At 30.1% G+C, this 69,427-nt stretch overlaps 1 protein-coding gene across 1 annotated transcript; it reads left to right on the forward strand.

The window, feature by feature from the left end:
* Positions 1-1,036: 1,036 nt before the first annotated feature.
* Positions 1,037-32,467, forward strand: Ets98B (DNA-binding protein Ets98B). Its single transcript, XM_035096179.1, has 6 exons — positions 1,037-1,589; positions 27,590-27,975; positions 28,080-28,720; positions 29,487-29,641; positions 31,030-31,231; positions 32,045-32,467. The coding sequence occupies exons 1-6, from the start codon at positions 1,557-1,559 to the stop codon at positions 32,383-32,385; spliced, it is 1,758 nt and encodes a 585-aa protein (XP_034952070.1). The 5' UTR covers positions 1,037-1,556; the 3' UTR covers positions 32,386-32,467.
* The last annotated feature ends 36,960 nt before the right edge of the window (positions 32,468-69,427 follow it).

The following is a 69,427-nucleotide window of genomic DNA, read 5'->3' on the forward strand; positions in this document are numbered from 1 at the left end:
GTAAAAATGACAAGTTCAAAATTTATTTCGATTAATCGGAGGTTGACTGTTTTTTATAAAAATACATTGTTTTAACAAATTTGTTGATATTTTTCAAATTATTAATACCGATTGTACAACAGAAAATCTATTTTTACTTCCAAACATACATTTATGAATCAAAGTGTGTTTAATTTATTATTCATTTCTCTTTCTCATTCAAACAAAAGGCTTTTCCGAAAGTGTAAAGCATATTTACAGGGTTACTTGAAAAATAATTTATCAAGTATTGCAATTTTTTTACTAAACACTTTTTATCATTACTTTTGGATACAATTATGTTAAAATTTAAATTTTTGTTTTATATTGAGCTCATTGCAATTATGAATATGCTCTGTAAGATATTTAAAATGGCATAGTATTTGCCACTCAAGTTGAAATATTTCTACATATAACTTTTTAAAACAATCTGAACTTATTCCCTACTTGAAAATATTTAAATTTTCCCTGGCCTCCAACAACGGCACGTGTCCATTTATAATAAAATGTACATGACGTAGTGACGTGAAGATGATGCTGAAATAACTATTTAAAGTTTTAGGCTTTTTTAATTAATGATTATAGATGCCTACTTACATAAAAAAATTAGATAAAAACAGTTTTTTCTTCTTTTTTTTCCAATTAATACTCATACATATCGAGTTAATTAAAGTGAAAGTGTTTGAAGATCAATTAGATTTTTGTAAATAGAATTTCATCAGCTCAAACATAAATAAAATATTGACACATGTATTATAATAACAGATTTTTATGTGGGCACATTAAAAAAAAATTCTTTTTTCTTCTTTTTTCAGAGTTGGTTTATTTGAGCGGGAAATTTATGAGAGTTTTAATTTTTGACAAAAAGCTATAAAATTTTTGGATAATTCAACTGGAATATGAGTATAGAATCGGTGGGCGGATAAGGGGGGGGGGGGCGCATGCGCGCATCGACTGGAGCTTAGTAGGTCGCCGTTCGCGCGAAGTGACTCGCCAGCTAGGCCAGGCTATCGTGCGGCGTCTCTCAGTCGCACGTAGACCTTCACACGACGCGGGGAGACTAAGTAACGGAACGTGAAAAGCCGGGTCTCTATTTGTTTACGAGGCGCACGCGTCTGCCGCCTTCATTAATAACATATTAATGATAATAATAATTATAACTATCAATAATTAGATGCACAATAGCATTCGGAAAAAAAAAAAAAAAAATTAACAAACAAGTAAACCACTAATATTAATAAATAGATAAAAAAGAAAAATTGACGTCAGCCGAAAATTATGTTTAAGTGAGTGTGACTTTTTGAACGACTCTGGATTAAATTCAACAGTGGCGATAACAAGTGGACTGTCTTTGCGTAATAAACCGGCATCTCAAGTGTACAGGTGTGTACACGAGAACATTGTTTTGGTTCGTTTGACATCTGCGCGCGGAATAATCGCGCGCAAGTAGTTACGGCTGTGTTCAGTAGTGGCAGACGTGCAAGTCAGACAGACTTGCTAAAGAGAAACAAGCCCTATTTACTCTGTCAACGGAAAAAATGGTATACGGCGGTAATTTTGACATGGAGGCGGTGAGTTTAAATAAATAATTATCTTTCATTCGTTGTAAGTCGATGAATAGTTCGATATTAAAATATGAAGGTATTGTTTTTTGCAAGTAAGTGAAAGTTGGAATAATAATGGCAATCAATAGAAATGTGCTTAGTCATGGAGTAATAAATTGCTGCATTGATTTGAAAAATGAAATAAGTTTAAAAGAGTAGGTCGACATTATTACAAAGAACTGGCATTGACAGTCACCCGTCGCGTAATTCCATTTGGCGCGCGTTTCTTCGCACGCGGTTGACCCAGTCGCGACGACTTGATGTCTGCGCGAGCGCACGCGACAACTAGAGAAATCGCGCACTGGAAAGCTATAAAGGAATTGAACCTATTTCTTCGACGTACTATGATCTCTTTTTTTACTTTGCCTAAACTAATTTATGAATATAATATTTTTACAGAAGAGGAAGAATGATAATTATTTGTGCAAAATTTAGAAAAAAACAACGAGTGATAAAGAGATGATTATAATGCACAATTTCTTGGAGAAAGCGATCGCTAAACCGTGTAATTTAAACAGACATTATGCCATTTTATTTGAAATTACATTGACCTTTTTTCTTATCCTTTGGAATTTTTAAGTTTAATCTTAACACATAACATTTTTGTAATGTATCTGATATCATTAAGATACAGACTATGTAAGCTCTATTATACCGGATTCTTTTTCGTAAAAGAAAAGAACATTAACCAATTTTGAAAAAAACCTTTTTTAATCTTGCAGTAATTTTGATTTAATGTAGTTTAGACCAATTTTTTTTTCTATTAATCCGATGAACTTTGCTTGAGGGAATGTAAGATGTGCAATCTCATCAACTTTTTCTTCAAGTTGGTTTCCATCACCAAATTAGATTTATTTATGAAGAGTTTCAAGCACGTAGTTTTATTAATTTATTGCCACTATTATATCTACTTATGTTTGATAAATTATTCTAATGATTTAATGCTCTTTAATAAATTGTAGAAACATATCATGAAAGAATTAATCTTGAAAAAAAAATGAATAATTTATGTAAATAAATGGAACATTATTTATTTTTATTGCTAAAATATTTATCCGAACAATAAAGTGTTTTGAAAAAAGATTATACTAAGATATTAAATAATTTAAACATTGTTGCATTAACACAATCTGAAATGGCATTCACTGTATCAATGCATCGAATTCTTAGTATTACATAAAGTTAAATTAATTAAAAAAAAATAATTCTTTGTCTGAACTTTTTTCTTTACTTATTCAGACGATTAAAAGAAAATTTTTTGCTGGCCATTACATTGAAATTTTTCCGACTTAATACTTCTAAAATTAAAATTAATTGAATGCCACAGCATAAATTTAATAAAACATAATTAATGAAACTAAATTAAAACAATACTGTCAAATTAATTACTCCATTGTAAATAACACATAAATATTGTCAACATCTATATGGTTTTCATTCATTTTTTTTTCAATTAACAAAGAACCTAGTTTTATGTTTTTTTAATTTACGTATCTTATAAATACTTAATGGATTTTGAATTACAAAAAAAAAAAACTCAAAGAATTGATAATTCTCAAGGTTAAGTTTTTTCATTTAATATTGTGATTGAAATTGAAAATTTCTAAATAATAAACAATAAAAAAGATTGATTAAAACCGACTACAAGCCATTTTACGTCATAGTCTGAGCAAATCAACTTTCTTACCCAGAATTTGAAACAAAAGTTCTTTAACTAATTACTATTGTTTATTATGAATAATTTATTAATGTTAAAATCAAGTAAAGTATTAATGTCTATTAGAAATAATTATATTAATCAAATGTGTTTTTTTATAAATAGAAAAATAAAACATTAAACATTAATTATTATCTTGGCGTGTTGTTGCTTATACTCTGACGTGTGCGACTGATGTTCATGTGTATTACGTTTTTCTATGGCTGAAGGAAAAAATACGACACAAGAGCGATCGAGTAAACGAGTTGCTTGGCCGCGAGGAAGGCTAACTTTCGAATCTACTACTACTCCTCCTCGACGTGTTTCCCGCATCCATGATTCTTGCATGTCCCTTCTCCACCTCGGTCGAGAAATTCATTCGACACTTATGTGATGGAAAATTTTATGCCTTAATAAGAAAACGATCTTATATGTCAATCTTACGTGTTTATTTCTTTTGTATTGATACGGTAAAAAGGACCTTTTTATAGTTAATGATTCTTATTTATATCTGACAAATAATATAATTAAATATGGCGAAATGAATTTGTATTTATTAGAAATAAGTCGTGAGGTTTAGCTTAGACATAAAAAAATATTTGATAATACTTGATACTATTGAGTGAAAATTTGTCACTATAGTAAGTATGATATACATATTATTTCACTCATGCAAATTAATGCAAACAAATAATTTGTTCATTGAAAAACAAAATAAAGTAATTAATATTTTTTTATAATTTTCAAAAATAATAATATATTTTATTTGAATTTTTCAATGTAAATTATCGACCCTTTATTCAATATTAACTGAGTAAAAATGATGAATAAATTCTAAGACATAATTTTCGGTTATTAAATTTAATCGAATATTATTATTGAACGATTATCTGTATATAAATATTACATTTTTATCATACTATAATATTGAGTCATTTTGGACTTTGTTCATATTTTTAAGTCTGGACAATTATCAATTTTTTGTCTTCTGTGTATATGAACTTTTAATAAAAAAAATTATCTCTCAGTTCACTGTTACGATACTGACCTTCGCAAGACGAGAAAGTTATTTATTTTTACACTGCTCTTGTCAAGAAAATCAACTACAAACTAAATATTTTTTAGCCGTCTACTTTTAATCATCGTTAAAGAGTTGTTAGCATAATAATTAAAAGTATTTTGATGAATTCTATTAAAAGAAAGAAATAACAAAGTATAACATACATATTCATTAAAATTAAAGAAAAAAAAAAAATAAATATAAAGGATTCCCATTTTGAAGGCCAAATTAGGCAGAACAGTTTCTCGGAAAGTCTTCGTGCCAGTGTTCACACGATTCGCATGGATTTTAGCCCGGGGTATAAAAGGTAAAGATACATAAGTACTTCCACCACATCTTCATGTGCGTGCGGCCTTAAGAGACCCGCGAATCGCGGCAGTGCCCAATTAGCCGGGCAGCGCCGGTCACGGCGTGCAATCTCCTTAAGGATAGACTCACGGTAGCTTTGACTTTATCCCACCTTTATTTTCTTTCTTCAATAAAACCGAAGCAAATCAACCAAAGGATTTGTTTATGTTTATCAAATCGATTTCACAGAATATTCTCGGAAAGTCATTTAAATAACTTGCTTATGAATTGTGATAATTAATTAAGTCTGTAAAAATTATTTGCTGTTTTGAAAAAAATTATTTGTATTTAATGATGAGTTTAGTGAATTGCGGCTAATATTGATGTAGATTTAATTATTTATGAATATTTTCGTTATAATTTAATAATAGCTTTCATCAAGTGGAATAATTTGATGCAAATGTTCTTTTTAATTAATATTTGGATAATCCAATTAATGCACCTTTTATTCTGTGTTATTCAATACTAAAGTTTTACTTTCATTTTAGGATTGAAACTAAATTAAAAGTATGAGTCAACCTAAATCAACTTTCAAATTTTCTCTTTAAATTTTTGAGTTTATTCGAGTCATGTAAAATAAATCAGAATTCCAAATACTCACAAGTACTTCAAATTAATTTGTCTTAAAAAATTCACTAATTTAATCATAAATTTTCAGTTAATTGATTGCTTGAATTTTATATAAATGTCCTCAATCTTTTCCTTGTTCAACTTATGTTTCATAAAAATAACAAACAACATCATTAATAAAAAAAGATGAAATAAAAATGAAATTAACTATTTTCAATACATCTACTTTATATTATCGACAGTTGTTTTTTCATTACCAAAACTAGTATGATTTTATAACATTATATCTACAGCGTAGAAAATGACCCCGATTACTTATTAATGATAAATTGACAATATATCGATCTTTTCTAAATCTAAAATTAATTATGATTATTTTTTAGTTTTCTTTTTCATTGAGAAAAAAAAATAAGTTGTCGATTTTTCGTCTTTTTATGTGGGATAGAATATATCGCTTTGCAACATGAAAACAAACAGCAAACTCTAATTTCAAACATAGGTATGAGAAGAAAATTATTATTTTTTCAAGAATTTTTTTATTTAAATCTCCATTAGTTTGAAAATAGAAGCATTTTGTAATTTTAGAAAAAAAAAAAAATTACTTACAATATTATTCAATAATATGGATTAAAATATCACCTAAATAATAAATGCTATTAATTAACTCATATTTCGACTACTTTTTATTTTTTGCAGGTTATTTTAATTATATTATACGTCAGAATATTTATTATCTGTCATGTTCTATAGGTCATCAGTTGTTTTCATCAAAAACTAAATATCTTGCCATTTTTTATAAATTATCCTATTAATACTGGTTGAGCTATATCTTTTAAATTTTATAATTTATAATTAAAAGACGGTTATTTTTTGCTAATATTTAATGTCGTTTTTGTATAATATAAAATTATGTTAATATTTAAAAAAGGAATTTTTCGTTGCCATAAAATGTCTGATTAAATCATTTTTGCTTTGATTAACACCAACCAGGTGCGAGTGGATAATCCACAGCTACGTGCAGACATAAAATTAACAGTCAGGTATCGATAATTTGAACGAAGGGTGCGTGTATAAAAAAAATTTCTCAGTACTCTTTAACTATCTCTTTTGTGTCCTGAATCGTTAGTCGACGTCCTTGCTATGCCAATTCGAGTCCTGTCCCCGCTGTGTCTTGTATTAGTGAGGGCGTGGTTGGTCGCTCACAGCAAGTCGCACGCGCACCCGTTTCGAACGGTACAGCTGCAATGCAACTTCTTAAAGAAAAATAAATTCACTCTTTATCTAAATCTATTATTAATCTTACCATGTCCAATTTTATCATGTTCACTATTTTATAACAACTCATTGGATACATTATCTTTTTCTTTATGCGAAAAATCCTTAACTTTTTTTTTAAATTTCTGTATATACTAAATTTACATCTAACAAAATATAATTATTTTTTTTTCTGAAAAAGAAGCAATTTATAAGAAACAAAAGATACATCTTCTTTAAGAATTTTTTTGGATTTTGAAAAAAAATTTAATTTGATAGTTATGGAATCACATTATATTGTAGAGAAAATGTAGTTGGATAAAGGTTAAAACTCAGTATGAGTGATCGCATTTATAAATCATGTTTCTCGATTGAATTGAACTATTATTAGGATATAATAATGATAAACGATGAATAGAACTAAATATAAGTTAATTTGTTTTATTTAATAAAATCTGTTAGTTAGAGAAAATTGTTACTACATGAATCAACAGTTATTAAAAATTCAAATAATTGCATAAATGCGGTTTTTTTTTAATAATTATCAATATGAGAAAAGAAGATTATGAGATTGAATAGATTAAGGAATGTTTTCATATAAAAAGGCAACGACTTAGAGCTTCGATAGCAGTTTGTTAGACCGACATTACGAGTTAATGGTTTAGTTGACATAATTTTCTTAATATTTTTTATCCAACATTAATGAATTACACAGTGAAGAAGAAATTCTTTTTTAAACAGTAATTATTAACTTCCCAGTGGGAAGTTATAGTAATGGGTCTGATTTTATTAGTGTTGTTTTTAATTCTTCCATAAACTAAAAATTATTTATGAATTCAAAACAATTTCATTATTTACTTGAAAAAATTAAAATTAAATAATTTAAAAAAAAAAATTAAATAATTTTTTACATCGTTAATCAATACATTTCAATCTATGATAATTTAGTCTTCTGATTAAACCGATTATCTACATTTAGTTACAGTAAGAATGGTGAGATAAATTTTTATATCTGTAATGATCAATCAATTAATTTTTTTTTACTTGTTATTAGAATTTACTACCCGAGTTCAATTACAGTTACTAGAATGACTTGACTTACTGAAGTGTAGAAGATATACAATTTATTATAATAATCAGTAATCGAAACATTTAATGTTAAAAATTTGAGATAAATAGCTAGAAATAAAAGGTGTTTTATCAATTGAAACTGAAATTTGATACAAATAAGGCTAGTAAATAAAATCAATCGATTGTCTATGCTTAAAATATTTTGTAGGATGAGATTTTTTTTTTTTTTAGTTTAAATATTTTTCTAAAGATATCTCATATGATTAATCTTTAAGCTAAATTTGTGGATTTAATCGATTTTCTACATCTTAAAAGAAAAATAGTTATTTAAAACGATACGAATAAATTATCTCTTTATTCAGATATGGAAAAATATCTCTTATTCATTTTTAAGCACCAAAAAACAAATGAAAGAGATAGCGATGTGCAGTCTTGATAAAAAGAGGATGAAAACGTTGTAGAGAAGCATTGGGGTGGCGCTTACTCTTCTGTGGACGATAAATCTAACGTTCTCCAGAGGACAACGATTGTTCAGAGATATTCGCGCAAAGTGCAAATGGTCACCCGCTTAATTACGCGTTCAAGCTCATTAAGGTTGTTATCCCTCTTGTGACTCACGCATTAGCGAGGACATCTTTTCAATGGAATTTTCAACCCCTTTAACTTTCATCTTAACATGAATTCCAACAATTTTCCGTTTCTTTATAACATTGATACTCCCGTTGTATTTGAATTTTATTGAAAAATAAAGCCAGAAGTCATGTCCTTTGAGGGAAGTTGTTGATTTTTCTTTCGGTTGTTGTGAATTTTTCTAATTTTTTTTTATCATCGTCAAGAGTTGTTGGGTCTTTCCTCGAAGCCGAGCCTCGACAAGACGGGGGCGAACGGTCAGGGCCGGCAGCGCGTTCCTCGCGGGAGGTCCCCGTCCGCGTCTTTGTCTCGACGATGTCGCAACTGCTTCTGCGGAGCTGGGTAAAAGGCACCGATGTGGATTGCACGGGAAACAACTGCTTGCTTTAAGTTGCACAACGACCATAACCGCCCCCTTTCGTTCGCTGTTTTTCCCCTGCTACAACTTAAATATACCCTGACTAAATAAATTCACTGTTCCGACTTATGTATGTATTATTACATATTTATTTATTTATTTATTATTATTTTCTTTTCATACTACTCATTTATTATGTGTATGAAATCTCTGTAGACTTGGCTAGCGAATGTGTAGGAGATCTATTGCTTGCATGCAACGTTATCGGGCGAGTGGTCGACCGGTTGCCCTCCACGTAATGACGCCATTATGAGATCGAACCGGCCCGAAATCTAAAGCGCTTATCTGCAACGCATATTATAGGACAGCTAAAGTAAGATTTACAAACAGACACACTCATTTAGAGACTGAGCATTAAAAGCTTTAAAGTCACTGTACTGAGACAAGGTTTTTTGATTCGGTGCCCATTTTTGAAGCATCAAGTGGAAGAACAAATCATTTAGCATTGATTGAAATTGTTTTAAAATAATTTACATGAAAAACATTGAAATACGATAAGTTTGTTTGGAATAATAAATTCACAAAGTAAAAAGTATAATTATGACAAATAGATTTTGTTAAAGTTAATAAGGAATTAATTTTATTCAGTTACTTAGTACTATTTCAGTTGATGAAAAGAAAAATTAAAAAAATTGTCAAATTTGTATATATTTATAGAAATCGCTTAAAAATTTTTTTTTTATTCTTAATAATTTCACTTTCTATAAAAAAATTTTATCAATATGTTATTAATAACGTCTACTCTTTATTTTATTTAATGTTATTAATTATTGATTTAATATTATTGTATCAACATAAAAAAAAAATTGACAATTTTTGTCTTTTAAAATATTCTTTCTGTAGTAAAAAAAATGTAATGTAAAACAATTTTCATTTAAATATAAATATAAATAAGTGACGCATTTAACTCAATTTAATTCATTGATGTCATAATTGCTAATAAGCATCTTCCTCCAATCATCATCATTATTGATTAAGCTTTAACTATTTTTTTTCTTAACAGAAAAAGATTTTTCTAATATTCAATAAATGAGATTCTCAATAAAAATTAATTACAGTCAAAAGCAATCTTTTTGGTATCATTAATCAATATTTATTTATTGTAAAATAATTATTTTTGAAGACAATAAATAATTGAGTACACTTCAAAATAAATATACGAGTTGAGAATATAATAAAAAAATGATTTATAAGTTTCATATCCACAATAAATTGAGCAGAAAATCTTTGACATCAAGTTTTACACACGAGTCAAAATTTACAGCAACCATTATGATTCGATATTCTTTGTCTTGTCGTTCAAAGAGACAAGAGAGTAGAAAAAGAGAGAAATAAGGTCTCGCGTAAAGCATGTAGAGACTCGTCGTCAGAAAGTCGACGAGGTAAAGGCCTAAGTCTCGTGCCCGTCGTAGCGGCTACGTTCACCTCGTGGCGAGGTCGACTATTCGCTCTTGCAAAACGATTTGCCTCTCCTATCTCCTTCTCACTTAATCTTCTTTATTTCTTTTTACCTTTACTCTCGTGCTCCCGCCATCGTCTCGATCTATACTCGAGAGTGAAGCAGGCGAGATATGCAATGAGAAAGGAGATGCACGCGCTAGTCAACAGAAAGTGCTGTGTTTTCCTGCATCGTCAGACACATTGCTATTACTTATCGCTGGACGCGCGACCAACCAGATGCATTAGCCTTTCGTCTTATCGTTTTTGCTCTCTTTTCTTCTTTTCCAATTATAATTGTATAAGTCGCTACCTTGTCTCGAAAGATAATAAACCGAAAATACAACAGATACGACTTGATCTTTAGAATCGCTATTTATCACATGAAAAAAGTTTTTATTAATTTACTTCAGTGACTGAGATGTTTCTCATTCTCAAAAACTGCTTTTACCTTTGAGTTTATGTTTAAGAAACAATCATATAAGATAAATTTTTGATTACTCATGAAATCTTCCTTTAGGAAATGAATTATTAAGACACTGAAATGAAAAATTTATTGCACCAAGAACTTTATTTCATTCTTATATCAATTATGTTAACGTAAAATAAAAAAATTCTTTTATTTAAATGATTTATAATAAAATCTATTTAATTTTTTATAACGAGCTATAAAACTTCTATCTTTTTATGCATTTAATGATTTAACTTGTGTGAAGGAAACACTGTTACATTAATCTATCTAAAAACAGAATTTAATTATCTAGACTCTTTTGTGTTCTTTTTTATTAAATAAGAAAATACATAAAAGTATTTATATCTATAGAAAAAAAGTTCATTAACAAAAATACATTTAAACAAATTCAATTGTAAAATTATTTTATGGTATAAAAATCAAAGTCGATAACCTTTCGATACAAATAATCAACATATATTTAAATAAATAAGTAATATTGAATATTAGTTGAGAAAATAATAACTGAATGTTATTAATTAGCATTCAGCACAATTATCAACAAAGTAAATATTCCATGTTATTGTATGGCATAAATAATTAATTTACATGATATTTATTTCGTTAAAGACCCGTTTTACTTATAATGCATGATTGATTGGAAAATTTATGCAAAACGGTTGTTCAAACAGCTGTTTTTCAGGTTAAAGAGCAATTTTTTTATTACTTCAATAAATAACCAATAAAAGAAAGAAAATCAAATTGATAATCATGACAATAAATTTGTATTAATTTTGATGATAGCAAAAGTACTCTCGCTTATTATAAGAAGTAACGTTTTATTTTCTAATACGTATTTATATAATAAATATAATAATTACGAAATTTGGAATGTAAATAATTACAAAAAAATAGTGTTATAACGTGTTATCGATAATCAAGTAAGATAGAGCTTATTATTTGCAAATTGATTCATTGTTATTTAATTACAATAGAATAATTACTTTTGTGTAAAAACCAATTTTAGAAATAAAATGTATATTTTTTAATTCTATCTTTTGTACTAAAATTCATTTTTGAACTTGAGATTTTTTAGTTCATTTTTTATTATTAACTTGCCACTATTGAAAAATAACTCGGATGAGAAAATGCAATTTCCGACTTTATTTTTCGTTAAGCGTTTTCTTGAAAATTATAACTTCTATGTTGTCTTCTAATCCCTCCAAAAACCGCATTATATTTTAATTCGATCAAGGGCCAGTTCTAGTTTACTACTTTACCATAATTACTAAAATTTTTTATTTAGCAATCTAGTTTTTGTTAAATCATTTATTTATCTCATATCGTGTTACTTAGATGTATTATATCTACAATAAATTTTTATTATGTTTATTATGTTGATTAGATATATGAAAATTTATGATTTGAAATTAGTGTCGGGTTATATGCAACAAGCACGTTCCAATTATGCACAAGTCCGTGGCAATGTATGTATTCACGTACGCAATGAGCGTACAGCACGCAGAGTACACAAACATAAGAGATGTGCGGGGCAACAGGGGAACCAGAGTCTTCCATTCATACTGTCGAGTGAAAATAGTTGGCAAATACGTCGCATACACTTACTACTTATATGCACTTCTCTTCCGATAAGTTTCTTTTACCTACATGGAAGTAGACCTGCTTCTCTTCTTCCTCGATTATTACTTTTGATCCATTAACGTCTCATGCCGCTCTATAATTACATTTCCTCCACCCTTTGACTGATTGATGTACAAAAATATTTGAAATCCTGAACACAATATAGATAATTTTTTAATTAATTCATATATTTGAAGTTAATGATAATAAATTATTTAATTGGACAATTGATTATAAATTTTATCTAACAAATGTCACTTTAAAGGTCATATTTGTAAGTTTAATTTCTATTCGATGGTATATACTTTGCGGTTAAGTTGAGAGTACATAAAATCCATCTATGAAATTTGCTGCTGGCAGTTCGTGCGTCTTGGCACGTGCAGGCGCGTGTGCTTCTTCGAAGCTGTCTATTACAAACAGTCATTTCTTACTGTCCATATAATTTTTGTATAACTTTTCGCATTCTTCACATGTCTTTACATTATTATAATCTATTAATGTTCTGATATAAGACAGGTTGAATGAATAGAACATAAAGCTGTCGTGTAACATTGTTAAAGAATTTTTTAATTGAGGAAAAATGGGAATTTTGTTGCAAAATTTATCTGTCATTAATTAGGTGTATTGCTCTACAATGATTCTGAGGGTCGACTTGAAAAATTCATTTGATGGTTGTTACAAATATTTTAGAGTTGAACAAGTTTTTTACATCTTAATAGATGGTTTTTTTTTTTTTTTACTAAAATATTTTTATTGTTATTTTGTTGATCAAATAAGCAATCATTTATTTATAATACCAAAGTTAAATTTGAAATTCTTCGAAAAAATATTATTGATTGATGTAATCCAAAGTGATGATTCTAAAAGAAAATAAGATAACTTTACAGTAAAAAATTATCTTAACTCTGTTTTTGTCAGCCAAAGGCCTTTTTTATCTTCTCAAGTGCGAACGTGCGTATACGCCGGAGTAAAACTATTTAACTCGAATTACTTTGGGTTGTAATGCAGCCTTTACCGTTAGTCCGCATCACTTAGAGCCTATAGGCCATTTATCCCCTACATCATTTCTTGTGATTGTTAGCTTCTAAGAGCATGTAAGAATGATGGCTCGCCTACATATGACTTTTCTATTAATTCTTTTTTCCCTCTGTGTCTTTGTTCTTTTTTTTACTCTGTCATACAAAACTCCATAATGATAGACAAGTTTTCATGGGCAGCGGACACAACTTTGCTATGAGAATAAATTAGTAGCAGCGTCTTTTTAAAAAAAAAAGATCTCTGTCGAGTAAATTTATTACATCGTCATTTTCACAATTACTATAAATAATTGCATTATTTTTTTTTCATTATCTTCTCTTCATCTTATTGCATATTATGGATATATTGAAATTGAATGAAAATTTTCTTCTCAATTATCTATGACTGTACAATTGCTAATAATTAAAATAATTCAATAAATTTATTTCTCTGTGCTTAATCATGTACTTGGAAAAATGAATCTGTAAAAAGTACATTTTTTTAATTCCTAGAATTTTTAACATTTATTAAAATTAACACATCCAACGTTCACATAATGTCAACAAGATTATTAAACTAGAAAAAATAAAACTTTAATATAATTTACGAAAATTATTTCTTAAATAAAAGTTATAATAAAAAATTTTTCTAAAAGTCTATTATACTTTCTGGCTACTTATTTGTTTATGCATTTCGAATTATTTTCTTTTATCAATTCATTCACTTTACCTTAACGTCTACATATTTATGCATAAAAAGTATAAGATAAAAATTGAAATAAAGAAGATAAAATTTACTATCGGTTCAAAAAAAGTGCTAGTAGCTTAAATACTTATTTTGATAAATAATTTTACGATCCAATTTGTTTACTATTACATTTGAATAGTCAATAAAATGCAGAGAAAAAATAGAAAATTATTTTACGAAGTATAAATGAAGTTAGATTAAAATAAAATCGTGACGAAAAAATATTATCTGACTAAAAGATATTAGCAGGAGCTGTTTTCACGACGTCGTTATTGTCTTTGCGTGTCGAATACGTCTCGTCAAGCGGGTGTGTGTTGATATCTCCTCTCGAAGCTGAAACATTTGCTTGACTATAATACCGGTGAGAGGCTGCTCTTTACTTGCTCTTGCTTATCAGACGTGCCTCTGTCGTCTCCATTCTTAACGCGATAATCTCCGCGACTTTATTATCGCCATTTAACTACAACGTCAGAGGCTACATTCTCCACTACTAAAGAACGTAATGTGCTATGATGGTGAAATGTAAAAAAAAATGACAAGAATGTTATTAAAATGTTTTTTTAGTCACGAAGAAAAGTAAGAATAACGACACGAGATGCAAAATGTAAGAATTACTCGAGACGTCGTCCAGTTGAAGAAGAGTCAAGGAGAGTCCAATAAGCTAAAAGGGCAAAAAAGAAAAGGATGGAAACAGATAGCGAGTGGATTTCATTTGAATAGAATAGGACGATAGTGATTTACAATATTCACAAAGGTAAACCCTCGTTGCGCGTGACTTCCTCTCTTTTGCTTTTCGATCGCTCTTTCACTTTCTCATATTTCCTATTTTTTTACTTTTTTTTTATTGATGTCTTTTTTGTTTTTTATTTTTATTTGAAGAACAGATCGAATTGATTTGAGTTGGTATATTGGAAATGAAAATTTCAATGTACAGGCCAATAAAAGGTCGAAAATTATGTTTATCCATATATCTTTTTTGTTTTAATAATAAAATTTTAGTTTGCTCAAATATTAATTATATAATATACTTCAATATATCCAGTACAATAATCGCAGAAAAGTACATGAAAGATGCTAGTCAAGATTGCTACACTGGCTGTGGTTTGGGCTGATGACAGGATTATCATCAAACATACCTGAGAACCACTCTGGTAAATCGAACTCTTAAATAAAATGAGCTATATTGCAATCAGTTAATCTACTCATAAACTACATTGCTGTGCAAACAATTCGAACTCTACCACTTCAATTGAACGATGTTTCATCTGAAAAAAAAAATTCATTGATATGTCTCGATTTGATGTGTAGAAATAGATTTTAGTCTTATACGATAATAAACATTTACAGTTACTTATTTACTTTAAAAGATTATTTTGATTATCAATGTTTGTTCATTTATGAACTATGAGAGAAGCAGTTTAGAGATTCCATATTCTAAAAACTTGATTACATAATTATTTTTACGTTAAAAGAATTCACAAGAAGCATCTGATATTTATGCACAAGATAACATTAACAGATTATTTTTTTTGCTAAAACTTTTATCGTCGAAAAATAATTAATTGATTTTTTGTACCATCATCTTATTGAATCTAAATGATAATCTTGACATTATCTATCTTCAAGGCTTTTATATAAAATATTAATTACAAGTATCGATACGGTAACTTGTTAAATGAACAAAATTATTTATAGAAATGTTTAACTTTTTTTCTAAATATTTACAATATTATGATATAATCAATTTACATAATTTGTTATTGTATTATTTAATTGATCCTTATATTTTACGTTATCTCCTCATTAACTTTTGTATGAGTTAATAAATAATATTGATAGCCTGTGTAATATCCATTTTTCATTATCCTTATCTGTTTTATAATCAATGTATAATAAAATATGAAAAATTGTATTACAGAAAAAATTTTAAAATTAAAATATTATACAATTTCATGACATTTTTTTGAATCAAATTATTATCTTATCGATGCAGGTAACTTTAAGTAAAAGAGTATAATTTAATCATTCCAAATATGTTATTATGACGTCATCCATTTGATTTTCATTCCGTTATAAGTGAATTAATTAAATGAATTGTAATTTATAAAAAAAATTTACAAATTATTATTTAATATTATTTAGATTGAATTTAATATTTCAGTGTCTAGTCAAAAACACTTAATTTTTTATCGAAAATACTATAAATTCATTAAAATCTCAGTTAAGAAGTAATGTCTCTTTATGAAATACAATTGCTTATTTGTATTCACGATAATATAATTTCGTGTTTAAATAAACTTAAAAATTTTTAACAAAATTTATCTAATATTAATTCTTTGAAAATGGCACTAAAGAATAAATTTTTAAAAATAAAACCTTGATAATAACTATACTGTAAAATAATGTTAATGTTTTCTATTTCCTTCTGTATGTGACTGAATATTTCCTAAACAATTTCTTGAAACCCTTTAGCCATGAAACGAAAGACAAATGAAACAATTCTTGTATTATAAAAGAATTTATCTACAAACATTACCATTTAAAAGATGATTGTAAAAAAATTGATTTTATTTTTGTCAACAGAAATGTTATTTTTGGTAAAAATTTATTGGTAATATAATGTTTAAATATAGGTCCCACAACAAGATATATACAAGTATTATTATTCCATTTACAAATATTCCGGATACGATCGACCTCCAGTGGCTTATGAATTTTATATATTCTATTTTGTGTAGTTACATCGAATGCGCTTCGGTTTGCGTTGCATTCAAGACAGTCGCGGATGCCAGGACATAAATTTAAATGCCTTGTCGCGGGTATTGGGTATGTGGGTATGTGGGTATTGGATATGAGAGTCTTGGGTATACAGTAAGGAGGACGGTAAGGCTCTGGGTAAGAGGGTAAAAGAGAGTAAATAGAGTGCAGGGCCACCCTGATCCTTGCAGAGGCCAACTGCAATGCGCATATCTATCTGCTTGTGTTATAAGAGGAGGGAGTGTGTTCTCGGAAGCAAAAGGCCATTACTGGTACCAGCCTCTATACTGATATCTCAATACAAACCCTTAGTTTGAATCCATTATAATATCCAATGCCATTTGATGCTTCTAGAGAGACTACAAGCATTAAACTCACCGATGTCCAGCGTTTAATTTTATTTTAGAGGTGTAAAAGGCCACATTTTTGCACATTTACATGCTTTCAGGAATTATGTCTATTTTTAATATTTATTTATTCAAACAGTCTATTTAATTTTTATGATTTTCATATTTTTTAATGGTATCTATTTTTTTCAAATCTCAAAAAAAATTTGGCAACAAAGTCTTACAGTCATTGTTATAGTAAAATTTCATTTTAAATTGTAAAAAATATTTTCAATTGTTAATTTAAAAATTTTTGAGATTTTTTATGAAAAAATCGAGCCACTGATTTTCCCAGAGGGTTTGCACATATTATTTCCATGGAAAAAATAATACTTTAACTGTATTTATTTTAAAGTGAAATATTTATAGAAATAATAGGATAATATATTTAACAATACTGTCACTAATACATTCAATTTAGTCGCGAAAATTGAATTATAACATGAACAAACCAGTTGAAAAATCATTTTTATCTTTTTGTTTGAAAATTTTACTAGCATAATCTGCACTCAATCTCACTTGTATACTTACGCTCGCGTATGCAAGATACAGTACCGCGATGTACCACTGAATTATGCATAAGTCGAGGAATAAAATATGCCGACGGCGTTTTAATGTTACTCTACATGAAAAAAGGAGTTCTATGTATTTATATAAATGAATCGCAAAATATCTTTGACTGTACAAGTTATGTGAATGTATTATAAAATAATGACTATATTCGCTTTACTATCCAATCCATGTACTTAACTTCTTCAATCATGTCCGTAAGCATTTTCATGAGTGTAATTCCGTACGATCCTTTTCAATAGTGCAGTTTACACCCTTCATAAATCATCAGTCAAAACATAAACATGTTTTGTTCAACAATATATTTTTACAACTTCCGGGTTATTCGGAAAACACTCAATACAGGTATACAATAATAATCATAACATTATTAAACTCTTTTTAACAATACTTTTAACTAACATTATAAATTCATCTTTTTTTTTATTTTTTAAAGAGAAAAACAATGTTGAATAATGTGTTTTATTGCTTCTTTTCGAAAGGATTGATTGGAAAATTTTTGAAAGATATTAAAAGTGTGTTACGGTGTCACCATCGAAAGGAAACTATTGATAATATCACAAAGGATAAATTGAGATACTCTTGAATTTTTTTAGCAAGTAGCATGTTAAATAAAAGATAATTTATAATAAAATTTGATTATATGTAAAAAGAAAAATATAAAAAAAACCTTTAAATGGATGGTCTTTTAACAGTATATTTGGTGTTTATAATAGCATTTAATGTGTAAAACTTGATTCGTAGTCACTTTTATTGTTGCTTATTAGATGTATTACACGATACTTGAAAAAACAGATTACTTTATAAGCGATGAATAATTCACAGGATAAATTGCGGTATGAAAATAAGACTCTTTCTGTTATTTTCTCTCTGTTGAGTAGAGTATTTGAAGCGAAAGATGTATGTTGCCATTCTTCCTGTATCTGTTGGATACATAACTGTCGCTAATATACATATATCTCATGAGTTTTATACTCTATTATTTTCTTTTGCATTCTTTATATACTCGTAGTTGGCCAACTCTTCGAGTAACTGGAGTCTCTGGTTTATTTTTAACATCTTTTCTCCTTTCCTTTCTTTTTTTAAGTTTTATTTTTTTCTCCAAGTCCAATGAGATATATACGTATGTTGTCCTTCTCACCTTCTGTTTTCGTTGGATACGCACTTTGGAATTTTCAAGTCACTCTCTCCTTTGCGTCATCGTCTCGTCTCTCTCTCTCTCTCTCTTTGTTATATACAGTTCACCTACTGGCCATTGGCCACGAGTTGGCAACCTTCAAGGCCGGCTCAACGGGTTTTCCAAATCGCGGTCTCTCAAGCAACTTCCTACCTCGATCTCTGTCTCACACACGTTTGCTGTTAATGAAAAAAAGGAAGAAGGAAAAAAACCATTTCAAGTATATGTTGACTTTCCAACTATTTATGATATTATCATTTTACATATATATATATATATATATATATATATATATATAATTTTTTTCATTTACAATTACTATTATTGCTTTATAATTACCCCTAATTGCATTTTAAAACCATTCAGTATGATAAACTATTTCATTACAATAACAAATAGATAAAAAAAAATTTTTTTATCTAATAATTATTAATTTTTTGTTCATTTATTATTTTACAAAGTTACGATAAATCACTAGATAAGGGAAAAATGTGGAATAATTGAAAGTAAAATTTTCTCTTGAGACATTAATTTATTCATTATATTTATTTATTTATTATTTATTTATTATTGTAAAAGTTACCAATTATTGTAATAATAATTTTTAAGAATCAATCTCCTAAGTAAAACTAAAAATAGCTATGATTCCGTGTGAATAAAATTTATTGTCTACTGAATCAGCTGTGGGCATTAAAGCATCAACTATTAATTATTTTATTATTATAAAGCTACTAATTATTTTGGATATTTTGACCTTCTGCGAATAATTTTAATAATTGAATAACAAATAACATAGAACCCCCAGGGACAGTTGATTGTACAAATAATGTAAACATGAGCATTAATTAAAATTTTCTTATAAAATTATTTGAATTTTTATCATCTTTAATGCGAATAAAAAAGCATGGATCTTTAAAAAAAAATTATAACATTTTTTTGATTGTATAAGATATATACATATATAAATATCGGCAATGAATCTTTGAACCTTTTGACTTCAATAATAATGTTATTTTTATGAATAAAACAATCAATAATATTTGAAACAAATTCGTAAATGAACAATTTATTGTTAAATTGCTTCAAGAGAATTGAATCGTTCGATTATGCAAAGCTCGGCCTTAACGCCTTCACATGGTGCGTATAGTAGAGGTAGGACGTTCTTCTGAGTATTCGCAAATAAAAGCAAGTAGAGTAAATGACGACAATGGTGAAGTTAAGTATTCATTACCATAACTATTAATAGCCTCAGAATAATATCTCTTTGTATAATCCAATAGACTGGATGACAAAATAAGTATTTAACACTTACTCTTTGATTTAATTATAATAAGAGAGGAATTTTATAACGGTAGGCTAAGGTTGTTTATAGGTAGATAGATTAAATGTTAGGATATAGTAATGTCAATACTTTCTATAATAATTTATCAATTATAAATTATCTCACTTTTTTCTATTAATTAATTTCAGTTTTTATAAATTTGATAAAAAATTTATTGCAACTTCACACACAATGCATTTAAAGAATGGAATTTTTTTTAACATTTATGTTGAATAATTGAAAAGAAACAAATGATTGAACTCTTTGAACGGCATTCATAATCGTCTATTGATGGTAAAGTTTACAAAAAAAATGCATTATAACAACTAAGAAAAGCCATAAAAAGTCATATGTTATCTCAAAATAATATTATCTGTTTAAATAAATTAAATTAAATATTATCTAGATATTTTAACCTCTTGAACTTCCGACTTCATTGTTCTCTGTTAAAAGACGAAGAATAACATCCAGTAGTGTGTACACCGAGTTCATAAAACATATAAGAGCGTTACATTAAACATAACAAAACTGAAAGTTTTTCGCTTGTTGGACAAAGGCTCAATGTAACTCGACGTGGTGATGCACGTGGGTCATTACCGTGGCACGTTATGCCCCCATTATGTAGTATTATGTTACTATTTACGCTATCACAACTGCCTATTTATTTGTCTTACTCGCTTTCCACTCTTCTCCCAGCGGGAAGTCCGTTTTTTATTTGTTCGCATTCGAATTATTATTTTTTTTTTTTAATTTTATTATTCAATATAATAGTGATTTGAATTAAGGTAGTCAGTTACCATTGATAAAAATGAAAGGTCATTAGCAATTCAATCACTTTGTTAATATAATATATAGAATAATTTAAGTTCACTTAGTCATTAATTAAAACTGTAATTAATAATATTCTATGAACTCAATTATAATTTTGTAAAATAGTTGTAAAATAAGCATCAATTAACCAGAGAAAAATTGTAATATCACAACTTGGATAATGTAGAGAACTTTATGGTGTACTGAACTTCAGAATACTCTAGATATAAACTCTGTCAGACTGACGAGCCAAGTATTTTATCTGTGTTAGCAATGTACGTATTTCGTTGGCAGTAGAACAGTCATGTAATCGTCAGACGTCCAGCTCCCACTTTAATGCTCTATATTTTCCTTATTTAGTCGGAACGTTCCACTCTAACTCCAAGCTTGTGGACGTAATTATAATGATGTATTTAATCGAATCTCAACAATTTTCACATAGCATACATTGTCTCACTAATGTTTATTACTTTAATTGCAGAATTTTAATCATGATAATCACATAATTTGTAATGGTCTATAAAATTAATAGTTCTAGTATCTTAATAAATCACAATTTTCTGGTTTTAGATTTGAATGACTCCTCTTATCTCTTCGATTATCTTTTTTATTCTTATATTAGAATAAACCATCCAGTCGAGTATTCTACTAATTATTGTTAAGATAATAATAATAATAACAATAATAATAATAGATGTTTATCTTACAGAAAACCATTATTTTACTTTGATAATGTTTACGTCTTTCAGCTATAAACTTTCTAATAAATCAAGATAATTTAATAAAAGTTTAATATTCAATAACATTTCAATTGTATAAAAAAGTGTTTAAAATTAATATTTGATCACTTTTTGTAGCAAAGAACGTTCTTTGATACTAAAAACAAACTAGAAATGAGTTGAATCCATCAATATGACTATCGTTTGATTATAGTAGATTAATTGTTGTACATTATCATTACGATTATTACTCACAGTTTATAGTTCATTATTTATAATGGATCACTCATGAATAATCCATAACCATTATCAATACCGGTTAAAAAAATTCATATTTTTCTAAAATTATCATTAATTCATAAAAAGGTTTAGAAACAATTGTTGTAGATATTTAAAAAATGATTAGTGTGTGTATGTCCACTGAACAATTTCTCGAGCTAAAGCAATTCTCGCGCACCCATGCGCGTTTCGAATTGCTTGCATTCGAATCGTGCGAGCGAGGAGCGGCGATCGCCCACACGCGTAGTGAAATGCGCTCGAACTCGCGTTCAACTGAGATACATGAGGGAGACAAAATGAGAGACTTTACGATCGGCGTCGGTTATTATAGAGCTACGATAAGTGGTGCAAGATAGGACATGTCTTTTGACTCGTCCAATGCGTATTGTCTCGACTTCAACATCATGTTTTACGTATATATAATATACTCGCTCTAGAATAGATAGTATAATGTGTGAGCTACTGAATAACGTAGTAGGTACTTGCCTCACCCTTTTAAGATTACAATAAACGCGGAACTGAAACGTAATTGAATTTTATTATACATCGAGTCTTTGACATAAAAATAATTTTTTTTCTTTCTTCCTTCAATTTCTTTGAATGTAAAAAGTTCCATAAAAATGATATCTGTAACATGTGCAGCCCGCACTTTAGGAGTATCATAATAAAATGAACTAAATTGTAATGCTGGTTGCACAATATAATGGCATGAGAAACGATGGACAAATAATCGTGGTATTTCGATGTTCTCGCTTCGCATTTGATATTTCTTTTTTGGTCTTTCAAGTGTAAAAGGGTCTATAGATGTTTACAAGGCGCACAAATATCGACGTAAAATGATTGCAGGAGCATTGCCTAGTATGGACACCTTCCGTTGTTATTGAAATATAAAAAGAGAATAAGAGCGCGAAATGAGCAGCAATGGTACAAAACAAAGTGTCGCAGAATCGTCGATCGCCCACACATTATGGCAAATCTTAAACTGTCGTACTAAAGTTCGTCTTATACGATTGTCATTGCAACGTTCAGCTATTATCTACAATAAGTATACCAGTCAAGAGATTTTAAAATAGAAGTGATATATTGTTGTGTGCTTATGTGTATACAGATTTTTTTTAACCTGCTGAATTGGATGATGAAACTCGTGACATTTTATGAACATATACAAGCAACTAAATTTGAAGAGTTATCATTTATTTTGTGCTAAGAATGGAATTTATTATAATTATGATGATTTCATGGATTGTTGGGTAGATAAATGTTGAAAGAGTATAAACTGAGAATAAAAATTGAATAAAAATATATTATAAATAGAAGGTGAATATTGATCTTTATAGTAGCCAATAACAATGTTTAGCTTCATTAGGATTATAACAGAAGATACAATTTTAATATTCTTTAAATATTTTGTCATTCTTATATTCATATTTATTTAGTTTTCTGCTTTTATTTATATTTCTGTTTTGAATGAAAATGTTCATCAATTAAACATTTCAAAAATATCTCGATTGAATTTGCCAATTCCTTTAAAATATTCATCAAAGATTTAATCCATTTAATGATAATAAATTTCAAATAATTCGAAGCTATATTTCAACAAATTTTCTAATAACAAAAAAGCTTCATTTTCTCAATAAAGTTCTATCAATCAGTTCAGATTGTATTTTTACATTATTAAATTTAATCTGTAAGCTTCATTAGTAGCTATCATATCGTCATTAAAAAAAATCATTTAATTCCATTAGACTCACATTTCAATCATTCCTTCATCAATCATTAATACTAAATTAATTTCATCATATTCAATTACATTATTTATTCTCCATAAATAAACTCTATTACTAACTCATAGAAAAATCCTTACCTCGATTCACCATTAAAAGATTTTCAGAAAAAACACCAAGTACTTAATGAGAATATTCCTGGCAAAATTAATTAATGCAAAAGATGATACAGCATAAAAAAATAACGATTAAATCAGTCTTTAAAACCCTGTCTTTTGTACTGACAAACGAGATCCTGTCATCAAGTAGTCCTGAGGCTTTATCTGTCAGAATAAAACTCGATCTAACAGTGAAGGTGCGAGAAGAAAGAATAAAATATAGGAGACAGAGATAAAGTCGTTGAAGAATAAGAGAAAGACTAGATTCGTTGAATTCTATATACAACGTGAAGATTGACCTCGAGCAAGTAAAAAAACTCAAGTCCTTATTCTGAATCATTTGTTCATTGAATAGAGAGGGAAAATGTAGGATTTCTTGGATGCTAACACGATATTAAACGCTACATAACTGTCATGGCGGCTCTACATATTTAAGATGTTTCATCATCAATTTATTATCAGGGATATTAAAAGATATTTTTATTTAACTTTTTAATTACTTATAAATAAAGCGATGTATTTTTTACTTTGAATATTATACGATCGATACATAGGGCTAATGGTACACGACAATCCGTTGGCCATGTAAATCGTTAGTGATAGTAATCGCTATAGTCGTTTACGCTGTTGATCAATGTAACGGATCGGATAATATGCGAGTGATTATGTTCCGCGGTTGTAAGAACTTCACGTGCGTTAGTAAAGAAGTGCTAATTTTTTCTATTGCGTTTTTGAGCTTTCATCATTATCATTATTATCATAGAAACGACTTGATTTGTTTGAACAAGTTGATGAGGAATCGAGTAATGAATGCAATATTAATGCTATAAAAAAAATTAACAAGATAAGTGGATGATAAAAAAGAAGAAATGGACATATTTCGCAGTTAGTATTGGTTTGGAATTATTCTTAAATAAGTATAAAAATATTATCATTATACAATTACAATTATATATCGATTAAAAAGATAAAGAAGGTTTTTTTTCCTTCTTGCTAAGAATTCATTTTCTCACGGGCTTTCTTAAATGAAAGAACAACAACGATGTTAATGGAAGCTCATCCATGATAAGAACTTTAACCTCTTCTTTTCTTCATTTTTTTTTTGTGACTCAAGAGAGAAAAAAAGAATAAGAAACAATAACACCAACACTCGCGAAATCTTGTAAAGACCTTGAAGACGACAGTGCACATCAAGAACAGTTTAACATTCCACAACGTCCGATAGGTTTAGTCATCTTTTGAAGTTCACCTCACGTATTTATTGTTGATGCTGGGATGAGACAAGAGGTGGAGAAGAGCTAGGGGCAGATACCAAAAATGCGGAAAATAATCATCATTTATTCTCTTAATTACGTCGTAAAAATAGAAAAATAGCAATACATAGGCAGGACAGTATCAACACTGTGAAACATGTTCAATCGGTTAAGTTTACTAAATTGTCATGCAGACAGGGTAGAAGTGAATATCGTTCAGTCTGACTGGGATAATATGACGTCACAGACAATTAGGAGGCTTACACGCGCGTTGTAACAAGCCCCCAGTGTCAATAAATCAGCAAACTCATGGTCCTTGAACCTCATCGTTCTCTGGAGGTCGACGAACCGACATGAAACATTTGTATCCACTAATTTTGCAATCCTCGAACTTTTATGATATAAAAGACATTATGTATATTGAATCAAGTTGGTCAGGGTATGTATGGTAGACCGGTGGAGAATAAGGTTTGATAAATTTGGGCATTGAGTTTCGATGCATTGTCTGGTGATAGAGCTTTAAGAGACTTTGATAGAGCTTTAAATTGGCAGTGAATTGAACTTTTAGACTAGTGTAATGTGAGTGTTATGTATGTTCAACAATAATAACAAATGTTATGCAAATTTTTACTTAAGTCATTTAATAATTTTTTTCGTATACTATGAAATAATCTTTTTATAATACAATAGAATTACATTTGTTCTGTAAAAATTTCTGTAAGAATTAAAACTTTTAGGTTTGTTGACATCTGCTGAATTGAATTATAATCAATAATAAGAATCTACTCTCAGAGAAATTTCTAGTTACCTTAATTGGAAAGTATCAACTATTAAACTGTTAAATAATGTAAGACTTAACTATTTTTTTTATTTTTTAAATGAAATTTTTATCATTAACTTTTTCTCAATTAATTCTTGTGAATTATTATCATGTACAAAACTGATATTTAAGATTAAAAAATGTTTGAAAAATTAAAGTGAAAGTAATAATAATAATACAATACAATAGTTTTAGTTGAAAAAAATAAAAATCATCTAAATAATGATATTATTTTGGTATTAAGAAAAAAATATCAATCATGTCCAATACAGATAAACCCATTGTCAGCATACATTAACATTTTTTACAATAAGATATCTTTCATAGGCCCTTAAGAATAGTAAAGCAAGTATCTGTACTTTACCCGGCAGTATATATATTTCTACATACAAGCCTATTATATAGCTCTGACAGTCCTATCTCTATGGCCGTTAGCTTCTTATCCATTTTCTTGCCCCGATTGTTGCGGATTCCTTGTCTGCTGGATCGTTAAGTTGCGAAATGTACGAGGTAGTATTATAATGGAGGCACATACAAAATTGAATTTATCGATGGCAAAATTGCCACCATCATCTTTTCTGTACGTCAGCAATAAAATATGTGAGGGATTGAATGATCTGAATTTACATCAAATGAATGCTGGAAGTTCTAAGAGAAAATCTCACGGGGTATCATGTGCGCTAGCGTAAATTCCCAGGGTACACAAATGTTTTGTAAAAACAAACATCGTATGGGATATAAACGTTTGAGTGATATATTCTCAACAAAGTCGTATATATTTCTAGATGTTTGGACTCAAGCAAACACACTACACACCACCTGGTCGATGAATCGCTCTTATTCTCTCTCTCTCTCTCTCTCTTTTATAATCTTTTTCACCGCTTGACTTAACCGCAGACGGTTCACCTCTCAATTAAAATTGACATGTTTAAATTGAAATACAATTTTTAAATCTCCGACATATTTTCTCTTATTTATTATACAACAACTATACACAAGTACATACAAATTTACATATGTACACACCAATAACTTAAATGATTTTGTTGTTAAGAGAAGCCTCATGTCATATCTCTCTATTCATTCAATATCGAATGACTTTGCTTGGAGATCTCGTTGGGTTCTAAAAGTCCGTAGCGAGAGAAAAAGAGCATAATCGTTTATTTCGCGCCGACCTTTGCGATGCACTACGTCAAGATGTCAGACTACAACCCCGCCTCAGCGTATCCAAGATGCACTTGGGAACGCTATAATGGGCTTACAAAGCGTAACAAACTGATGCGAGGTCAAGCACACGACGGGCAATAAACACACGCGCGAAGATAAACGGCCCGGAGATTCATCTATCTCACTTCTACCTCTATATACACTCTATTTCATCTTCAACCTGGTGAAAGTGTTTTGGCTGTTCTGTGAACCGTATGCCGTCAGTGTTTGCCTGAGGGATGCTGCCAGAGTGCAGAGGGTTGATTTTAATGATGACAGATATTGTTAACGCGTTTTACCGTCTCACGTCTTTTACTCATATAAGCTACAAACAATGCCTTGGAATACGTGAGAACCAGTAGATGAAAAATAATCAAAAAGTCATAATATTCCTCAGTTTCAAATCATTTGAAGTTTATTAAAACCATTTTTTGTTTTTATTTTTAGATGCCACAAACGGTGCCTACTGCCGCAGGCTTCTCGCCTTCTTTTGATTACACGACTTTTCAATTTGACTTGTCATTATTACCAAATGACTACAATTCGTCGAATTCGCAAACAACCCTCAAACCAACCCAGATAAAGCAAGAAGTGATTTCACCAAGACCTGGGTCACCAACAACCTACCCTAGTCCACCGTATCCTGGTTTGACAGGAGAATTGTCACCAAATTATTTACGTGAAGCATCTCCTGGATATCCCAGTAGTCCTTATTACGTTCCTCATAGTCCTCAAAGTGCTCATTTGTATCCTACGAGTCCAGAGCCTGCAGCTAAACAACCAGTAAAGAGAGAAAAAAGTCTAGATTTGCTTGCTATTCTTCAAGAATCCAGGTAAGGTCATAGTAGATACTTAATGAATTTGGTTTTTTTTAATTTTTTTTTGTTTTGTAAAACAACAAAAAAATTTTCATTTATGTTGGGTTATTTTGTTACAGACTTTTAGCTGAAAGTCTGGGTTACAAAGAAGATTCCACTGACTGCACGGTGCCTTGTACACCTCCAAGGTCTGAGGAAGACATTTACAATTCTCTGGATACAGATTTCTTTCCAAAACGTGAGGAAACAAGTCCTTTGTTAAAGGAAATTCTTTTCAAAGAAGAGCCACAATCAATTAGTTCCCCTCAAGCTTCTCCAGCTCCAGACACGGACAATTCTCCCCTTCGAACTCTTTTATTCAACACCAAGGATACAAACATTAAGGATGAAGGAAATTTAAATAAAAGTCCTTTATTAATACCTAAAATAGAGATCCAAGACGACGAGTCTTATTCAACTAACCGGAAAATATCAAATAATAATTCACTTGATTGCAAATCTGAAATATTTAACAAGGAAAGCTCGAAAAGTGATCATCAATTATTACGTGAGGTTTTACGAGATACAAGTTTTCAAAGAAAATATAATTTGAGACCTGTCGATCTTGGGGGTGTTGGCACTGGTTTTGTGGAAGATATGGAAAGTGGAGAATGTGTCGGAGATCTTGCTAGAGAACAGATAGAACCTGTCCTTAGTCTTGCCATTCAACAACTTCAGAAGGACTTTGATAATACCTGTGTTGCGCTTGGCATCCATCCAGGTGAGTTTTTATTAAACTTAGTCATCAGTAAAAAATCTAGAATAAAAATTGACCTCATTGATGATCTGATCGATGAACAAGAGAAGGTTAATGAATGATGATAGTAATAAATAAAAAAAATTATCATTTTTTCTTCGTCTAGAATCCTAATGGAGACTTAATTAATTGTGATGATAATGATGATCAAGATGATCTCCAGCTGTGTGAATAGTCTAATCTACTTGTTTGAAGCTAATTAGTATTGAATAAGCATCGGAAATTTTTATAAAGTTGTTTTCAATCCTATAATTGTCTCACTGGGTTCCTGTCACCATGTTGCTATCTCTTACTCTTATTTCTCTTTACCTCTATCCTTTTTCATCGACACATAAGCTGCCTCGCCGGAGGCTAGTTGTCGTTGCCGACCGGTTTCTCACTATGGGTCTACAAGTCGCATGATGTCACGCTAAGAAATAAGTTATAGAAGCATCGAAGGCATGTCATGCCACGCAGTTACGAAACCTCAAACGTTTGTGTGTTCCAAGGTCGTTAAGTGGCCCTGGTATTCAGCATCCAGTCAATGTTTCCGGTCTCTAGAGAGTATCAAGAGTTCTAATCTAATTTGAAGAGTTTTAATGCTCTGTATTTACATACTATTTAATATCAGGTATTAACCTAGAATGCGAACAAGATTCTCTAGATGTCCGTTAATTCATACGTTAGACTTAAGTTTACGTATTATGTATGAATTGACTGTAAATAATTTTTCACACTATTCTTGTGCTAGAACCAAGACGTTGGAGTGCCTCAGATGTTGCGGCTTGGGTTCAGTGGGCTAGGAGACAACTTCAATTACCCTCAGTTCCTCTGGAAAGTTTTAACATTGATGGTGAAACATTGGCATCTTTAACAGAAGAAGACTTTTGTCATCGTGCTCCTCAAGTAAGGCATCATCATTTTTCTAATCATTATTAAATTATTGTAATTTAAAGGATTGTAAAAGAAATTTCCATAGTTTCACGATTGACGTTTTAATCGCGTCATAATATAGTTTTTTTTCTTGTTTCATCGAGTTGGCGCCACGAGATTGCGGAACCTAACGGATCTGGTTGGCCGTCGCGGTCTCGGACAGGGCCAGAGTAACCATGTCGACTGATTGCGCGATTCGGTTGGGAAGGAAAGTCTGGTGAAAGTGAATTTCTCGGAAATCCACGTGCGTCGTTAGTATATTTCCCCGTAAAACGTTTACGTCGTTATCATTCTATACGTGGCCTGTAATTTTAAGATGTTTGTACAAGTAAGTGGGGAGAAGTAACATATGGGGGCGTTGGAATTTGCTAGGAATTTACGTAAGACGATTGGCAGACTGGTATTTACAATCACTTGTAAGTAATAAATGTTTAGCGGGGCTTAATGAAAATTAATTGTCGATATAGCCTTGGTAAATTATTATAGAATTTTAGCTAAATTTGAGACACACAACTATTTTAATAGAGCCAAATTTAATTTAGATTTAGCAAGAAAACATTTTGATTAAGTTGTAGCCAATGTCAACAGTGCAATAAAAACACTGGATGTTTAATTTTATAGCCAGTGAATCTAAATCTGTGGGAATAATCCAAAATAAGGATGTATCATATATCTTTAATCTTCATCTGCAAATCATTCATCATGCACTTTCGCAAGTATTTCGATGTACAACACATGACTGGCTAATTTCAATTCTCTAGTATAACACGGAGATCGGTTCGTCGAAGCTGAAGTTGCGCGATCGGTTGATCTAGTTGCGAGATCACGATCGAACCTATAGAGGAATATTTTCCACCATGGCTAATGGTGTTTCGTAAGACAAAATGCACTATTTGTGATGGTGTGTCTTAAGCTGTTTGAAATTGCATCGAATGTGATGGCATCATTATACATAAAATTTTTCGCATAATTGCATCATAAGTGCATTTGTAAATCAATTTTTTCTCTACAATACTTGGACCATGTTTATGTGTACTAGAGGTGCGTCATCATTGCCGACAGCACGTGACGTTCAATTGGCTGACCAAGTCTCGAGTACTTACTTGCTGTTGACTGTGCTGGCAAGTAGGTCACCATAACCATCGCTTGTTGCGTTGCTGCTTTCTCTTTGCGGTGTGAGGCTAATATTTACTCGATGAGCAAGAGAAAGAAAGGAAGAAAGATAACGAACGAAATTCTATCGGTTTACCTGGCTGTAAAAATTGCGTAGAACTAATAAAAACACTTGCCTACTTAATATCTTCAACAAGCCAATATGTACATGAATAAATTGAAATATTTTTTTATTTTTTTTTCTTCAGTGCGGGAGTATGCTACATGCACAGCTGGAGATTTGGAAAGCGGCTGTAGAAGAATCGCCAAGAAATACTTTAGCTGCTTCCTGGAGTCCGACCAATGTTGTTCAACCTTCAAGTAACTGCGATCCCAGTCCATCTTCATCCATGACCAGCACTGTACCTGATAGCGTTGAAACACCGTCATGTAACATAGATTTAAGCGATGGTAATTACCCCTTCTAACCAATCTGATTGGAGATTAAACGAACAATTTAATGCACTTGAAGAAAAAAAATTCATTCGGAATTAATGAAGCATATTAGTTATTAATGAATCTCGGTTCATGTATCTTGGGTATTATTTAGATTTTTTAACTACAAAAAAAATTAGATCTTTAATTAAATTATTATTCCTTAGTTTTTACTCAATAAAAAATAATAATTATCATCAAAAGTTTCTGAATGCACACGATTACACGTGGTAAATTTTTTACCATAATTGACTGATTTATTTAGTGAAAAATAATAAATATTTATTGTTGTGTTATTGTACTCGTTTTAATACCAGACAATTTTTTTTTCAATCCTGAAATTAATAAGTCATTTGTTTCATTATAATAATAAGATTGAAAAAACTTTTTTTTAAATTTGTTTTTTTTTATTAATAAAAATAAATTGGAGCAGAAATTATAAAAAATTTTGCATATTTAATGAAGAAAAAAAATGAAATTTCAAATTTGCAATTCATAATCCCTTTTGGTGCGATTTTTTCTCATTGCTTCTACTTTTATGATTAATAAGAAATTAATATTATATTTCATCAATACCTACTTCAAAATAAGCTGTTGATTGTTAAAATTGCACTATTTAAAAACACAACCGGTTTTAATTATTTTTATCGACTATCTTTTTTTTTTATTAATTTGAAAAAAATAACAGCAGATATTTAAATAGTTAAAATTATAAATAAGCTTTCTTTAAAAGTTGTTTTAATCATTATTCTCTCTGATGTCAATATAATGAAAAAATTTTTTTTTCAGATGAAGATGAAGATTTAGGAAGTACTCAAACGTCCACGGATGGTGGAAAAATCCGCAACGGTGGTTCTCATATTCATCTGTGGCAGTTTTTAAAAGAATTACTCCAAAGCCCGGGACTGCATGGCTCGTGTATACGTTGGCTAGACCGCACCAAAGGAGTTTTTAAGATCGAGGACTCAGTGCGAGTAGCAAGACTTTGGGGCAAACGTAAAAATAGACCGGCCATGAACTACGACAAATTGAGTCGCAGTATTCGTCAGTACTATAAGAAAGGTATCATGAAGAAGACAGAACGAAGCCAGAGGTTAGTCTACCAGTTCTGCCATCCATATAGCCTTTGAAAATTGATTCTCGAGTGTCTTTCATTCATGTCATTGAAAAGAGAAATGCTCGATTGTTGTTCCACATTTTGGAATAATGATACGAAGAAAAATGACAAGTTGAATAAGGGCTTCCGGTTCTTTCCAGTTAAGGAAAGATCCAAGAAAGATGATGTGTGATTGTAATGTTAATGAGTAATTGAGACAGATAAAATGACTAATAATACTAAAAATAATTCGTTAACATATTTTATAGAATGATTGGATTGATGAAATTGTTTTTACTAATTTTATTAACCATTTAAATCCTCTGTAGTTGCATTTATTTGAAAAAATGTAATTACAGTTGGGTATTTTCCTTGTACGCCTATTTTCGGCGATTATATATTGTCAAATGGTTATTATTACTATTTATCAATTTATCTGCGATCAAATATTTAAATTATGAAGGTTGATCTGCTTAAAAAACTTCTCATCCACCTATAGAATTTTTTGTATTTTATGACATTTTGAAATTTATTTTAAGCAGTTTTTTATTTCCTTCTTCTTATTAAACTCGCAGAAACTTTTTATAAATATTTACTGGACCTTGCCAACTGCTCTGAGACTGAGTTGACTACAGCGTCGAGATAGTAGTACTAGTAGTAGTAGTAGTAGTAGTAGTAGTAGTAGTAGTAGTAGTAGTAGTAGTAATAATAGTAAATGATGCTTTGACAAAATAGATTGAGTGGTCTCTAGTGCGGTTAAAGCGCGCGGAACAATTCGTTGCAGCTTGATCGTCTTTGTCACAATCCAAAGGATAAACTTTGGATCGTCGACAAGGCGCCTTAGGAGCATAAATATTTGGCAGGGTCCGGTGATTTGGATCCATATATCTATGATATATTAAGCGTATGTTCCATGAACGATTTATAAGATTTATTAACGATTTAACAAAAACCTAATCTCCTTAATATTGAACCATAACTCAAATGAGTTATTTATTTAATTATTTACTTGCAAAATTAATTAACAGTTAATTAATTAATCATACTAAACTATTTATTAATTAATTATTAAGGATATTTTGTCGCTTTAACACTGCGATTATTTCGCTCGGGATTCTGGTACGTCCAATATTTTAATTATTATGTTATTATACAATTATAGTTATTAATTATCATTATTTTTAATTTTTAAAATATTTTACGTGTTTAATTTGTGAAGACAAATAGTTAAAAATTCAATTAATATATAATCTTCTATCAAGCTAATTTATTTATGTGCTATGTTTTATCAACGTCAAGAGATTATGTACTTTCAGTTCTTTTTTATTTAATGTAAACTTTTCTTATATTTTTAATGCCTTGATCTGATAAAGATTAGATTTTTTATTAAAATTTCTCTAATGCTTTGAACTATCTACATATTTTTTAATGATAATTTTGTACATACAATTGGTTTTGTTTACTTTGAAGAATATTTCCACATGTATTTATGTGTTTAATAATCGCTTTGATAAAGATCTCGTGCACTGTGAGAAAATATATATATATACATATATATATATATATATATATATATATATATATACGTATGTATATGTATATATATATCATTTTGCATTGAGAATACGTGACCTGTTTTGAGCGCGTGATTCACGATGTACTAACGAAAAACAGGCTCCATATGCATGTTACGCGAAATGAAAATGTCGAATTCCGTGTACACTGCTTACATGAGATTTATGTGAATTTCAAAGGTCGTAGTCGTATTCTTGAATCTTGTAAAGTGTATAAATTTTCAGTTTTTTAAAATATTAATAACTTAGATTTTCACATAAACACACATGTGAAGTAATTAATCTATTTATTGCCTACTAATTAATGTTATAATAAATCAATGAAACTCTTCATACTTCTTTCCGCGCACGAATGAAAAATATGAATGATTGATAATTGATGGTGAATATAAAATAATAACATTTTCATGAAAATGTCAATGTAATGAATGACGTTGTAAAATTTAAATACACATTTAGCAAAATAAATAATTAATTAGGATTATTTATAACAATCGAAAATGCTCAATGTAAAAATTATTGTTAAAGATAATTTTTTTAGGACTTTTTTGATTCTTTTACGTTAATCGTTTTTTTTTAAGTTCTTTTATAAGTAACCTTTTACATTATGTGCATTTAAAATTGCAAATATTTAATATAAAAAAAATAGTTTGTTAAATGTTATTTATCTGATATTAAGTTAAATAAAAATTTATTCAAGACATTAATGTTTTTGTTTGTTGATTGTTAATAAGTTTAAAATATTCTCTTGAAATAAATAAGTGACTATATGTTGATTTATAATGTCAGATAAATAACTGATTCAATAAGTGACAGGATTGGCAAGTAGAAATGATTAAAAATTGCCTTGATTGATAATTAACAAACACTTGATATTACACTTCAAAATTATAATGTTTTAGATAATATGAATTACGTTTTATAAATGTGCAATTTTTTTGATAGTATCCATAAGAATATAATACAAGAGAACGTATCCTTTAATTCATTCGATGATTCTTACAGATAAACTGTCCAATGAATTAAGAGCTTAAGCTCAAAAAAATGTAAGAATTTTTAAGCAATAATAACAAATAACAAAGAATCAAAAAAACCCTAAAAGACTTTTCTTAAATTTGTAATTTGAGTGCCTGAATTTGTAATTGAAATGAATTAGGATAATTATAAAAAATGTTTAACTATTTATTTTTTGAGATATATTTAAATTAAATAAAACGAAAAAAAAAATCAATTATGATTAAAAAAAAAAAATGATGCGTAAAACAATGTTACCAATTGAATAAAAAAACCATTTTTAAAAAAAATTATATTAACTGAAAGAGTATGCCAAATTATGTGAAAATTAAATTTTTCATTTACGATTATTTGTTTTGAATTTCAATTTGCGAGGTTTATATCTATCAAATTTCCAAGTATCACCAGTTATACACTTTCATGGAGGTCTAATGTACAAGAGGGATACTAAAATTCTCTTAACTAAAACGATGTGCGACTAAATCGACACGTTTACATAATGGGATCGTAAACTGCTCGTGATACGATATGTACTTACTAGATAGGCAATGTTAGCCGTCGCATTAGCGGCATATATTCAACCTTCCGATCCACACTCTTACCACCAACGCTGGATTTTAACGAGACTTATCCTTTATATATGTGATTAAAAGATTTTTTCCCAACTTATTGAGACCTCCATTAGTGTATTTCGTAGCTGCGTACTTGTTTAATGCACTTAGTGGATGAGTTTATACGTTCAGTACTACAAATTCGTGGTAATGTGTCCATTACCATGATTGTAACTAGCTGAACCGGAGACATGTTTAGTGCAAAAACGTAACAACGTTTACAGGAGTAAATAACGTAGTTTCTTGCTCAATATCAAGGTCAAAATCAGCAGATTGTTACTTGTCGATGTCTATTTCGATTTATTGACTCTACTCGATACTCAAGGTTCTGATTATCGTGAGCTAATGAAAAGCTTACTATTTTTTCCCAGCTTGCCTTTGTTATTTTTCTACATGAATATTATTCATTTCCAAAGTAAATTAGTTGTATTTTTTCATTATTAGTATAGCAAAGTCATGACGATATATTTACTATGTTATTATTATTATTATTATTGACTGTAAATTTTTTATTGTAAAAATGTTTACCTTTATTATCAATCTATCATTGGATATAAGCATTATTATGAACAAAATCAAATGTAATTTTGTCTTTATTATTGTATTATCTATTATCTATAATAATATTTAATACAAACTTATCTTGTTGAACATATATATTATAAATGTAAACATAAGAACATTGTAATATAAATATTTTGTCATTGATAAAAGGCGATGCTTGGAAAAAAATATTTTTTAATGAAGAAAAATGAAAATATCAATTGTTTGCATTTTTTATTCATTTTCCTCTACCAATGTTTCCTCAATATTTTTAAACCTAATAGTTGAAAAAATTGTTGCAAACGTCTATTAATTTTCATATAGTCCAGGTAACATCAATCTATTTCCCATAAAAAAAAAAAATGTAAATATTCAACATAGAAAACATATTTAATTATAAAGCTAGTTACATTTGAAGCCGTTATATCTCTGGTATAAGATAACGGATTGGGATTTGTGAGTGAAAGTTGTTGATCTAATGCGGTATTTAGGTATTATCCAAACACGTTAGAATGAATCATAGAAAATCTAATATCTCGCAATGGTCGTACACGTGAATTGGACGGGATTGAAAATTAAGTGGGATTTTCCTAGAAATAGATGAAAGCGTTTGCATTCGCGTAGAGTACAATGGAGCGCGTGTGGCTTATGTACTAATGCATGAAAGAAAAGAGAAAGAGATAAAAGAGCTTGACGGGCCATAAATTTTGCTAAAAGCCGGCATGATCGAGAGGGAAACTCTTGTGGGGCCTACGGCATTCCAATTTTGAGGTGGGAACATGAGGGATAAATTTTTTGAAGTGATATCAAAGCTAAAGAAAAAGGGTAGATGAGAAGATGCAAATGATGATACGGGCATATAGTTGGGAATAGAAGGGGCTGCATTATAGATATACGCTTATGGACATCGGATAAGTAAACCCTTTTGAATCAGATGCTGTGGAATGAAGAATATAAGGGATGAGTAGAGTGAACAGATACAACATAAAAGAGCGGTTGATTTGCACGAGAGTCTGGAACGCGAGTTGTGGGCGTCTCTTGGCTGATTTACGACGTTTTAATCGTACAATTAATCTAACACCTTGTTGCAACAACACCTCGACCGTGAAGCGCAAGTGCTGAAGAAGAAGATAAAGGTAAAATAAAAATCATAATGAGCTAAGTAAAAATGTAGACTGTGCCAGGGATAGTTATATGATGAGGAGAAGTAAGGTAATGTATGTGAAGGTGCAGCTTGAACCCTCTATCGATTATTATATTATGCTTCTCGGGTGTTCATTTTATCGGATAACCGTTTCTACATTATGGATAATTCATATATAACTGATGCTCAGCTAAATATTTATAGTGGAGATCATGAACCTCGCCAAGATGTTACACAAAAATGTGCTTTCTTATTCTAACATTTTATATGTATGTATACACTTTAATGGCTTCCATTGGACGACAAGCTTTGTAAGTATATAAATTTAACAATGGAATTTTCGTGGATCGTATCTTGTAATAGGTTGCGATATAGTGATATCTCGGCGCCACATACGTGTAGAGAGTCATAATAAAGGCGGCAGTCATTGGAGAAAGAGTGTGCAAGAGTATTATGGAAAGGTAGAGTCGAAAGGTCGAGTCATTAATGATACGGATAAAGGGCGAGGCAAGGCGCGAATACCGTCCGCGTTGTACGCGCGAAGCCGGCCCTGAAGTTGCCGATATAAATCCGAAGGTTAACAGGTACGCTCGAATTATGGAAACCAAAGATAAAAGGTAATCGCCGGGAGGAGGGAGGGGGGGGGGGCTTAGGCAAAAGCAAAAGAGTAATAGAGAACAAAAATCCCGCCTACTATACGCCAAACAGATAAATCGTGAAAATTTTCATCTGACGTTTTTTTAAAAATTTTCTTCGACTAATCTTCACTCTAGTTGCTAATTAACTAAAGATGTTTTTATCATTCAAAACAAAAAAATCCCCCGTGTTATGGCACTTGCTTTTATTGTGATAAAAAATAAATTTAATATTTTATTTTAATGCTGATGAAGAAAGTATATTTCTTTTCTTGTGATTATTTAATTTATTGCTATTCTAAGTTTCCATGTTGTCGAATTTTTTCAAAAATAATTTTTCATAATTGTCAGTGTAACATAAAAAGCAACGCTAGTATATTACGCTAGTATATTGATTTAAGAAAGAAAAGTCATGAAAAATAATGATTAAAATATTAGTCATAAAAAGTGTTTAGTATTAACGGTATATAAATGTTGATCATAGATTCACTAAGTTTTTTATTACTGATTTTATAATAATTTAACTTTCAACTTCATTTTAATCAAAATTCACTTAACTCACAATCAAGAACAGATTTACTTAATTCAAAAAATACTCTGCTTGATACACCCGGTTTATGTTGTTCAGGATGCTATAATAGACTAATAATAATATTCTAGTAATTTTTAATTTACAAAAACCCTACATTAAAAATGTAAAATTCTTCTGATTTATTTTAGGGAATGAATATTGATTTATTCAGAAGTAACAATGTCCCAACATCTTTGGAAGACTAATCTGATAATTCAAAGCCGATAAAATCAGATTCTTCATGAAAAATGTACCTATTAGAAATCAAATTTTTAAAATTGAGTAAATTAAAAACAAAATGTCTCATTGTCCAGCCAAGACAAAACGGAAAAAGGTGGTCTTTTTTCTTGACTTTTAAAATCGTTAGCAAAGTTAATAGTCTTGAGAGAATAATTCACAGAAAACAATGGACTGGTGTGTTTATAAGAATAAATAATAATGAAAGAATCGAATGGCTTGTGGAAGTGATTAGGTTAATTAGCAATCGGAATAAACGATCAGGGTTTGTCGAGACTGCATATATACGTATATATGTACATGAGAAAGAGAGAGAGAGAGAGTAAATATAAGTTGAAAAGAAAAAAAGAGAAAGACTGGTTAAACGCGCGGGAACTTTGCCACGTTGTACAGTTGATTCGAGAGATCTCGCGCTTAGCTTTGTGTATTGTCTTCGGAAAACGAGGCACCCCCGCAAGAATGATCGCGCGTGCTCGCCTGTTGGACCAAGGACAACAACATTCTCTGCGAAACTAATTGCCAGGTAAATATATAGTATACACATCGGTATACGTACACACTTGTTTGTCGGTATAAACACACCGTACAATTTATTGCTGCGTCTTTGTGCTAAAAACAGAGTGAACCTTAATGTCGTAGGTAATGCGTCATTTATTAAGTTTCATTATCAGTCCGCAATTTTATTTGATATGCAATGGGAATAAAATAAATGTTACACTTGGAGATTTCACCTCACTTTTAATTAATTATACCTGAGCCAGAAAGATATGATTAAAAGTTAAAAATATCATAATACAACGCTATATGCCACATTCCTTTATCTCGAACACAAAAATACATAGTTTGTATGATATTGAAAATGCGGATAAATGCCTAAGGCGTCGGTCTAAATGATGAGAGGGTGGAGGTGCAAAGCACGCTTTTCTAAAAGTCTGATATAAACTTGAAGGCGATATTCGCGCGACCGTGAGCCTGCGGTGCCGCGCGGTGCAAACGCTGTAATCCAACCAAGACCGTAAGTATTTTCCGCGAGTAGTGAAAAAATTGTCGAGAAAATGAAATTGAAATTACAGTGGTTAGGATATGACCGTCGTACATAATGATCCGTAATGATGCTCTGTCTTGTACCTATCATCCTCTTTGGTGGCTTTATTATTTTTATTTAACTGTATATTACTTCTAATCTATTTTATTCAAACTATCGCAAAATTCTTATCAGAACCATCACTGATTTTGCCATTGTGTTCTGTGATATTCTGTGATATATCATCTCCAAGTATTTTCTTTTTCTCCTTGTTTGATGTTAGGTGTAAATGTTGGCTCATTTTATTCAATAACTCAGTGAAGGTCATGATTAGGCCAGTAGTTTACGGCAACAGAAAGATTCTGATTGTATAAATGAAAGTTTTACACGAAGCTTCGTTTGAGTGATTGTCATAACACTTTTGGTGTTGGAATTTTTATGTATTTATTAATAGGATAAATTGAATTTTCAAAAATTGGGTTCAATAATTGTTTATTAATTTAAATTAATGACTGTGAAATAAAAATTATAAAATGGCACAGGAAGTAAAAACAAGTTAAATGAAAGATCCATAGAAGTTGTTGAGGCCACATTAAAAAATGAAAATGAAATTTGTATCGCCATAAAAGAAATTTTTACAGTTTGATTTATGTAAAAATCATTTTTCTTACGGATTTATTATTCTTTTAATGATTTACAGATAATAGTAAAAAGTATTTCCACCAAAATCTCTCAATACATCAATTGATTTAGAGAATGTAAAATATTTTATTCCAAATTATAATCCATTGAATTTTCTATACAAAGCTGGTATAAGCCTTTTGTAGAGTTTCACTCCCATAAATAAATTTATATTTAAATAACAAAAAAATGATTTATCTGATAAATAAAGCGAAAAAAATGATAAACTGTTTCAATATTTGGTTAAACAAAAACAACTAGAAATATTTGATATCTCATTATTTTAAAGTCTTTTAACTAAAAATATTACTCTCATATCATGATTGATTGTATATAATAGTTACTAACAAATCATATTTTTTATGTTACATTCTGTATTTTAGGTTTAAACACTAGGGCTCATTATATTGAAGTTATTTAATGGCTTCGATAGCTGTCCTTCTTGTAAGCAAGCTTATATGTAGTTGAAGACCGCTCAACTGAGAACGATTAACTGTGAAAGCTAAACTGTTTAGTGGTCATATTTGCCGTCTTTTTTCTACTTGTACAATCTCATAAACTTGTTGCATTTCCTTAACGCCATAAAATAATGTACATTAATAAAATAAGTGAACTCTAATTTTAAAAATAATAAACAAGACTTTTGAAAGATAAAAAATCATCCAATTTGTACTGAGTAATATATTACAAATAATAAAAATCACATAGTAAATAATGATGTTCTAATAAAAATATTCCAGAACTTTTCCATCACAAACATTCTAACAATGATAAATAAGTACAGTAACAATTTATTAGTGTATCCACATTTTTATTTTTAGTTTCGTAGCATATCTAGTTAATATATTTTTTTTTAAAAGAAACTAGCAGAAAGTAATAATTGATTTTACATGAATAAAATGAATTAAAAGGAAACATAGTTTAGAATGATAAAAAAAAGTTCAAATAACAATATATAGATTAACAGAATAACTTAAGTTATTCAATTGGCTCACATAAATAATTGTAAGATCGCACTTATAAGTTGATAAGCTATTTCTAAAACAGGCAAACGAAAAAAAATGTTATTCAAATTTCGAATAGTATTTATACATGAGTAATAGCAATCACTTCATGTACATTTATTAAATCGATCAATCAGTTAAAATTTTCCAACAGTTTTGATCAAAAAACAAGCTTTTATTCAACAGAACTATCATCAATAATTAAAACTTAGTCTATTCATTAATTTATTGAACCTTTTTGGAATGTTACTCACAATATATCAAGAGATATTTAAATCCACAACAGTAAAACGAATTGATCAAAATTTTATAATGAACGTTACAAGATTTCTAGCTAAAGATTTTCATTCATCTTTTTGACACTTGTTTAGTGCCAACAGTAGAAGCGTTAAATTCCCTATAAAAGGCGACAAAAATTGGTGAAATCTCGATACTTGCATCGGTATCGTGCAGCTGCCAAGGCTCCTCGACATCCGAATGCGAACATAAATCCAAATTAGCGCAAACATATCGCGAGGACAACCATCGATCGGATCTTTCTAGTTGACTTTGCAGCACCTTTAGAAAGATTTTCAATCGTATAGTGGTCTACCCGTGTGATATCAGGACTATGTGCTTATTACACACTTGACAACATCGCGTAAAATTTATATAGACTTAATATAAATCATATCCACTAGATATCTGATTGTTTTCTACGTATGAATTAAATATAATACTCATTGAATGTATGATCATAATAAACATATATAATCATGATTTGCTTTCATAACTGTTTTGAAAAGAAAAATTGTCTGTGTTGGATTATATGAAGAATAGAATTTTCATATATTGAAAAAATTTTTATTTCCTTCGCAGCAGGTATAAAAATTCTAGGCATAAATGCTTATAAAATATCGTTTACTCAATTACAGATACGATAGTAAGAAGAATGAAGCTGATACCAGCCCAATACGAAAGTGGCATGGTGACATCCAACAAAATCTCGCATGTGAATATATGTTAGATTAATAGCTTTTATCAATTTGCACGAATACATTGAATGTTTATCGATTGCTGTAAACTATTTGTATTATCTAATAAGTTATACAAATGTACAACTAGTTTGTGCAATTAATTCTAAATTATTTTCAATCTACTCTGATCCGGTACCTTCGATTTTGTTGCTTCAAAAAAAAAATTGTTTTTCAAATGACTTCCACTAAATTTAGAAATTAATTATGAAAAAATTATAATAAAATAACGAAACAAATAACAATGAAAAAAAGCTTCCATAACATACTAGCAATGAAATGTAATGACAAAAATGAGTTATTAGTTATGAAATGATATGAAATTAATATATTCAAAAAAAAAAAAAACATACATGTTGACATCAAAAAAACGTGTTTATTATTATCTGTAGTTGCTGAAGTAGATTTTCATGGCTATTTCAGTAATGTAGTACCTGAAGTCGGTAAAGTAACGCTTCAGAATTCTAAATTTTTTGCAAGAAGAAACATACAAATATTCATGAATATGGAGAAATAATGAATATCAAATATTGAATAATTGATTATAAACTTTAAAGATAAGTCGTTAGAAGATTTTCTCATGGAGCTAAGTCAAAGAAAATAGACCAGTATAGAAGTTCAGTCCATATGGAAGCTAAGAAATGCAGTCGGCATTCATAAAAATGACCGAGAGATGGCAAGCCAACCCGGCATCTAACGATAGCTATAATCACTACTCGTGCCACCAGTTATTGGCAGCAAAACAAAGCTATGCTCCAATAAAACATAAAAAAATCTTTAAACGCTCATAACTCGAAAACTAAGCGAGATACGGCATTTTTGACGGGGATATCCTATAGGGGGGATCCAATTCATTACTCAGGTCCAGATCTTTCATATGAGCCCTCGATCAACCCCGTAGCATCATTTGCATAGAAGTTATGCACACTTTTATGTTTTACAGTTTTTCGAGAATATCTCCTGATTTTACTAACCAAATACATTCAATAGCCAGTGTTTGGAAGCCGTCTCGTCCCCGTCTTTACAATGAAATCCTTAATTTCAAGATCTAAGCATAATTATGATTTTTTTGCATTTTTTGAGGTTAGAAAAATAAATTCTCCAATTTTGATAATTAGGGGTTATTTTGTGCGTTTCGGTGCTCTGAAAATTTGACCTCAAATAGAAATTTATTTCAACGATCTTAGAATCGAAAATGGCTATAATTTAAGCATAAATTATGCTCGGATCGTAATTTTGACTATATTAATGTAAAGCTCTTGTTCTCACGAATCCATTGACGTGCTTGTGGTCCATGTACCTCCCATAGATCGTGAGTTATCGGCGAAAAACGAAGCTATGCTCCAATAAAACATAAAAAAATCTTTAAACGCTCATAACTCGAAAACTAAGCGAGATACGGCATTTTTGACGGGGATATCCTATAGGGGGGATCCAATTTATTACTCAGGTCCAGATCTTTCATATGAGCCCTCGATCAACCCCGTAGCATCATTTGCATAGAAGTTATGCATATTTTTATGTTTTACAGTTTTTCGAGAATATCTCTCGATTTTACCAACCAAATACATTCAATAGCCAGTGTTTGGAAACCGTCTCGTCCCCGTCTTTACAATGAAATCCTTAATTTTAAGATCAAGCATAATTATGATTTTTTTGCATTTTTTGAGGTTAGAAAAATAAATTCTCCATTTTGATGATTGAGGGTTATTTGGTGCGTTTCGGTGCTCTGAAATTTGACCTCAAATAGAAATTTATTCCAACGATCTTAGAATCGAAAATGGCTATTATTTTAGCATAAATTATGCTCGGATCGTAATTTTGACTATATTAATGTAAAGCTCTTGTTCTCACGAATCCATTGACGTGCTTGTGGTCCATGTACCTCCCATAGATCGTGAGTTATCGGTGAAAAACGAAGCTATGCTCCAATAAAACATAAAAAAATCTTTAAACGCTCATAACTCGAAAACTAAGCGAGATACGGCATTTTTGACGGGGGATATCCTATAGGGGGGATCCAATTTATTACTCAGGTCCAGATCTTTCATATGAGCCCTCGATCAACCCCGTAGCATCATTTGCATAGAAGTTATGCATATTTTTATGTTTTACAGTTTTTCGAGAATATCTCTCGATTTTACCAACCAAATACATTCAATAGCCAGTGTTTGGAAACCGTCTCGTCCCCGTCTTTACAATGAAATCCTTAATTTTAAGATCCAAGCATAATTATGATTTTTTTGCATTTTTTGAGGTTAGAAAAATAAATTCTCCAATTTTGATAATTAGGGGTTATTTGGTGCGTTTCGGTGCTCTGAAAATTTGACCTCAAATAGAAATTTATTTCAACGATTTTAGAATCGAAAATGGCTATAATTTTAGCATAAATTATGCTCGGATCGTAATTTTGACTATATTAATGTAAAGCTCTGGTTCTCAGGAATCCATTGACGTGCTTGTGGTCCATGTACCTCCCATAGATCGTGAGTTATCGGCGAAAAACGAAGCTATGCTCCAATAAAACATAAAAAAATCTTTAAACGCTCATAACTCGAAAACTAAGCGAGATACGGCATTTTTGACGGGGATATCCTATAGGGGGGATCCAATTCATTACTCAGGTCCAGATCTTCCATATGAGCCCTCGATCAACCCCGTAGCATCATTTGCATAGAAGTTATGCATATTTTTATGTTTTACAGTTTTTCGAGAATATCTCTCGATTTTACCAACCAAATACATTCAATAGCCAGTGTTTGGAAACCGTCTCGTCCCCGTCTTTACAATGAAATCCTTAATTTTAAGATCCAAGCATAATTATGATTTTTTTGCATTTTTTGAGGTTAGAAAAATAAATTCTCCAATTTTGATGATTAGGGGTTATTTGGTGCGTTTCGGTGCTCTGAAAATTTGACCTCAAATAGAAATTTATTTCAACGATCTTAGAATCGAAAATGGCTATTATTTTAGCATAAATTATGCTCGGATCGTAATTTTGACTATATTAATGTAAAGCTCTTGTTCTCAGGAATCTATTGACGTGCTTGTGGTCCATGTACCTCCCATAGATCGTGAGTTATCGGCGAAAAACGAAGCTATGCTCCAATAAAACATAAAAAAATCTTTAAACGCTCATAACTCGAAAACTAAGCGAGATACGGCATTTTTGACGGGGATATCCTATAGGGGGGATCCAATTCATTACTCAGGTCCAGATCTTCCATATGAGCCCGCGATCAACCCCGTAGCATCATTTGCATAGAAGTTATGCATATTTTTATGTTTTACAGTTTTCCGAGAATATCTCTCGATTTTACCAACCAAATACATTCAATAGCCAGTGTTTGGAAACCGTCTCGTCCCCGTCTTTACAATGAAATCCTTAATTTCAAGATCTAAGCATAATTATGATTTTTTTGCATTTTTTGAGGTTAGAAAAATAAATTCTCCAATTTTGATCATTAGGGGTTATTTGGTGCGTTTCGGTGCTCTGAAAATTTGACCTCAAATAGAAATTTATTTCAACGATCTTAGAATCGAAAATGGCTATAATTTTAGCATAAATTATGCTCGGATCGTAATTTTGACTATATTAATGTAAAGCTCTTGTTCTCAGGAATCTATTGACGTGCTTGTGGTCCATGTACCTCCCATAGATCGTGAGTTATCGGTGAAAAACGAAGCTATGCTCCAATAAAACATAAAAAAATCTTTAAACGCTCATAACTCGAAAACTAAGCGAGATACGGCATTTTTGACGGGGATATCCTATAGGGGGGATCCAATTCATTACTCAGGTCCAGATCTTTCATATGAGCCCTCGATCAACCCCGTAGCATCATTTGCATAGAAGTTATGCACATTTTTATGTTTTACAGTTTTTCGAGAATATCTCTCGATTTTACCAACCAAATACATTCAATAGCCAGTGTTTGGAAACCGTCTCGTCCCCGTCTTTACAATGAAATCCTTAATTTTAAGATCCAAGCATAATTATGATTTTTTTGCATTTTTGAGGTTAGAAAAATAAATTCTTCCATTTTGATGATTAGGGATTATTTGGTGCGTTTCGGTGCTCTGAAATTTGACCTCAAATAGAAATTTATTCCAACGATCTTAGAATCGAAACGAAATGGCTATTATTTTAGCATAAATTATGCTCGGATCGTAATTTTGACTATATTAATGTAAAGCTCTTGTTCTCAGGAATCTATTGACGTGCTTGTGGTCCATGTACCTCCCATAGATCGTGAGTTATCGGCGAAAAACGAAGCTATGCTCCAATAAAACATAAAAAAATCTTTAAACGCTCATAACTCGAAAACTAAGCGAGATACGGCATTTTTGACGGGGATATCCTATAGGGGGGATCCAATTCATTACTCAGGTCCAGATCTTTCATATGAGCCCTCGATCAACCCCGTAGCATCATTTGCATAGAAGTTATGCATATTTTTATGTTTTACAGTTTTTCGAGAATATCTCTCGATTTTACCAACCAAATACATTCAATAGCCAGTGTTTGGAAACCGTCTCGTCCCCGTCTTTACAATGAAATCCTTAATTTTCAAGATCCAAGCATAATTATGATTTTTTTGCATTTTTTGAGGTTAGAAAAATAAATTCTCCAATTTTGATGATTAGGGGATTATTTGGTGCGTTTCGGTGCTCTGAAAATTTGACCTCAAATAGAAATTTATTCCAACGATCTTAGAATCGAAAATGGCTATTATTTTAGCATAAATTATGCTCGGATCGTAATTTTGACTATATTAATGTAAAGCTCTTGTTCTCAGGAATCTATTGACGTGCTTGTGGTCCATGTACCTCCCATAGATCGTGAGTTATCGGCGAAAAACGAAGCTATGCTCCAATAAAACATAAAAAAATCTTTAAACGCTCATAACTCGAAAACTAAGCGAGATACGGCATTTTTGACGGGGATATCCTATAGGGGGGATCCAATTTCATTTACTCAGGTCCAGATCTTTCCATATGAGCCCTCGATCAACCCCGTAGCATCATTTGCATAGAAGTTATGCACATTTTTATGTTTTACAGTTTTTCGAGAATATCTCTCGATTTTACCAACCAAATACATTCAATAGCCAGTGTTTGGAAACCGTCTCGTCCCCGTCTTTACAATGAAATCCTTAATTTTAAGATCCAAGCATAATTATGATTTTTTTGCATTTTTTGAGGTTAGAAAAATAAATTCTCCAATTTTGATCATTAGGGGTTATTTGGTGCGTTTCGGTGCTCTGAAAATTTGACCTCAAATAGAAATTTATTTCAACGATCTTAGAATCGAAAATGGCTATTATTTTAGCATAAATTATGCTCGGATCGTAATTTTGACTATATTAATGTAAAGCTCTTGTTCTCACGAATCCATTGACGTGCTTGTGGTCCATGTACCTCCCATAGATCGTGAGTTATCGGCGAAAAACGAAGCTATGCTCCAATAAAACATAAAAAAATCTTTAAACGCTCATAACTCGAAAACTAAGCGAGATACGGCATTTTTGACGGGGATATCCTATAGGGGGGATCCAATTCATTACTCAGGTCCAGATCTTCCATATGAGCCCTCGATCAACCCCGTAGCATCATTTGCATAGAAGTTATGCATATTTTTATGTTTTACAGTTTTTCGAGAATATCTCCTCGATTTTACCAACCAAATACATTCAATAGCCAGTGTTTGGAAGCCGTCTCGTCCCCGTCTTTACAATGAAATCCTTAATTTTAAGATCAAGCATAATTATGATTTTTTTGCATTTTTTGAGGTTAGAAAAATAAATTCTCCAATTTTGATGATTAGGGATTATTTGGTGCGTTTCGGTGCTCTGAAAATTTGACCTCAAATAGAAATTTATTCCAACGATCTTAGAATCGAAAATGGCTATTATTTTAGCATAAATTATGCTCGGATCGTAATTTTGACTATATTAATGTAAAGCTCTTGTTCTCAGGAATCTATTGACGTGCTTGTGGTCCATGTACCTCCCATAGATCGTGAGTTATCGGCGAAAAACGAAGCTATGCTCCGATAAAACATAAAAAAACCTTTAAACGCTCATAACTCGAAAACTAAGCGAGATACGGCATTTTGACGGGGATATCCTATAGGGGGGATCCAATTCATTACTCAGGTCCAGATCTTCCATATGAGCCCGCGATCAACCCCGTAGCATCATTTGCATAGAAGTTATGCACATTTTTATGTTTTACAGTTTTTCCGAGAATATCTCTCGATTTTACCAACCAAATACATTCAATAGCCAGTGTTTGGAAACCGTCTCGTCCCCGTCTTTACAATGAAATCCTTAATTTCAGATCCAAGCATAATTATGCTTTTTGCATTTTTTGAGGTTAGAAAAATAAATTCTCCAATTTTGATCATTAGGGGTTATTTGGTGCGTTTCGGTGCTCTGAAAATTTGACCTCAAATAGAAATTTATTTCCAACGATCTTAGAATCGAAAATGGCTATTATTTTAGCATAAATTATGCTCGGATCGTAATTTTGACTATATTAATGTAAAGCTCTTGTTCTCAGGAATCTATTGACGTGCTTGTGGTCCATGTACCTCCCATAGATCGTGAGTTATCGGCGAAAAACGAAGCTATGCTCCGATAAAACATAAAAAAACCTTTAAACGCTCATAACTCGAAAACTAAGCGAGATACGGCATTTTTGACGGGGATATCCTATAGGGGGGATCCAATTTATTACTCAGGTCCAGATCTTTCATATGAGCCCTCGATCAACCCCGTAGCATCATTTGCATAGAAGTTATGCACATTTTTATGTTTTACAGTTTTTCGAGAATATCTCTCGATTTTACCAACCAAATACATTCAATAGCCAGTGTTTGGAAACCGTCTCGTCCCCGTCTTTACAATGAAATCCTTAATTTCAAGATCTAAGCATAATTATGATTTTTTTGCATTTTTTGAGGTTAGAAAAATAAATTCTCCAATTTTGATAATTAGGGGTTATTTTGTGCGTTTCGGTGCTCTGAAAATTTGACCTCAAATAGAAATTTATTTCAACGATCTTAGAATCGAAAATGGCTATAATTTAAGCATAAATTATGCTCGGATCGTAATTTTGACTATATTAATGTAAAGCTCTTGTTCTCACGAATCCATTGACGTGCTTGTGGTCCATGTACCTCCCATAGATCGTGAGTTATCGGCGAAAAACGAAGCTATGCTCCAATAAAACATAAAAAAATCTTTAAACGCTCATAACTCGAAAACTAAGCGAGATACGGCATTTTTGACGGGGATATCCTATAGGGGGGATCCAATTTATTACTCAGGTCCAGATCTTTCATATGAGCCCTCGATCAACCCCGTAGCATCATTTGCATAGAAGTTATGCACACTTTTATGTTTTACAGTTTTTCGAGAATATCTCCTGATTTTACTAACCAAATACATTCAATAGCCAGTGTTTGGAAGCCGTCTCGTCCCCGTCTTTACAATGAAATCCTTAATTTCGAGATCCAAGCATAAATACGCTTTTTAGCTATTTTTGAGGTTAAAAAAAAATTCTCGATTTTGATGATTAGGGTTATTTCGTGCGTTTCGGTGCTCTGAAAATTTGACCTCAAATGACATTTATTCCAACGATCTTACGAATCGAAAATGGCTATTATTTTAGCATAAATTATGCTCGGATCGTAATTTCGACTATATTAATGTAAAGCTCTTGTTCTCACGAATCCATTGACGTGCTTGTGGTCCATGTACCTCCCATAGATCGTGAGTTATCGGCGAAAAACGAAGCTATGCTCCAATAAAACATAAAAAAATCTTTAAACGCTCATAACTCGAAAACTAAGCGAGATACGGCATTTTTGACGGGGATATCCTATAGGGGGGATCCAATTCATTACTCAGGTCCAGATCTTCCACATGAGCCCTCGATCAACCCCGTAGCATCATTTGCATAGAAGTTATGCACATTTTTATGTTTTACAGTTTTTCGAGAATATCTCCTGATTTTACTAACCAAATACATTCAATAGCCAGTGTTTGGAAGCCGTCTCGTCCCCGTCTTTACAATGAAATCCTTAATTTTAAGATCCAAGCATAATTATGCTTTTTAGCTATTTTTGAGGTTAAAAAAAAAATTCTTCGATTTTGATAATTAGGGGTTATCGTGCGTTTCGGTGCTCTGAAATTTGACCTCAAATAGAAATTTATTCCACCGATCTTAGAATCGAAACAAATGGCTATAATTTAAGCATAAATTATGCTCGGATCGTAATTTTGACTATATTAATGTAAAGCTCTGTTCTCAGGAATCCATTGACGTGCTTGTGGTCCATGTACCTCCCATAGATCGTGAGTTATCGGCGAAAAACGAAGCTATGCTCCAATAAAACATAAAAAAATCTTTAAACGCTCATAACTCGAAAACTAAGCGAGATACGGCATTTTTGACGGGGATATCCTATAGGGGGGATCCAATTTATTACTCAGGTCCAGATCTTTCATATGAGCCCTCGATCAACCCCGTAGCATCATTTGCATAGAAGTTATGCATATTTTTATGTTTTACAGTTTTTCGAGAATATCTCCTCGATTTTACCAACCAAATACATTCAATAGCCAGTGTTTGGAAACCGTCTCGTCCCCGTCTTTACAATGAAATCCTTAATTTTAAGATCCAAGCATAATTATGATTTTTTAGCTATTTTTGAGGTTAGAAAAATAAATTCTCCAATTTTGATAATTAGGGGTTATTTGGTGCGTTTCGGTGCTCTGAAAATTTGACCTCAAATAGAAATTTATTTCAACGATCTTAGAATCGAAAATGGCTATTATTTTAGCATAAATTATGCTCGGATCGTAATTTCGACTATATTAATGTAAAGCTCTTGTTCTCACGAATCCATTGACGTGCTTGTGGTCCATGTACCTCCCATAGATCGTGAGTTATCGGCGAAAAACGAAGCTATGCTCCAATAAAACATAAAAAAATCTTTAAACGCTCATAACTCGAAAACTAAGCGAGATACGGCATTTTTGACGGGGATATCCTATAGGGGGGATCCAATTCATTACTCAGGTCCAGATCTTTCCACATGAGCCCTCGATCAACCCCGTAGCATCATTTGCATAGAAGTTATGCACATTTTTATGTTTTACAGTTTTTCGAGAATATCTCCTGATTTTACTAACCAAATACATTCAATAGCCAGTGTTTGGAAACCGTCTCGTCCCCGTCTTTACAATGAAATCCTTAATTTCAAGATCTAAGCATAATTATGATTTTTTTGCATTTTTTGAGGTTAGAAAAATAAATTCTCCAATTTTGATAATTAGGGGTTATTTGGTGCGTTTCGGTGCTCTGAAAATTTGACCTCAAATAGAAATTTATTTCAACGATCTTAGAATCGAAAATGGCTATAATTTTAGCATAAATTATGCTCGGATCGTAATTTTGACTATATTAATGTAAAGCTCTTGTTCTCACGAATCCATTGACGTGCTTGTGGTCCATGTACCTCCCATAGATCGTGAGTTATCGGCGAAAAACGAAGCTATGCTCCAATAAAACATAAAAAAATCTTTAAACGCTCATAACTTGAAAACTAAGCGAGATACGGCATTTTTGACGGGGATATCCTATAGGGGGGATCCAATTTATTTCTCAGGTCCAGATCTTTCATATGAGCCCTCGATCAACCCCCGTAGCATCATTTGCATAGAAGTTATGCACATTTTTATGTTTTACAGTTTTTCGAGAATATCTCCTGATTTTACTAACCAAATACATTCAATAGCCAGTGTTTGGAAGCCGTCTCGTCCCCGTCTTTACAATGAAATCCTTAATTTCAAGATCTAAGCATAATTATGATTTTTTTGCATTTTTTGAGGTTAGAAAAATAAATTCTCCAATTTTGATAATTAGGGGTTATTTGGTGCGTTTCGGTGCTCTGAAAATTTGACCTCAAATAGAAATTTATTTCAACGATCTTAGAATCGAAAATGGCTATAATTTTAGCATAAATTATGCTCGGATCGTAATTTTGACTATATTAATGTAAAGCTCTCGTTCTCAGGAATCCATTGACGTGCTTGTGGTCCATGTACCTCCCATAGATCGTGAGTTATCGGCGAAAAACGAAGCTATGCTCCAATAAAACATAAAAAAATCTTTAAACGCTCATAACTCGAAAACTAAGCGAGATACGGCATTTTTGACGGGGATATCCTATAGGGGGGATCCAATTTATTTCTCAGGTCCAGATCTTTCCATATGAGCCCTCGATCAACCCCGTAGCATCATTTGCATAGAAGTTATGCACATTTTTATGTTTTACAGTTTTTCGAGAATATCTCCTGATTTTACTAACCAAATACATTCAATAGCCAGTGTTTGGAAGCCGTCTCGTCCCCGTCTTTACAATGAAATCCTTAATTTTAGAGATCTAAGCATAAATACGCTTTTTAGCTATTTTTGAGGTTAGAAAAATAAATTCTCCAATTTTGATAATTGAGGGTTACTCCGTACGTTTCGGTGCTCTGAAATTTGACCTCAAATAGACATTTATTCCACCGATCTTACGAAATCGAAACGAAATGGCTATTATTTTAGCATAAATTATGCTCGGATCGTAATTTTGACTAGTGCATTAGTAAAGCTCTCGTTCTCAGGAATCCATGGACATGCTTGTGTTCCATGTACCTCCCATAGATCGTGAGTTATCGGCGAAAAACGAAGCTATGCTCCAATAAAACATAAAAAAATCTTTAAACGCTCATAACTTGCTATGAAAAAATTGATTCGGTCGTACATTGCATTCAACGTGATTGCATATGAAATTGCTCTAAAAATGTTACTTATTACAATTAATTAAATTAAGAAAAAAATGACATTGATAGGCTTGAACACCATAACCTACGTTTTCGGAGTTGAGCGTGTTACCTCTGAGCTGTTACAAAAATATCGAATTGGTTTTATAGCTTCTGTGTATGTTGCGAACGGAGCCGGATTCTTTCCATTCAAAAATCGGTGTTTGAAAATAAACTGGCTTAGGATTCTTATAATGAGAGTAAAAGAGAACACAAATCTTATCTCTTTTCTCTCTTAGATCAAGAGGTGTAGCTAGAATAAACCATTGCATCGCCATCGCTCGATGGGTTCACAGAAACATTTATGTTGTGACCTGAGATTACCGACATGTTGATCCAACATACCGACATGTTGACCGAAACTTCTTCCGGATTTTTAACATAGCATTGGACTTCTATACTGTTTTCTCTTCTCTGGCTGAGTCAAATGTTGTTGATGTAGTAAATTCCTATCAACTGGTGGTATTTTCCACCGGTATGAACTTGGTTTATGTCTTACATATCATAATGATACAACTTTTTTCATTAAGATATCGCTAGAAATAAATTCTATATAAAACATAAAAGGATGATTATATCTCTATTATTACAAAGCAAATTGAATTTTCAGGTAAATTTCAAGTACACTTTATTATCAACTTCAAACTGATTTTTTTTCTGTTTCCAATGTGAAAAGCAATTTCATTCTTTTTAATAAAAATTATTCTCATTTTAAGGCTGAACTAAAGTCAGAAAGTTTCCCTAAGTTGACTCTCCGCCCTCATGTTAGGCGGTGGAAGGTCGAAGCTCGATGCCAACTAAAATTGAGTGGGTAACAGGGAAATAGTTTGAAGAGTGATAATTTTCAGGGATGCACTTAAAAAGGGAGCACTAGGGACAGAGCAGAAAATATACCTATCCATTTCCGTCTGAATTATCAGAGAGAAGACTACGAATTCAGGCGTTAGCAAGCAAGTTCAATTGCCCAACACTCTGTACTCAAGTAAATTTTTATATGATAATTGAATGTCAACAACATAAATAAAAATATGCTGGCTCTGTAACCAGAGAGCTCGACTTTCATTATACCGAACAGTGTTCAATTCCAATAACGGCAAACTTTCTTTTATTTAAATTGCATGTAATTGCAATTTTATCATGCTGAAATTAGTTATAAATCATGACACGAGCATAATTTATGCAAAGCATGCAGCAATTTCTGGTTTCATGCCATTTTAAAAATCAATAAATTAATTGAAACAATTTTTAAATTTGGAGTTTTTCTTTCTCCAGACTTTTCCACTTTCATGAGTATCCCTGACGTCTTCTCAACGTTAACCCCAAATCTTGATGAAAGTACTAAAAATGATTCACTATTTTTATAATTTTGAAGTGAAAATGTACAAAATGTTAAAAATACTGTTTGCGAGATTTTTAAATTTTCCAGAGCAGAAAAATGGAATATACAAATAAAGTTATTTGGGCAACGAAAAGGAAATGCCAACGATACATCGTAGAGCACATTCACCAGTGATGGATCGATTTCACCAGAGAGGGTAACAGCGCGTAAAACCCGTGACTCACGGCTTAGACCAGTTGGGATTATAAGGATAGTAGTTGTAGTAGATAGGTAGATATTAACATTTATACATACATACATGTCGAGCATGAATCAGAAACTTTTCCCTCTTATTGTCCTCCAAACTTACCCCTTATATTAACATTGATGTCATTTTTCTTATCATTAACCATTGATTGTGTTCATGTTCTTCAGGGCGTTAATTAACGTGACCTGATGACTACATTATGTTGAAAGAATTCTTCATCTTCTTTTACACCGTCCTAATGAAGATTATACAACGAGAAACCGTTTAGTAATTTTTAAGAGTTATAATAATATTCAACAACTCAGTCCTCTATTCATCAACTGATTAAACACTAAACGAATACATAAGTATCTTAATAAATCTCACGCTATATATCTCAAGGGGGAGGTCTAACTTATGGTTTAGAATTATCGCTGACGTGTTTGCATAGACGGTTGTATGTAACATTCACGAGTATTGTGAACTTTCTGTTAGAGGACAACGCGATACCCGACATGACTATCACGTCGGGTTAGTCACCGCAGGCGACGCTCCATCGATCGCTGTTTGAGTCGCGTCGTCGTCCGGCAGCCATCTCTTCTACCCCTTGACCGCTTCAGAGTATTTTGTAATGTCTGGATTGAGGTGTGGTCATAGTGAGGATTTCAAGGGGATGGCAAACATGAGGAAGCAACACATTTGGAATATTGCACGTAATATTTATATTATAGATTAGTATTTTGTGTGATATTACAGCAAGAGATAGGTGGAAAGGAAAGCAAAGAGGAAATTTGTATAACTCTTGTGGATATATGAGTCAGGTGTGTGTTTACTTAACTCTAATATTTTACTATAGGTACTAGGGGTATTTTAATGACTTTTTTTTTCTACGAACAAGTAGAGTATTCTTAGATCCACCTGTGGAATTATCAGCTCAATCGTAGACCTGTTGTTTCATCATTCTCATAGTATTCGCATGCGCCATCGACTTCTCATCAGCCTAACGGCTTGAGTGTGTCTAAAGTATTGGAATTTAGCTCGATGAAATATTTGCGGAGACCACCGCACTGTCAAGACAGTTGGACGAGTTATGAAACAGCCTGTTGCGCATTCGAGAAACGTTTAAAGTATCGCTAGCTTATATTATTATTTTTCAACATGTTTTGATGGATTTTGAGCTTTTCTGAATACTTTGATTGATGGAGAATACTATCAACTTGCAATAAAGGATAGAATCTTTTATATTGGCTTGACATCTAGACAGCCCACGTAAAAATGATAAATATAGAAGGTAGAGGATGCTATGTTTTTCCAGAGATTAACGTGGGAGTTCTTTTTCATTACTTTGAATAAAAAAATAATTTAATTACTGTTTGATCATTATATATACTTTAGGTGAAGAAAAATAATGTTTTATGTCATAATAAGCTCTCCAAACATGTCGATTTATGTCAATTCACCAAACGATATATGAAAGCATATTAAGAAATAAATCTATCATTTGTAGAATGACAGGATTGATTGAAAAAAAATTTTTTTGAACATAAATAAACAGGAGAGAAAAAGAGAAAAAATTTTTTATTTATCTATTTTCCAGAATATAATTTTAAAAAACAAATAAATTGTAATAAGCAATGAGATTATTAAAAATATTCATGAATTAATTATTTTAAAATATTATTTATCTATTTTTCAATTAAATAAATGTTATTAGTTTGAAGTATATTCATTATTTATGGATTATAAGTGAAGCCATTCAGGTACATTTTTTTTGTGAAAAAAATAAGTTGTAAGTTTGTGAAAAAAAATGTTATTAGAGAATGACAAAGAGTTTTACTTTATAGAACATTAACCTAATTAGTAAATTGAAGTAGCATCTGAAAGAAGAGTTTTAGAATCAAGCTTTTTAATGCTTTTCCTTGAATGTCAATATTATCATTTTTGCTAAAGTTGAATCTTTTTTTTTTTTTTTCCTACAAAAAACATCTCTTTTTATTTCAGCTGATGAGTACACATCAACGCATTTATCTATTTCAAATTAATATGTTATTGATTTAATCACTCTAGTTCACACATTTATTGAATTTATTGTATATTTTTCAGATTTTGTTAGAAAAAAACTTGTTAAAGATAGATTTTTTATGGTCTATAAAAATACATATTCTAAAAACTTTAGTTCTAAAACAAGTTAATATTATGCAAATTTTCCTCCGAGTTATCGATAGTTTTTTAACATAGTCACAAAATATACAATAGCTCATTAGGATATTTTTTATTTCAAAAATATCCAGATTTCTATTCAGGAAGGTTTTTAAAAAATTGACTGCATCGATACAATTTCATGAAGATTTAACATGATATTGATGAAGTGAAATCTTATGGAAATTCTCGATAATTAACTCGAATATAAATTCTACCAAGAGGTTAATTATTTACTACTTTAACTTTTTTTTCGTCTTATTTTATAATGTATACAATTATTTATCTACAATTTTTATAGTAAATTTGCATATTTAATTTATATCAAACAACAATAATAAACAATTAAAAGTAGTGTACTAGAAACGAATCTAAATACATCACATAAATATCTAATAATATTTTTCTGAATAAATTAATTAAATTTACGGATATTCTTATTTCTATAAAAAAATAAGTTAAAAAGTTACTGATGTTGTAACTAAATTTTTTACATTAGATTAGAGTCAACTTATTTACAAAATAGCTACTGTTGTTTAAACTGCAAGTATTTAATGTTTTGAGATTAAAATAAAATTGAGTGAAATATACAAATATGTAGCTCTCTTATGTCGAATACCTCGATGTGTACATAAAACCTAGTTATTTTGAAACTAAAGTTTGTAAGCGGATTACAGAGGAACAATCACAGTAATACGTATATCGGTTGTTGTGCAGCGATATTATTGGAAGCAGTGTATCAAATCGGTTAGATGTAAAAAATGACAGTTAAAGGTTTTGATTGTTTTGTGTAAATACGTTGGCTATTTTAGTTTAAATTAAATTCAAAAACTCTTTTATTTTCAAGCGTTGCATAATAATAAAAATTATCACTATTGCTACCACAAGTATACTGTTTTTTTAAATGGTTAAAAGTATAAAAAAAAAATAAATAAATCATGAAAATTGGAGTTAATTAAATATACAAGAGTTTAATATTCAAATGGATTTTTTGAAGCAGCAAGAAAATTTTGAAATGATGGAGAAGTAAAATATAAAACAGCTGTAGTATTTCATATTGCCAGGAGTTATAGTCGGGTTATGGTCAGACCGCGGCAGTACAAGGAAAAATCATAGCGTGATAAAAACCTTAGTTTCACTGTAGCTGCCACTGTAAATCAGGTGGTTGAAAATTTCATTTTACCAAAGTCTTGTATGGAATAAAGAGTAAACCCTTGGGCAGTATTTGGTGTTCGTATTTTTGAAAGAGGATTGAATCGGGGATGTTCAAGTTTGAAGCAGAAACTATTGAATGTTGGAAACTGATTGAAAGCATCGCTGGACTCGAGTGTTGCTGACGATCTTCAACTAGTATTAGATGAGGATTGGTCGCTCTGGAACTATGTGCTAACAATCAATCGCACGTCATATAGTTCTATCATGTTCAGATGGTGAACTGGCTTGGAAACGGATGTTAATCCTAATATGAGGGTGACCTAACTATATAGAACGTAGGAATGATATTGATTATTTAGTAGCGAATAAACGGTAACTATAAGAGCTTAAAGACAATGAAGACTATTATTATTTTGATTGTAGTGGTATGAAAGATGAATATAGTGATGTTGAACTGGTATGGGTTAGATAAGATAAGATTAAAAAAAGATTATCTCGATGATGTAATTTTATTTATGTATTAAGGATAAAAATAAAAATTACAGTTTTATTGAATTCCAGGTCATTTAACTTTTTTTATTTTTTAAATAGAAAAAAATTCTAGTTTAAAAGTTGGTTCACTTTCATTGTAGAAGCTATGGAAATAGTCTCTTATACAAATTCGGGTACGGCAAACTCTTTGACTTTGGAATAAGATATCTTCTGAAAGTCCCCATTTTTATTATCCACTTTTTGGGCATAACGGAATAGATTTTGTATCTCCTTCTTCTATAGAAAAACTTGAAATATTTTGAATAGATTTTCAGAAATCAGTGTTTGCAGAATAGAAGTTAAATATTTGTATGAAATTAGGTGTTTTCTTTCAAAATTTTTTATTATTTCTCTGATAAGGATTCTTTGACAGCAATCTTAAGTGATTTTCATTTATCTCCAGAGAAATCGTTTATAATTAGGCGTAGAAAAGGATAAAAAAGAGAAAAAAAAATTGAAGAGGTTCTCATAAGGGGTACCATACAATCCCTTTTTGACTTTAGTGCTTCCTACTGCGAAACCCAGTAAGCAATTGACCCTAATGCTTCACCCTATTTTTGTGTAAGATCTTAAAGTTTTTTCCACCACAATTCTGATGATGCTGGAATAGATATTTTGCCAATATCATACGGTTTTCACACTTTAAATCTTTCAGGGGGAATTATTTAAACAAGAGTCACGACATTTTCGTTAATTTATTTTTATTATTTTAGTTTAAAAAATATCTATGTGTATCCAGAAGGAATATACTTAAACGGTCAAATTTCTTCTTGAAATAACTCAATAACTCTTAAAATAAATTTCTCAAGGTTATCTCAATCGAAAATTATGTCTATTATAAGCTCATAGAATTACTCTCAATGTATAAATATAATGTAATAAATAAAAATTATATTTTTATAATTTTATCTATACTCTTGAAATTTTTATTTTAAGAAAGTATAAAACTCATTACTTTTAAATGAATGAGAAAAAAAATTTTTCAAAGTTTAATCAATTTAAATAAATTAGAAGATTACATAATATTACTGTGTTCACATATTTAGAATATTATGATAGAAATGATCGTTCTAATTAAGAATTTTGGGTAAATTCAAACTGAATTAATATAATATATCACATTTACTGTAATTTCATATTATGTTTACTTATATGAATCATCAAAATTATGAATTTAAGCAATATTTACTTACTTGAAAATGATTTTCAATCACGTAAATGTGTTTGCTTTCAGATCTAACTCCTTTTAGTCACAAAAAATTCTATTTTCGAGAGAATAAATTCATGAAAACTATAAGTTAGACCAGTTACAGGTCATAGCTAGTTATTATACAGTTCAGACTTGTTATATAATAGAACTGTTGATCCCCTCGAATAAACGAAGAATAGTATAAAAGAATTGCATCTTTAGGGAACCATAAAAAAATACAATAGTACATAGAGTTACCTGAACTCACATTTATGTTATTGAATGTTTTCCCTCTTTCATTAGAAAACCGATTATTTCAGATGAGTGGTTAACTAATAAACTTTTCATCATGTATGCTATAAAAAAAATTCGAAAAAAAATTTTAAAAAATCCGAAAAAGATTTCTATTGTGTTTTTCAAAATGAAATTTTATTTCTTAAATAATTGAAGAAAAAAAAACAAAAATATTGTAGAATTAAAAATAAATGACATTTAACAGACAGAATTTCTTGTGGAATAGAAAAAAATATACATACTCCAGATATCTGGTGCTCTTTTGTTTTATGATATTCTTTATTGTCATATCATTCTATCTTCCAATTGTTTCATATAGGTGATATACAGAATCGATGAATAGTTTTAGTTTTCAAAAGAACATATATTAGCTCTATAATTTAATAAAAACTATATAATTAGATTTCATTGTATTTTTAATCAAAATCATTGTTGGACACTTTATAAATTAAAATTTAATATTTTTTAAGTGTTACTATGAAAGTCAATTAAATTGAAGGAAAGAAGTGAATTAATAACAACTAAATTAGAGATGAAGATATTGAATATCGCATAAATGAATGAAGTTGTATTAGTGATAATTAATAACAAAACAAAATTAACTGGATTTTAAAAAGCTAAATTCCTGTTTATTAATTTCTTTCTAAAATACATAGATAAAAATTAAGTTAAATCTCAACCTTATCGTAATAATTTTCCTAATGTTTTACCCATTATTTAATGAATGTTTTATATGTAAAAAGTAAACTATTAAATTGGTGATATTTTTCTTTTTAAATTAGTAATGTATGAGTTGAAAAAATTATTTAATAAAGTTTTCAAAGATAAAAATTTAATTTTTCGCCTGAATATATAACTTATAAAAAAAATATTCACTATGCGATGTACTTGAATTAGCTTTTCTTCGGCTCAAGCTGTTTTTAAAAAAGACCGAGAATAAAATTTAATTAATTTTTTTACAGCACACTGCAGCATGAAATAAACTTTTATTTGAGACCAAAATTTTTAAGTAAAAACATGCATTGACGGACAAATTAAGAAACTGCGATCCTAAGTATTTAGATAGAGAGCATCAGACAGCTTTCTGATTTTAACCCAGCCTTAAGAAGGACTTTAGAATAGTTGAAATACTCTCTATAAAGTAAGCATGGATCATCCGCAAACTAATTGATCTGTAAACTTTTGTGAAAAATTTTCAAAAATGACTCTAATAAGCTATGAGAGGAAAAAAATGATAAGACTCTGTGCTGAAGCAAACAAAATACTTTATTGTTAGATATTATAGTACAGTATTTGTAGCCCGTGACACATTAAAACAGACCATTTAATATATCCTAAATAAATAGCCCTCTTACTCCAATATAACCAACCGTGATATGGCAATCGCTTAATCTCGCTTTCCGTTTCTTCCTTGCTTGTTCAAACGTTTTCTCTTTTACTCACACATTTGCTCATACGCATTTTCACAAGCCAATCGTAACGTCGTACGATTTCACAAATAACAGGGGGAAAAGGGACAACTTTTTATTCGGGGGAAATTCGGGCGGTTAGTGAGTATCGATAGAAAAAATAATTTCAATTTTCTCCCAGGATCACTCTAATACTTCTCATCACTTTATTATTATTTTTTTTTTATGTCCGACCAACGGAATTTTTTCTTTTTCTTTCTCGGAAGGGGAGGAAGAAGGAGTAATTCTCTGTAGTTAACAACATACACGTTCTTTTCTTTTTAATATAACCAGCGAGTTGTTGCATTAAAAGAAAGATTAAAAAAAATGTTTTTGTTTTTGCATAATGATATTAAAAAAGAAAAAGAAGGAGCATTTTGTTGACAAACAAGAGAATCTCAACGAGCACAACTAACACTCCTTCGACAATTGCCCTCACTTTTGATCTAGCCGTAAATTCATCTCGGCTTTGTCAAAAAAATGGCACAACTTACACATAACATATTACACGTGTGCACGTACGCGTTACATTACGCATGTATACATGCTACAAATATAGTCACAGGCCAATCATTTCGTAGTACAACACAGCACAATCATTGTCGTATCATTATGTTATTTTTATAACTATTATTATTGTTGTTTTAAGTATTAATGTTATTATTAATATTATTATATTATAATAATTATTATTAGTATTATTATTATAATTATTATTGTTAGTATCAATTTAAATACTTAATGATGTTACTTTATCATGTCGAATAATTTTTGCGGAATAGTTTAAGTTATTTGAGTTAGATAACATAATATTAAAATAATATATATATATTATTATTAAAATAATATATATATATATATAAATATATATATAGTATTAAAATTGACCAGATATATTCTATTGACTAGGCACACTTAGTTCATAACAAGAAAAAAAACTTTTCCCTTTTTCGTAATTGAATTTTTTTTTTCAATACATTGGCATTATTTTAATGATGTTTTGTTCATTAAATTCAATTTTTATTACAATCATTACAGTAGAATTTAACATGTATAACTAAATGATGGGCGAGCTTTTTTTTTACTTGTTTGTATATATGTTTATGATTAAAAATTTTTTTTTGTTACTGTATATTTGATTAGTATGTTATTTAACGTATAGCATACAATGATATTGTAATAATAATAGATTCATGAATGATAAATTAACTTTAAAATTACGCCCAATATTTTGTGTAGTTTTTTTTCTTAACTTTTCAAAGTGTGATTTATTATTTTTGTTTATACGATTTTTCTTTTTAGATTAGAAAAATCGTTCAACTTTAAACTCCGCCATGTCTTCACTCTCTCATTTTTATTTAAATAGTAAATATTATCGCATTCCTATCGTAATTATGGAAAAATAGAAACTTCTTACAATAAAAACCAAACAAACATGAATCGCTGATCGGAGGTTGATGGTAATGAGACTCGATACATTGGCTTGTTTTCGCATAAGAATCTTGGGAAATATAAAAATATTCATGACACTTGAATTTATTACTATTTTTAACATTTCAATATTACAAAAAATAAATAAATATTTAAATTTAATTTGAAAAATATAAAGTACATCATAAACAACTGGTCAACTTGGAAAACCGATTTTTCTCGACTCTTTTAACAAAGTCAAGCTCTTAATTACTTTCCAACAACCTCCGAAAGCTTGTTTAACTGTCATTATTTTTATTATTTACTTCCATTCTTTGACGGCATATCACCTTACTTTATTTATTTATTTATTTTTTTTTTAATTTCATTTTTTGCCGTCATAGTTCAGTATATATACCATTTTTATTTCACACTCTCTTTTTTCTCACTCATTCTCTTAATTTAATCCATCAAAACATGCGAATTTGATTCTCTAAAACACTTAAATATAACTTACACTTCTAATTCAATAATAATAGCAATAGCAATAATAATAGCAATTAATAGTATATAATAAATGGATATATTTGTTTATATATATTTGTAATAATTAATAATATATCATGTATTCTGATGTTACGTTGATAATATATAGGTCTTTTACATGGTAAGAATGTTTATAAATTTGTGTATATGTTTCTTCTTTTGTTATGCTGTAATAAAATTTAAGTGTGTATACATTCAATGACGTCATGATCTTTTTTATCATCGAACGTGACCGGCTTGGAATGTTGTAAGGGACGTGCTTGGAGTGAAATATTTTGTGTACGTCCATTAGGAAGTTGATCGATTCCTATTAAAGATGGAATACTTGGTGAGAATTTTTGTTCATTTTTCTCTTTTTCTATCCAATCATTTTACCTTTTTTTCAATTTTTATTCTTCACAAATTCCTCACCGTTTAGTAGCAACAAAAAATTATGTAAATTTTCCGTCAATGTTCATTTGTGAAGGAATCAATAGATATAGTTTTTTTTATCTGATTTCAATCCAATTAGCCGAAAATAAATACATACTGGAGTTGCTAACTAATATACAAAATAGCAAACAATAATAATATTAAATGTTAGAAAAAATAAAATTGTTTATATTTTTCTTGTCTTCATTTGTTTTTTTTTTTCTTTTGTTCTTTATTATATTTACTATAATATACCGATCGTGTATTAATTAATTAATTAAACATAAATCGACTTTTAAAATTCACTTTCACAATTTGTGCATTCAACAATAGTGTAAAAATAAATCGTTCGCACCACCAGTGGATATAAGATTGAAGTATAATTAAAAATTTATCAATATATTATTTCATTCTTTCTAAAATTGTATAGATTATTATAACGATTATGGCTAAAGATATCATTAATTTTAAGTAGTAGAAAAATGGGCAACGAAAACGTAAATCTCGAAATGTACAACCAAGCTCCAAAACGCCCGTAACTTTTCTTCAATCATACTTATTTTTTTTCAGTATTATTAATAACGTGTCTGTATTTTTTTTTTTATTTTTTAATTTTATATAATTTTTTTTTATTTATTTTTCTCAAGTTCGTACGCTACGAACAAGCACGAACGTTGCTTGGTCAATTAGAGTTTACAATTCAACGTACAAATATAATAGAAAAATATAATCGGTAGAAGAATATAGAGATAGAATAGTGTTAGACTTAATCATCTTGTTATTTGATAATTATTTAATAATTACTGGAATGTCTAAGTCTCATTTTCAAAATGTACACATATCTATACAGTGATTAGATTCTATTCCAAGTTTTATCATTCAATTTTTTATTTATTTATTATTTAATTATATATTCATGTAATTAAAAAAAAAAAAAACATGTCGACCTAAGCTCAAATGATGTTTTTCCTTAATCCTCCCCATCTCTATCTAGTGTGTAACCTACCCCATTCTATCTCTCTAATCTGATTGTTATCGAACTCGTTTACCGATTCCTTCTAATCCCCACGAACGTACTTAACGCGACACTACTATAACTAATTGATCGGCGCACGTCTACTCACTCTTTTATTTATTTTTAATTTTTTTTAAAATACAAAAATCAACTCTCCATGTTATCTTTCAATTACATTTTTTTTTGTTGAATATTATCGGTATTATTTTGAATTTTTCAACATTTTTCAACATTTTATGGATTATTTGGCTTATGTTTCAACGTGATAAAAAACTTTAACAGACTTGGATTCGTTACAATATCGTTCCAGTGTTTTTTAATAATTTTTCTTTTTTTTTTTCGTTCAGTGCGTCGATGTGCGTTTTAGTGAATGTGTAGGTAAAATTGTTGTTGGTGTAATTGTTGGTAATTTTTTTTTCTATTTTTATCAAAAAAAATTTTTTTCCTAACATTTTGATTTATTAATAACATTTAATTATGCATAAGTTAAATGTATGTATACAATAAAACTGTATAATGGCAGAAAGTGTATAAAGTATAAGTGAATAAGTTAGTAATGTTGAATTATTTTTTTGGTTAAAATTGGAAGTTTAGTTTTTTAAAATTTTTGTTTTTTTTTTTAATATGATAATACGAGAAAAACAGTCAGTCTTAGAGGGTGGGAAAAAGAGTATATATAGGTTATGGGAATCTTGTAAAAAGTGCACTCCTTGTGTACGGTTTCTATTCTATCTTATTTTTTTACACTTTCTTTTCGTTTTTTTCTTCAATTTAATTCATTTTCTTCTGTCGCTTTTTCTCAATCTCGTTCTTTATTCTTGTTCGAAATGTTTTCATTCTACCTCTTAGTAAATGAAAAAGTTTTAGGATGAAGTTTAACTTGTAAATTAGCCCATAAAACTTATTAACAGAGGGATTGTTTACTCTTTTGTCTATAGTAACATACATCTTAAAGTACGAGTGGCTCCCTAACTGCCGCAACAATATAACTTAATGACTTTTTAAAACAATAAAATTCATTACGAATTATAAATACAAGATTTTTATTAATTTTTCCCTTTTTATTATTTTTTCCTCGTTAATAAAAACACCAAAATACGTGATGTATTCTATCATAATAATAATAATTACACCATACATTCATAAACAACAACGTAGATTATTACACCATTTTTTTTAGCTTAACTACATAAATCACTTATCATTAATTAATGATTATATCGTGCGATTGTACAATATTAATTATCAAAATGATAAAATAATAGTGCGTTAGTGTGGATTTTTTTTTGCATTTTAGCATTTTTATTTGCGTGCAAGTGTGTGATAATTAATTTACGTAAGGCAATGCAGAGACGCTTGAAACTATTGGTGATGTAGAAAAGAATGTTTGCATTGATGAAACTAATATAATTAATGAGTGTTAATGTATTTTTTTACGTCTATTTTGTAAATAGTTGATACATGTGTATTTTTTCAATTAAAAAGGTTTGCGTAGCATCAAACTCGTGTCTCTGTTTTAGTGTGGCGTCTCTTTGAGGAGAGTAATTGTGCAGAGAAAACATTCTTACGCTTGGTTAAGCGCATAAAGGATTTGGGTTTCGGGGTGGCTTCGATTAGGGTTTAAATTCTAACCTACGTCCACTATTGCTAAGCTACACACGTCATCGCGGCATTGCCTACAACACGACCGCCTTTTGTGATCTACTGACGATAAAAGAATTTTTTAAAAATTATCATTTGCTTTTTATTTTTTGATAATATGTGACCCTTACTCTTTAATCATTGGTAAAATGATTTTTTCAATACTACTTCTTGTCTTTCGTCTATAAATGCCAATGACGTCAGCTCAAGAGCAATATGTTACTACTTACAGTCAATCTATACATAATATTACTACTGAATTTTTTCTTTATCATTATCATTAGTTAATTGTTTGATTAAGTAATTAATTAATAATAATAATAATAATAATTATTATTTATCATCCTTGAATGATTACGCTTATATGTTACGTGTGTTTACGAGTCTCAATCTAGTGATATTTTCATTATAAATCTATCATTATTATTAATATTATAAATACTAATATATTCATATGAGAGAGTCCCGATATAAAGTGTTTACTTTATACCTAGGAACGTCGATAGAAAAAATAAAATTATTATACCAAGGGTCATAACCCTATCGATAACAGATCAGCGAAAAACATCTTCCATTGTTGTCTCCCAGTTGTTTTCTCTCTTTTTATAGTAGTGAAACAGAGAAGCGCACTGTCAATTTCCCAATTATCTAGTATTCTTTTTTCTTTTTCAAATCGATTTTTTTATCATTAAAACACGAGGTAAATGTCGAAGCGAGGATAATTGGCGGATCGAAGACGAAACGACTGAATGGTCTGGTAAGATAAAAGGGATCGACGCGAATGCCAACTGATAGGGGAACTAAAACTCAAGTAGAAAAGTTGAGACACGGAAACAAAACGAGAAAAAAAAAGATGCGGGAATATGTGACGTTATCGTTATCGAGGCAAAGTTACACGCAACTGTCAAACGATCTCTTCCGGCTTGATAGTATGTATCGATCTATTGACGTGAATAGATAAGTTGACATATTTTTTTTTTTTTATAGAAAACTAAAATAATAATAATCTCCGTCATTATTAAATAATTTATCCTGGCTTCGATGTCATTATTTTCCTTTATGTGTCTGTCAAAAAAATTTTCATGCTTCGGTCAAGAAAATAAATGTTAATTGGGAAAATTTTCAATCGCGATTATTTGACGCTCATAATCCATAAACATGCTTTTTGTTTCATTTAACGACTTCTATTCTAATACTACAAATACTACAGTAGTAAAACAATTATGTCTATCTTTATAAACTAAGTGATTATACGTGGACAAGTTTATAGTCGTACTTAATTTTTTTTTTTAGTTTATAATATTGATATACATATTCAGAGTGTTGTTAATAGTACATGTACGCGTGTGGATGTGTAAAAAAGTCATATTAATTATTGCTTAAGAAATCATTAACTAACGATCAATGCGAATGAGTAATTTATGAAAATAAATATACAATACATACATAACTAATTCAGTACACATAATTATTACGCTTATGACAAATCATTGATTTTTTGTCCCCTATTTTAACATGATTATCCAATAATTTCTTATTTTTTTCTTTGGATTTTCGTTAGATATTTTTCTCGTTGAATTAAAATAATGTTTGTTTATTTATCGACCTATTGTAGCAATTAATTAATAATGTAAAATTGCTTGGTCTGTGCAACAATAATATGTAATAAAAAAGATCTCTTATTATTTATTTTATTGTAAATATTGATTTGTTATTATTTATTTGAAAATTTGTGCGAGAGTAATAAATGATTGATATATGAAGCAGGAATAAAAGCGGGGTTGGAGAAAGAACCGACGCTTTGTAAAAGCACAAAGACGGAATTTGATTCTTGGTATAACTGAGTTGTTCCTTCATTAACCTTATTTTTGCATTATTATCATTATTATGCATTATTTGTATCTATTCTGTATTTATTTTAATTATGGACTCTTAGTAGTTATAATTTATTAAGTCGTATGAATGATTAAAAGGATTATATTGATATAATTTTGGTGTTCAATTACAGTTCATAATCGTATTAATTTTTTTTTTTTTTTTCATCATACTTTATTTTTTGGCTTAAATAAATTCATTTTGACGCTCATTTAAAGACAATCGTATTTTTTAGTGCATGAATCTATCCTATATATAATCTTCAATTTCTCACGAAATAAATCTCACAAGTAGCGTAGTAATTTTTATTCCTTTTTATTATCATAATTATTTTTTGTTATTAAATATATCGTAATAATTCATATTATTCAATAATTAGAGTAATAATAATTACCAATTTATTCTTTTACGTTTATTTGGATTTTGATCATTATTTATTGTTATGAATTATACTTTTTTTTTACTATGAACAATGCTTTTAACAACTTTTTTATTAAGTTTTAAATTAATTATTGATTAAGTAATTGATTTTATTTTTTTCCTCTCTCTCTGCTTTTTTCTTCATGAATGATTGATATTTTTATTCATTTTATTGGAAAGTTTATATATATGTGTATATGTTAATATATTCATTTTTTTCATTTACATTTATTTTTACCATTAAATTTCTTTTTTTTTTTGGTTATAGTTCTGAAAAAAAAAAATTATCGTAAACGTAATAGTTGATTTGTTTAAAAAACGTAGAAAAGAAAATGTAAAAAATTTCAAGATACTGTTATAGTTTAAAATTTAATTAAAAGCACAAAAAGTTACATGGTTTTTTTTGAATGTTAAAAAAATTTTTCTTAATTTTCTACAGCAATTAA

The sequence above is a fragment of the Chelonus insularis genome, unplaced genomic scaffold (assembly GCF_013357705.1).
Source record: "Chelonus insularis isolate UGA/USDA-ARS -01 unplaced genomic scaffold, ASM1335770v1 contig_116_pilon, whole genome shotgun sequence".
Taxonomy (NCBI): Eukaryota; Metazoa; Arthropoda; class Insecta; order Hymenoptera; family Braconidae; genus Chelonus; species Chelonus insularis.

What these genes read in the sequence shown, in the direction of transcription:
- Ets98B (XM_035096179.1), top strand. Translation starts at nt 1,557, where the DNA reads ATGGTATACGGCGGTAATTTTGACATGGAGGCG. An exon ending in GTAATTTTGACATGGAGGCG is followed by an intron (nt 1,590 to 27,589) that starts GTGAGTTTAAAT and finishes TTTTATTTTTAG; the next exon opens with ATGCCACAAACGGTGCCTAC. An exon ending in TGCGCTTGGCATCCATCCAG is followed by an intron (nt 28,721 to 29,486) that starts GTGAGTTTTTAT and finishes TTCTTGTGCTAG; the next exon opens with AACCAAGACGTTGGAGTGCC.